The sequence below is a fragment of the Coptis chinensis genome, chromosome 2 (assembly GCF_015680905.1).
Source record: "Coptis chinensis isolate HL-2020 chromosome 2, ASM1568090v1, whole genome shotgun sequence".
Lineage (NCBI taxonomy): Eukaryota > Viridiplantae > Streptophyta > Magnoliopsida > Ranunculales > Ranunculaceae > Coptis > Coptis chinensis.
Genome location: NC_141457.1, coordinates 74,551,698 through 74,613,236, shown reverse-complemented (window position 1 = coordinate 74,613,236; position 61,539 = coordinate 74,551,698). Strand labels below are relative to the sequence as shown.

Genomic DNA, 61,539 nt, shown 5'->3' with positions numbered 1-61,539 from the left:
TAGTTTTATGAGTCTTCTTTCTAACTCAATTGGCCTTGTCCAATTCGAGTCCTGTGGAGACAGCTATGGTGTCCGGACGTTTGGTTGACAAAAACAAGTGTGGGGCGAATTCAGTTTATGCGCCGCGTGTTCAAGTCCGATTTTTAAAATAGTTAGACTGAGAGTTAGAATTTTTATAAAACATAAAAAAAAAAAAAAAAAAAAAAAAAAAAGATTTGGAAGTCTGCTTTCTATTCCAATTGGCCTCATCGCATTCCGAGGCCCGTGGAATTAATTATGGTGTTTGGAAGTTTGACTGGCAGAAAATAGTGCATCAGAAATCAGTTTATGCGCACTGTGTTCAAGCTTAGTTATCGAACATTTAGAATGAGATTGAGTATTTTTGTAAAACATAAGAAAGTAAGTTCTGTGTGTTAGTTTTTTTACGCAAAAAGCCTTGATGCATTTGGACACATGTGGAAAGCGTTGTGTCATTCGGAAGATAGTCCGTTAGAAATCTAGTTTGCTGAAAATTAGGATTTTTACCGTTTTCAACTTAAGTTTTCTTTTAGATAGGCTGAGGTTGGGACTTCGAGTTCTACATGAAAAAATATGTCTACATACCCTAGTTTCTAAATAATTAAGTTACATGTCCTTTGGATGAATGTAGGAAAAACTATAGCATTGCCTATGTGGCTGATAAGAACTACGAAGGCTTGATTCCAATCTTGAAAGATTTGGATACGTAGGTAGCTTTGAGAAAAAGTGCAGCCACTACACTACACTACACTACACTATATATATATATATATATATATATATATATACTAAACTAATATATATATATTAGTTTGTGTGATAACTATGTGATTGTATTAGAAATTATTATTGTTTTGAGACTACCTAAATATATATATGTGAGATAGAAGTTGTATATGAATATAGACTTTAGTATATGTGGATCTGTTTTGGACATTTGTGTGTGTGGACTTGAATTTGGGCTAATGAACTCTTTGTTTATGATATTGTGTATATGAGTGTGGTTATGTAAATTGTATTGGTTTGATTATAAGTCTGTTTATATTCAATGATATTTAAGTGCTTGATTTGCCTTGACGCGCGAAAATAACTCTCTACATGTGTGGTCGGTTTTGACATGAGTAATGCTACTATAATTATAAGTGATAATAATGTTTTAATGTGTCACCCACACCTTTAGAACTCTCCACGCTTCAGGATTTGGTAATGAGATATTATGACTTGTGATGTCATGTGATAGATGGGTATTCATTGAATGTGTCATGAATGACCCAATAGTTTGGACTGCCCTAGAGAGGAACTAAGGTATTCGCCTTGCGGGTTGGTCGTATTCCTTGAATGTACGGGAATGTAGGTTTGGGTATTCCTTGAATGTGGCGGGAATTACTCAGGGCATTTATTGAATGTGCCATGAATGGCCCGTTAGTGTTATGATGGGTATTCCTCGAATGTGGCGGGAATGACCCAAGGTATTCATTGAATGTGTCATGAATGACCTGATATTTTGTTATGCCCAAAAGAGGCTTTGTGATTATGTGTATGGAAAGCCCAGAGATTGCTGTGACTCACAAGTTACGAGTTTACAAGATGAAAGTATGTTTCCTGGAGGCGATATCCCGCTTGGGACATATGTCTTGTAGTGGTACTCGGTGTGAGTGAGGCACACGGATATGTGTGATTTGGCAAATGTGTGTAGTGCAAATCGTGGAGTAAGAACTAAAGGTTGGGCTGTGTCTTTGAATAAATGAGTCAACAAGATAATTAATAAGCAAAGTAAAAATATTGATTTTACGTGTGCTGGAGTTATTGCATATGATGTATATGATTTCTTATGAGAAATGTTTACGTGGTTTGTATGAGTTGATACTTACAAGGGATGAATGTACTCCTTGGGTGTGATATTTTCCCATTTTTATAAGTAGACGAGTGGTTTTTAAGTAAAAGTATATGAATTGTGTGATGTTATGGATGTGAGGTGTGACTGTGAATAATTTTAGTAAATGATTGTGATTTCTATGTGACTGCGAAATGACTATAACTTGATATGTTATTACGAAAATATCAATGACTTGTGATAGTCTGAGATTTACGGTTATGCACGCAGAAACTTTATGACGTAATGATGTCATATGAATGACTACCCTTGCTATAAGTATTATGATAAGTGGTATTTCCCGAATATGCGGGACGCACCAGGTTATATCAATTAGACTTAAATTTCTTAAATGAGGTTTGGTTATGAATGGAGATTTGACTGGCTGAGATAAATCCTTTTATTGTGATGTCTAACTCTGTTTTGCAGGAGGGTAGGATCTATTAATCTTTTCTGCAGGGATGTAAATATCCTACCCTAAGACGACGTGTTGGCTTAAAGGTAAGGTATACCAAACTCAGATTTAATTAGGTTATCATATGTGCATTTAATAAATGGAATGTAAGTGGTGTTTATGTTGTGAGTTATTTTGGAAAAACGGGAATGTATATTGGGGGTGAAATATTACTTGGGAAGAAACTACACGCCGTTTTGGAAAACGGAACTATATTGTCTTCCAAGTTGAAATGGTGGGCTTTGTTTCACCCCGGATTTCTAGATAATTAAATATAATTGTTTTAAATATTGTCTGGAAAGTTGGGGTGTGACAAAAATCATCACTTGTCATCGACTTAGTTTAAAAGCAAATAACATATTACTAAAAAAATAGAGAAGCAATTATACCCTGAAATCATAATTGAACTTTCCCAACAACCACTCAATGCAAGGTAAATAAATTATTTTTTGTCAAGTCCAACGCCCTAAAACTCGAACAATTATATACATAAAGTACGTGACTTTTCTAGAAAAATTTCAACAGAGTCTCCTCTATATTTTTGACATTTCATAAATATAAAACCTATCATAACCTGAAAATTTAAAACAATATACTTCTCATTGATTAACCCAGCTACTTAACCGTCTCGACGAATGCCAAAGCAGTTAAATAACTGGTTAAAAAAATGAGATCACTGCAACATTAGGACTTAGTACAACAAAGAACTTGAATATCTCGATTGATAATAACCTCAGTACTGCATAAGCAGTAATTACGCATCACCATCCTTGTTCAAACCACCATATTGAATTGGTACTTGCTCAAGAGAAATATATCTATCTATAAACACCCAAATAGATGGGTATCAATCAAAAGATTCATATAGATGGCCGGGTTTTGAACCAGCTCCCTAAGTTCAGTCATAACCATCATTGGGTAATTGATTCAAGATTCTCACAATAATACATGATTTTAAAATTATTGAGTGAATCATGGAGCATCTTGATATTAGGCATGCTCTTGCACCTCAAGCAACTCTTTTCCATTCAAATTTGAAAATAGCCAATTAGAATTAGTAAGATATACAACTAACCAAGTTACACTATGACCAATCAAATAAATCCAATCATAAAAAAAGGCGAACTATTTAAATTAATCATGCACCTTAGAGTTCGAAGTAAAGGAGATTGAAGTCTTACAGAGTTCAAAGATAACTTACAGATAAAGGAGATTGAAGTTCAATGAGGCTGCTTTGGAGAACACCAATGCTAACTGATAGAAACACTGATTCTCCGTCTTAACTGTGAATCTATTTCCTTGAACTTCCTTAACAACCTGCATATAGTAATACCACCCATTTTATATTTAAGCACAAATAATGGGTCACATAGGAAAATTAATACACAATAGAGACAAAAATAAGAGATTAGGAAAAAACAATAAGAACCAAAAAGGCGCCTTTTTTCTTGGATCCGCAGAGGAGTTCAGTTCAGCGGATGGATTGATTGGACTGGGGTTTTTGACGAAGAGTCTTTTGCTTCTTTTTTTTTTTTTTTTTTTTCTTTTTGGTTATAAGGTTTGGTGAGAAGAAAAAGACCAATCATATGCATATTGTTTATAGGTAATAAGTATCTTAAGGCTATTTAAACATCAAAATGTGAGTGATCTACTTGATATAACTTTACATTTGCTTTATTCCTACCCAAGTTCGACTCAAGGTAGAGGCATTTTTCACAAATTGAATACAAAACTGGGTCTAGTGTAGTATTTGGTCACAACATTACTGACCCTAGGACTAACTGTCACAGCCCGATTTTCTAAACAATTAAAAATAATGAATATTTGAAATATAAATATCTCAAACATCATTATGTTCAATTGTCTAAAAACCCAGGCTATGACGGGGTGATACAACACATGTCAAAACCTAAAACCCACATCACAACAGGATCAACTTAACAACAAAAATCTCCAAATTCCTCAACTATCACTTTATTCAGAACTTTCTTCCATCCCAATACAAACATAAACAAACTTTAAGAATAACAATTTCCAACATCGTATTCTCATGTCATATAAAAATGTAACCTACGTTATTACATCATTCCAATAAAGAATCAGACCTAAAAGAAAACTAACGGACTGCTCCAGGCACGAATCCCAATCACACGCCGCGATTCCACTGCCTTCCACCTATGTTCCCAAGAACACACCCACGTTGCCAAAACAAAGCAAACATGGGTCAGCAAATTGAATTTGCTGGTATGAGTAGACTAACTACATATAAACATTATCATACTTTAATTATCCAAACAACACTTTCCCTCTATCATAACCTAATCATTCTCAGCTTGGAAGACAGGTAGTTCCGTCATCTCAACCGGCATAGTTCTTCCCAAGCAAAACTTATATTATCTTAACTCATTCAAATCACTCGTTTTAATATCTAAATAATTGAATTACACTTACCGATATCCACCGCTGTATAAGGGTAGGACCGCGTCCCTGCACAAAATATTATTAAGTCCTACCCTCCCTGAAAAGAAAGTTAGAACTTGTATATAACATATGTACATATCCTATATGTATTCAAAAGTAAGCCCAAACACACTTGCATCATCAACTAAATTTCTCTTATCACTTAATCAATTACTTTTCTTATACACCCACCCTTTAGTACCTACTCCACGTTTGCACTCCACACATTTGCCAAATCACACATTCCTGTGTGCCTCTCTCCCACCGAATACCACAATATCATAGCCATCTCGGGCTTTCATACCCATATTTCCGCGACCTCTTTGGGCACAAAAACTTCGGTCATTCATGGCACATTCAATGATACCTTAGGTCATTCCCGCCACATTCAAGGAATACCTATCATATCACTAACGGGCCATTCATGGCACATTCAATGAATGCCCCGGTCATTCTGCCACATTCAAGGAATACCCAATCCTACATTCCGGTACACTTAAGGAATACAACTAACCCTCCAAAAGCGAATACCTTAGTTCCTCTTTAGGCGATCGAACTACAATCGGTCATTCATGGCACATTCAATGAATAATACCGGGTCATTCATGGCACATTCGGTGAATACCCTTATATAACACTAACGGGCCATTTATGGCACATTCAATAAATGCCCACCTACATATGACATCATCAGTCATAAAACTCAATTCCAAAACTTGAGGCGTGGAGAGTTCTAAAAGGGTGCGGTAAGTTTTGTTTACGCATTATTGTACATTATTGTATATATTATTTCAGAAAATGTAGGAATATCTTGATTCAATTATTTTTTTGTTTACGCGTTATTAATTTCAGAGATGTCTTAGTGTCATAACGTTGCATATCATAAAATACAGCAAAATCACATAGTAGTTAATACACATACACACGTATATATAGAGGTCTTAGCCTAAAGTCAAGTATGATAATAGCCCTAGACCTATCTTAATAACCCAAATCATAATCCGAGTTAAAAGTCAACTCTGGTCAACGGTCAAAGTCAACTCTGGTCAAAGTCAACCCTAGTCAAAGTCAACACATCATGGTCAACGTCAAAATGTCATTGTCAAAGTCAAACTGTCATTTCCATGTTCGACAAGTTCGGGGTCATAGCCATAGTTCATGGCTAAGGTCAATGTGCATGGCTCGATGGGCTCGTGGTTAAAGGTCATAGTCCGACCCAACTGGCCAAGCCCAAACCTTAGAACCCGAAAGTCTAAAACCAACTTATTAATTCTACCCGACCCAATTGGATCGATTTAAGTCCTAAGGACTGGTCCCAAGCTATATTAGAAACGGGCCCAAAAACTTATACTGAACTGGCCCAAAACATAATTGGAGAAGGCCCAAACAAAACTTAATTAAACTGATCCAAAAATACAAATGGGTTCGGCCCACAATTACAAAAAAATTTGAACTGGCCCATAACAAGTTATCAACTAATAGGAAAAAGGGCCCAAACAAAAATAGAAATGAACTGGCCCAATACTTTAGAACATAATCGGGCCCAACCCTCTAAAATAGAATCCGGGCCCAAACAAAACCAAAAGAAACTGGCCCAAACAAAACAACCAAAATCGGGCCCAAAAACCAACTAAGGCCCAAAACCAAATAATAGAACTTTGGCCCAACATACAATAAAATCGGCCCATAGAAACAACTAACAAAGGCCCAACAAGAAGGCCCAACTAAGATGAACAGTTACTGTTCATCTTCTCTAGCTCCATCAGCCACCACCACCGCTCGAATTCCGGCCACCACTCGTCTGCCCCATTCAAGCTAACGGTTTCAATCCCCCTAAAAACCCAAACAACATTAATAAAACCAAAAATCCCAAATCGTCAAATCCACATCATCACCAAAATTAGATCCGGAAGAATTCCCACCGCCATTAATGGCTTCTCCGAGCTTTGACAGCCCCATCAACAGCCCTCACTCACTACCCCCCATTCCTCAAACAAACAACCCACGACACCAACAAAAGCGGTTCCGCAACAACGGTTCACATAAAAATCAAAACCTCGATTATCGCGATGTGGTGTTGTTGAGCCATTGGCGCTTGTTCAAGGCTCCCAAATGCCCAACCACCGTACTCCAACCCCAACAATCCATCAAACCCACTCATCAGTCCACAACCAAACACCAACAACAAAAAAGCGAGTTCAACCCGCCACCATCGATGCGGTTTCACAACCAAAAACTGGCGCTTCCTCGCTGACACCATTAAGCGCTGTTCGGGCGTGAACGAGCTACAACGATTTAAGTTCAAAGTCTACGCCGCCATTAACGCTCTGTCGAGCTTCAAGCTTCCAAAGCTTCAACATTTTAACAGTTCAACAGTGTTTGACTAGAGTTTTAACAACTCGACGAAACACGACGTCGAATAAAACAATATAATAAACAGTATAAAAACAGAAACCTTAGACAGTATACCGATATTCGAAAACGATAAAATCCGGTGATATAGCAAAATAGCTACTCACCTGTCTGAGCAGCTCCTACGAATTCCTCCGAGTCCGAGCCGTCGCGCTCCACCCTCCAGAAATCCAGCTTTCATCTCTGCCTCCATTTTCATTATTTTATTATTTCTCTGAACCCTATTTTCTAGAAAAATGTGTTTATATACTTGGGTCCGAAACCCAAGCCCAACACCGACTCGGGCCCAAAACCAAGCCCACGTATCCCGAGTCCAATCCGACGAATTTTTAAAATAAACAATTAAATTAATTAATTAAATAGAAAAATACGTATAAAAACACGGGGTGTTATACTAACGCCCTGCTTTATTACGGCATTGAACTCATCTTTCTTTAGGGAAGCCATTGTGAAACTTGTAGGTTCAGTTGGTAGAGGCCAAGCTTCTAGGAAGCATGTGAGCTGGTAGCTGTACCCAATAGCGTCCGATGGCGAACACGTGAGTCGCGTAGGGGCAGAAATTAGATCTGTGGTGCTAGATATGGGTTGATCATATCGATGGTGTGTCTGCACAGGCTGTGTATTTGTAATAATCATGTTAGTAGTGATATTTGTATAGCAAGTGGAGATTAATTTCGATTAACAGTATCCACAGTCCCACATCCATCATTGTGAAAATAGTGAATGGCGCCGATGGAGTGGAGGGTGGTAGTGAAAAGGTGTTTTAGTAGTGGCAAATTCATCAATATTTCAATGGCGATAGTTTGAATACTCGTTGGTCAGGTTGGTCAGACATGCGCATATACTCAAACTCAAACTCGCAAAGAGATGAATATGTCTCTGTGGACTATAGTCCAAAAAATAGATGTAATCAGCCGATAACTTTAAAGAAGAAATGATAGTCATCTTTTCCAAGGCTATTGCATTCTTCAACAGAAAGTTAACCAAATAAAGCTTAGGTTGAAAAATGAATGCAGGTGATCAGAGACATCTAGACGGGAGATAACCTTGAAACACCAAATCAAAATGCTTCAGAGCTACAGAGTCAGCTATACCATAGACATACGTTTTTATAAAAGTATATCAGAAAATACATACATATAAGTACACTTACAGAGTTACAGATCACAACAGCAACAGAGATACCAAAGAAATCTCAGAAAAATCGAACTGTGAATGAAAAGGATTAGAAATGAAGGAAACTCACCGCAGTAGAATCAGATATTGTTAGATCTCTTCTAGCATTGATCGCTATAAGAACCTTAACCTTACTCACGCAAGGAGGAGGCACGGAGTTTTAATTCAAGTGTGTTTGATGAAAGCTTGCTAGAAAAGGGCCACTGCATCCCAGCAACTCTCATGAATTCTGCAAAGATCAAAACATAAAGCAGCCATTTTATGCAGAAACCTAGTACCTTCTCCCTGTGTTTTTTATTGTAGAAAAATAAATAAATAGAAACAAAATTTCATTGATGGGGAAAATAATGTACACTATTATTTTTTGTTAATATATCTAAAAGAATTCAAAGTTGAGGTATGGACTTGATGAACAATCTCAATCACTTGCTCCCTTCTCACTTTGTGGCACAGAACATTTAACACTTTGGTCAACACAATTTAAATCAACTGGTTTTGGAATATCTGGAGGTTGAGTTCCACGAATAAGAGCCCAATTAAGATTTTCAAAGAATGGATGCTGCTTGATTTCTATAGCTCCCATTTTGTATAATCTTTGTTTTGGGTCATTTGCAAGCAAACCCCTAATCAAATCTTTGGTAGCAAAACTGAAAGTGGATCCATCTGGGAACTTGAGCAGTCGTCCAACAACATTGAACAATGTCTCACGATTACCATTGCCTCTGAATGGCGTCTTCCCGTGAATCAATTTGTATAGAAAAATGTCGAATGTCCACCAATCTACAGCACTTCCATGACCTTCCCGACATCATGTTTGTTGAAGAATAAGTTCGAAGGGTAGATGATTTTGTAATTAGATGGTTTTTTTTTTTCCAAAGTTTTAATTTACTGAAGAAAAAAAGATATTGGGCTATAAAGTGAATAAGAGTGTATACATACCGGAAATCCATAGGTAAATACAGAAAATCATATTCTGAGAAACAGTTTGATGAGTGCTCATTCTCTTGCTTCTTAATCTTTTCATTCTCTTGAAAACAGTGTTTATCAAGAATTTCTAGCAACACGTTCTTTCTGTAACCAAAACCGAAAAAACAAATAATGAGTGATCCCGGCCATAAGTTGTTTGTTCATCATCTTGAAATTGCAGTATAGAATTGTTCATCATCTTGAACAATTTCTTATGAAGAACACAGCATCTTCTGTAATTTTGACATCACTCTATCATCCTTTTTGACCTCGTCCATAGACTTAATTTCGTCATCTTGAACAATTTCTTAGTTTAATTTTGGAAGAAGAGAAAAATAAGAGAGAGGGTTTGAAGAGATGATTTTTTTTTTTTTTTGCAAAGTTGGGAGTGTTTTGGAGAATTGAAAAAAGAGTATGGAAGAGGTTTTTATCTAACGAACAATTGAAATCGGCAAAAAAGGGCGTAGAATTCCTTTTTTTATGTAAAATCTGATGTGTCAGTCTTAGAAAAAAAAGGGGGGCTGACGTGGGTCACTGGGAGCATTCTCAACTACTCAGTATTAATGGTCTTTGATAAGACGTTTTTCTCTTTTTATAATTTTATTCTTCTATTCCCATTTTATTCTCTTAATAACATTATAAATTCAAACATTTTGCGAAAGAAAAAAATTATAAAAAAAAAATCGAAAAGCATTTACCAAGCGATTTATTAAATTGTTTTTACTCAAATGAAATTAAAAATTATGAGGAATGGGAATCTAAGTTTTTAATAAGTATTTTGTTTCCATTTGGGATGCGTGTTTCTTTTGGCAAGTGAGCTTATAATAGTAAAGACATGATGCACCTTATTTCAAAAACTTCACATTCTTCTTTAAAACATCGTCAACTCGATCTACTTCCTCATAGATACCTTACAATTTTGTTTTTTCTACTTGTTTGCATTTTATTATGGCAAATTATCATAAAAAATGAAGTATATTATATTATTTTTTTAATATTATTTGTTGATATTATTATTTTTTAAATCTTGTATGAATGAGTTAATCTTTGTTATCGCTAATAATTGACTTTCCTTCATATTTTGCATTCATTAGAGTATTAGACAGACCAATATAATCATAGTTCTACTTATTTTGTTTGACATTTTGAATAACAGTTGGGTTTGCTAGAGTTGTTAGTTAGACTGAAGCCTCCATAATTAAGCTCACATCATGCACATCTCTAAGCTCTATCATGTATTGATTTGTTATGTGAAGTATATAGCCAAGTCTACAATGCCCAATTGGTTTGTTAGTTTCAAATAGGATAAAAAATATCTCCATCAACTCTGGTGTTGGATATATCATAAGTATTGGTTTCACTTCATTGTACCCGTTTGTAAATAACTTCTACAAATTGTGTATGTTTAATATTACTTGTAATGTTACTAGGGTATGCCCGTGCCTACGGCTCGTGAGGCGTCGATGTGCTTGAGGCGCTACCTCGATGTGCCTTACGGTCGGTCTACAATCTGGGTTCTTTCGTAGCATGCTCTTGATCATACGTTTCCTACAAAGTGAATGCAATTCCATCTTAACTGTAATTTTTCTAAAAACTACATTTAAGATGTTTCTGACAGTGACAGTCAAGTACCCTCATTTTATTCCAACTTTCATTTTCCAAAGCATCCACAACAAGCATCACCGACACTAAAGATCAATATTGCAAATAACATAGAATCCAAGATACAATAACCACCACCATTATACTAAACATTCTGCCAAACCATTTTAATCCAATCCCTGGGGCCTGACACTATCAACATCCAGATTAAGACAAACTCATAGTAAGAAATCAATATACTACAATAACATACCATAAGTTTTGGAATTCTGATCAAAACTTGTATAATCATAGAGATGCCAATAAATGCCATCCCCTGCACTTTAACTTCTAGAGAAGCACCTACTCGGCCTTTGTTTCAGCAACAATCACAAGAAAAACTTCCACTTACGAAGTAACGTAACCATTTAGAATTGCCTTTTATTGGGTAAAACTACTCCTAAACAAATCAAGTCCAGCCTTCATTCTTTGTGTAGAACATCAAGAAAATATTCATAATCATATCATGGATGATTAGATATTGTGACATAACCATAAGTTCATATTGTTTTTTTTTGCTCTGTAAGTGGAAATTGTATTAACTGTATGAAAAGAAAAAGAGAAAAAGAAAAAGCATTACAATTTTGTTGCAGTCTCTCCATTCTACCTAGTCGTAGAGACCAAACAAAAAAGGAGACTATCCATTTCTAAATCTAAAATAACTCAAATGGTGGTCCTCCACTTTATAGAGAAATGGAGGCCTCCCAACAAAAGTTTCCATGACTCCAGGACCTAAAGTAACACCATGATTGGCATACAGTCAGCTGCGAAATTGACTTCTCTCCACGTTGATGTGATGACAACATGACTGAGGTCTTCCATTGCTTGTAACCATCTACTCGTCATGCACCATGGTACATCCCGATTCCCAAAAGCTTGAACTGCTAAAGTTGAATCAGATTTGATCCAGATTTTAACCCATCCTTGTCTTGACGCCCATTCCATGGCCTCCGGTCCTCCACGATAACCCAACATTCAGCGTAAAAGCTTGTTGTAGGCGTGACCGCGTGAGCCCTTTACTGAGAGCTCCCACCACTTCACCTTGGTTGTTCCTGCAAGTCACCCCTAAACCAGCTGGTTCTAGGTCACCCTTTGCAGCTCAAGCTCAAAACAGGAGGAAACCACTTACATTGTTTAATCGTCGGGCACTTAGGCGGCCTAGAGTTCATCTTTTGTAGGACATTGAGATCATAGTTCGTTGTGGTACCCTTAGATAAGAGCTCTGCACAATACAACCATCTTACATCTGACTGCAGAGAAATTGACGTTGTCGAAGATAAGTCGGTTTCTGTTCTTCCATATTTCCACCATTATTGCACCCAGAGTGGCAACTCCCCAAAGGTCCTTTATAAAGGAACTTGTTGAATTTGCCATAGCCAGAGCTTGTTGAAAAGAATTGGCACCCTGTTGGATGCAAAACAGTTCATAAAGCCAAACCCAAATGCTTTGGCTCACCTTGCAATCCTATAAAAGGTGCTGCAAGTCTTCTTCATGCTCACCACACTGAGACAATAGGGTATGCCCGTGCCTCTGACCATAAAGCCGGCGTCGGCGTGCTGGCTTACCTCGGCGCGGCGTGCCTTTTTACGGTTGGTCTACTATCTGGGTTCTTTCATAACATGCTATTGATCATACGTTTCCTACAAAGTAATCATATTCACTCTCCGAACGTTTCGTAAATCCTGGAGCACTTGATTAGGGGTGTGGGAACATATTTCAGAAGTAGCAGTTGTGGTCGTCCATTAGCAATTTTGCATACTTCTAAATTTATATGCCACAAGTTACCAAATAACAAAATGGAAAACACCTACAGCAGTAGCTAAGAATACAAATCGAAAAAAACTCAACCAGAAAGAATATGTAACTCTCATTTTGAAATGTGTAATTCTATCTTTCTAAAATAGTATGGAAGTAAAAAAAATAATATATCATTACCTTCAATGAGAATGAATATTTGTTGTTGTCCACGCTTTAAAATATTAAATAATTCAGCAGCTTGCTCTTGGTGTAAGTCATGGATTACTCTCAGATCCATATATTGTAAATGTCTTTCCTTATCCAGTTTGGCCGTAAGCAAATATGCAAACATTATATCCATCCACCGTTAATTGAACCAGAGACTGGGGAGAAATATAGAAATTAGATAAATAGTATCTAAGGCACTTACAACTGTACACGTAAACAAAGAAAAAACAACTCAGAAAAAGTAGATTCATAATTTAACAGTAGAACTTGAAGGAACACTTTTGACCACCCTTTGTATCATCAAAAACATCTTCTTGAGAAGCATCATCATCAAAGACATGATCATAAAGGTGTTGTCTGATCTTATCATCTTTCCACGGATGTTAAACTATGAACTCATCGATACTCCTAAGAACGTTATTTTGTCTATCAGCAATTTCCTTCTCATTAAGTGGCATGGCGGCAAAAACTCTAATCTTGCCCTTCATATATGCAAGCATATGTCCTCATAAATACATGGTTTCCCTATAATGATAATTGTTCTGAATTTTTTTGATTAATATAGGTAAAAAGAAAATATTTAACTATGTACTTTTCTCAAATTCATAAAAAAAAAAAAAAAAAAAAATTGCATTCAAAACAAACACCTTCTATGGTGTTGAAGTATCGTTTTCTTAAAATTTGTTCTTCCTTGTAAAGTGCTTCTAATTCTAGCAGTTGAGCCCCTTGTTTCTTCAAAAGAGAAGCACTTTGTTCGTTCTTTCTATCAATATCCTGACAACATACATTTTACTCATTAGGAAGATGACTTTTTAGTTATAAGAGACGGCACTACAAATGCATGGAAGAAAAACGTGAAAAAATATAACTTCAACATTTAAACCTCAAACTAAGGTTATGATGAGATGCAATTATTGTTAGATCACTACCTCCTTCATTTCTCGCAGTTCTTCAAGTTCTCTTAGGTTATGATGCAATGTATCCAATTCCACATTTTTAACTGAAAGAGTAGATTCAACAGTAGCCAAATCTTGTCTAGATATTTCTAGCTTCTTCTCCAATTCAGAAACACGTAGCTTATAGGTTCCACGTTCTTGCTCAAAGTTTCTCTCTAAATTTCCAATCTGCAACATATTGACAAAATAAATATAGCCTCAATAAGCATAGAAATGATGAAATATTTTCTAGAAACAAAGCAAAAATAGAAACATCATTCTCTACCTCATCAGAATTCTTCTTCTCAATCCTGATAATTTCTTGTTCTAGATGGAATTTTTCGTTTTCTAGTCTCTTTAAATTTTCTTCATCTACAGTCAATTCCTCTTTTTGCACTCTTAACTCAGCTTGGAATTTACTTGCAGTCTACATTTAGAAGTCATCAGCAACCAAATACTTTATAATTATCAAGCGGTGCACGATATAACTTGAAGCATTCAAAAGCTTCCCAAGGATTGCAATCACAAAAAAACGACAAACTATTAAAGAAGCAAAACGTAAGGGTAGCAATCCACCCAATATACCTTGTCCATTGATCCAAGTTTATCCTTCTTTGCAGTATTCTCTATACAAAAAAATTCTTGATCGCGCAGCTACATCTTCGCCAGTCTTGCTTAGATGCCTTTCTTTTCAGACTGTGCAGCCTAACAAAGAGTCAAAGCATTAATGAGATAAGTACCTGATGTAAATGAAACTAAGAACAATACAACTTTAAATATACTGACTCATACCTGCAGGGCATCATCTTTCTCTTTAATTAAAGATTTAAGTTTCTCCCAGTTACAAGTAAGTTCTGCAAGCTTTTCTTTCTCTAATCTCAATGAATCCTTCATCCCTTCCAATTCTTCCAACATGTGTACCTCCTGCTTTTATTTCTCCCTTAATTGTTGCAAAGAACTCTGAAAATAACCAAATGAAAATCTTCATATGTAGGTTAACATGAGAACAGTGAGGTGGCAGGGGGCAATTACATAACACAATGGAAGAAGCAAAGTTTTGATTGAGGAGGAAATGAAAAAGAAGGGAGTCAAAACTAAAAAAATAAATAAAGGGTTCATAAATCATATGAATCAGAAATTCATGATACCACTCGATCTATTGTAAAACTTAAAATGCATATCCCGTGCCGTACGACACTGATAACAAAGGGGAGGGGGGGAAGCAGATCATGGAACTTACTTTATGGGGAACAGAGTGATGCCCCCTTAGCTCCTTTGGATATCTATGCAACCAATCGAATACTCTCTTCAGTCACGGGCTCTCGACAAGATGAGAAAAGGGGTGGGAGTGATGGCGGCAGTTAAGGCGTTGGAACAGAGATTAGAAAAGAAGATCTGATCTCATGATCCAGACGTTATGGATGGAAATAACATACCATGTGGGAGTCGTTTTTTTTTACCATGCCACAACTTGCTAAAACACAATAGTAACCATTAGATTGAGGCCCTGTGGGCCCCACACCATTGCTTTTTATTAGATAGATTGCGTTTTAGGTTTTTGTCACTAACCTTAACAAGCCACAAGAAATAATTATTATTCAAATAGTTGTAATTATATTTGCAGTACGAGCTTTCAGAGTTAATTTGGGATTTCATTCAAATAAGGTTCGGCTAGAAACTATTTACATATGCCATATATTTCAACACTAACCAACTCCCTATTGTGTGGGTTGGTATGCCACACCACTAGAATTTTTGATATAATTGTTATTTGTATATATTGGGGCACTGACTGGAGTTTAGTAACTTGGCTTGAGTGATGATATTTTTGGTGTACAACATCACATGCATGTAGCGATGACATGAATACATACTTTACACATGAATGATGTGTACATGTCAGCTACAACATTGAACTATAGCATAACTGTGTTTTTTATTTTCCATAAGAAAGAAATGTGCACCGAAAGGAAACTACGCAATGGTGTATTTTGGGTGATTTGATCAACTAACATTTTCAGTCATTTGCTAATGTCTGCTTTTTCATACGTGATAAATGTGTGATGCATTTACTTGTCATCTAAGGAGCAAAGCTTAGTTGACTATGAGACTTTTGCAGCTGAGTGGATTCCCTACTTTGTTGGGTCGAGCAATTAAAGAGCCAAATGGATTAAATAATGCAGATGATGAGTTTCACTCCTTTTTAATCTGTTTAACTAACTATCATTCCTTAGCGTAACTCTTCCATTATATGGTCGAGTATTAGGACTATATTAAGTATTTCAGTGCCACTAAATAAAATTATATTCTATGGAATGCATAGCTCTTTTGGGACTGAAGTCAATGTTATAAATTTATAACTTGATTTTAGATGGTCCTGGCAATAGTGGCCCTTTATCTTTCCCCATTTAGCAGGAAACGTGTCGACTACACAAAACGATAATCTTTCACAATCGTGAGTGATCCGGTTTTAATTGTATTTAACTATTTATCATTTCATACATGTTCACTAAATAATACTCACATCACCCAAATTCACATACTTTACCATATATATATATATATATATATATATATATCCCGTAATAAATGTGTTTGTCAACTACGTGCATAGCACATGCATTTTGCTAGTAAGTTTAATGCTTCCTATGTCCAAATGTCTGATTGATTACTATCAAGCAGCTATGGCGATGCCTTCTATTTTTCATTTTGAATTTAAATATCTAAGCTTCATCTATCGGAACTTTCAGTGTTTTATACAATACTTTGTCAAGTAATGAACTTCGGAGGTTTGCGACACGAAGTTACATGAGCGGAGTCATGGTGACTCCTCAAGCAATGCCTAACAAGTTTGATCCGCTTAGGAGATGCACAATTTTTTAAGCTACAAACTCATGTGCAACCCTCCAGAAAAAATTATCTACAAGAGCCCGACCAGGCGGCCATATAGGTATGATGTGGGTTTTGGATGTTTACTGTTGGTATTTATGAGCTCGATAATGTAGGTATAATCGATCTTAGTGGATTTAGCGGTCTGATTCTTATTATTAGTCGTCTTCAATTTCAGCGTTTAGTAACACTGTTGAAGAGTTTAGTTTTGAATTGTTTAGATAGTTTGAAATTTGAGTTGATTTGTTGCACAAAAAAACATAGTGCAATCGGCAACGAAAAAAGAGATGAGAATCACCCAATCTAAAGATGAGAATTCCGTGTATCTACACCCAATTTTCTCATTATGACCAAGTTATCACTCAGACTGAATTCTCAATTGACTCTACGCTGTTCCTGAACCGACTTCCACACAGCTGACTTGCTGGACAGTATTGAGAATTGTTTTTCTCTGTAATCCCGGATTACAATTGCATGTCCTTTTGACCTTTCAAGAATAACAAGTAGTCATGCTTTACAGGTCTCAGACTCTCAGTACTGTTACGAAAAGCTTGGAACATAGTAGTAGAAGAGACGTACAACCTCACTCAAAAGTCAAATTCCTGCATAATCCTAGTGAACCGCATAACATTTAAGGTACTATATACATTCAGAAGTCACCACTGGTTTGATTGCGGTTATGCATGTTTAGTGTGATTTTTACTTGATTCAATAAATACTACACATTAGTACATTACTAAGGGCGTACACTTGACAAGAGACGATATAGATCTAAACACTGCATCAAATAAAAAATGGCCTTAAAACCATTGAAAGCCCAGCTTTTAAAGATCTAATAAATCTGATCAAAGGTAGGTCTAAACCACTAATAAGAGTATAGGGATTAGTGGTAAAATCAACAAATTACACCAAATCTCAAACTTTAAAAACCACATAATCTAAATTTAATAAAAAGATTCATCTGGATAATGGGAAATAGCATCAAAGTGGTCCATGAAACTTATTTGGTCCAAATAAACTACATATATCAAATCACGTAGCATATTTAAAAAGTCATCCTCCCCTTTGAAAAAAAAAAAAAAAAAAAAAAAAGGCCAACTGACTGGAAGGACAGTGAATGTCTGATAACTAGACACCATGTGCAATTCCCTACTATCAACAAAAATGGCCCTCGTTACACGACCAGTAACACCAGTGGCACAGCCAAGATTTTAGTTCAGGGTGGACAAATTAACATAAAAAAACAACTCAAAATTTTTAACACCAAGAGTTGAAAATTCAAAACATTTATATATTAATTATCCAAAAAACAAAGTTTTCCAAAAGCTCGAAATCAAACAAAAAAATTACAAGTTTTCACGATGAGTATCAATTTTCTAAAAACATTACATAATCGCCTCAGAATCAACGCTTTTAAATATCTCCTTCTCAATATATGCTACTAAGAATTCATTCAACCAATCATCTCATATACGATTCTGAAATCGATTCCTTACAATATGTAAAGTTGAAAAATACTATCTCAACAGTTGTTTAGAGATTACGAGAAAACTTACGAAAGATTAGAGATTTTCAATGAATCAATGACACAAGCCATACTTGACAAGTTTTTTAGTAGGAAGAATGAAGATTTTATTTTCTTTCTAATTAATTATAAGTTTTTTTAAGGTGCTCTAAAATTAGTAAAGTCCAACCCAATTAGTAAATCATAATTAAATCAAGTGACAACAAAACAACACATTTGGGGTAGCACCATATCAAAGTTTTACACCTTTCGAAAAAACAAACCAATGCACATAAGTAATTAAGTACATAACTTGAATTTTTTTATTAGGAAAAGTTCTGGGTGTGTAGCTACCCACTCTTGGCTCCGCCACTGAGTACCACTGCTACTACTACCATCAGTTCTACCTCCAAAATATCTCTCACTCTCAATTCTTAAGACTCTTCTTCCACCTTGTTTTCTTATATACTAGTATTTACCCGTGCCGTGCAGACAAGATGATCTGGCGTGCCTTCCTCATTGCCCCGACACGCATCCGCTCCCCCCTCCGTTACTACATATCTGCTGCGTCTGGGCGCCCGACTCGCATTAAGCCCCCATACGGCACAGATCGCGATGCCTTCAAATACCCCGGACGTGTAAGCCCTAGGATTTGCCACCTCATAAGCTAGATCCAAATGTTAAGGGGTGGTGTTGGATGTCTAGCACCACCCTTCTTTATTATATAGATTGTAACATATCATTCACTTGTCCACCTCTACTAGTACTAGCATACACATCACCTTTAGTTCTTCAGACTCCACAAATATTTTGCAAACTTTCTCCACCGGAGCCAGAAGCCCCAAAACCAGACCCCAAAATTGTCACAACATTCTTCAACACAATGCCAAATCTACTAGTCAGGCCAACAAACTTCTTCCCATTATCCATAGGCTTCTTACCACGATCCATTACTAAAATTTCCAACAAAACACATAATGATACAATTAAATTAGATTATAGATTGAAAAACATATTGAGAGCAGCATTATCCAACAATAATGCATATAGTAGATTAAACACATGAATTTTTTTAAAAACATATCGACTATTGAAATTTCAAAATAAAACACGCAACATTTAAATTTTTAGTAGATTGAAGTCGTTATTTAGAGTAACATAATCCATAACTAATACTTAGAATAGATTAAACAAAAGAAAATTAATTTGGAAAAACGATATCCATTACTAATTATTTACAGTAGATTAAAGTCATTTAACACATAAAATAAAAAATATTTCTAAACCTTAAATTTCACCATAAAACAAATTATGTCTACATTTACAGTAGATTGAAGACAATGTTTATAGCAAAACTATCTACAACTGATAGTTACAGAGTTACAGTAGATTTAACACTTCAAAAATAAAAACATTTCCATTACTTAAAATTCAACATAGAACACACCATGTTTCCGTTTATAGTAGATTGAAAACAATATCATAGCAAAATTATACATTATGATCCATATGGTAGATTAAAAAAAAACATGAAAACAAACACAATAAAACACATTTCTCTAATTATAACAAAACAAAAACACCAAATCATATTTCTCTAAATGCAAAACAATTATACAAAATAAAAGTTCAACTTCAAATGTAATTTAAAATATTGAAGAGAACAACTGATTTTAGTTTGATACCAGCAGCAAAGATGGCACAGGGAATAAACTAACAAAGTATTTATAGTTCGTAAACCTTTATAAATCCAGTTTCAATGCTACTGTTGATCAAAAGGAGGAAGAAAAACATAAGTAAAACATAACCTATTTTGTGATGATCAAAAGGAGGAAGAAAAACTCATGGTTTATAAGAACCTTACCGGTCTTCTTCCTTCAGATCATCACAAAAGATACAATTGTTCATAGTTGGTATGTTCATTGACAACTGTAAAAAAACTCTTATAGCCCTTGTATGTTAAACATAACCAATTCTGTATTAATTGGAAGGAGGAAGAAAATTTAAGGTTTATCCTGTCTTCCTCTTTCAAGCCATCACAAAAGATCATATTTTTTCTTAGTAAAACATAACCTATTTTGTTATGATCTAAAGGAGTCGGTCTTCCTCGTCCAAGCCATCAAAAGATCATATTTTTCTTGGTTCGTTGATGACTATAAAAAACAGTTGAACTCTTGTATGTGAAACACAAGTGATGAACTAAAGGTCATAATTTTGTTAGCTCATTAACAAGGGTCAAGCAATACAACCCTTATAAAACATAATCATGTTTGGGTGATGATTTATAGGAAGAACAACAGTTGATTGTTGTTCTTCCTCTAAGCCATTACTACATGTCATATTTTTTTGGATTGGTTGACAGAAGCATTGCAGGTTTTATTTTTTTTCAATAATAAGAAGTATTGCATATTGGAGACTGAATGAAGTAGACATATATTTATAGGAAGATTAGATCTGATCCAATGGTTGAATCAAAACAAATCAGTGGCTAAGACTTTAACATTATACTTAAATAATTAGGGTTTCCTTCTTAAATCCCTTTACTGAAAGATTAGGATAACATTTTGTTTTGCGACCAATAGCCCCCTTTATTCACTTATCTATTCACCTTGCATATTTACATATCTATCACATACGAAAAGCACTATAATTCTTTCAAAATAAGGGTAAGTTTGGTCAATTCACAATACCCACTGTCATACCTGCCATGACCTCTCCCGAGAAGATAAGACTTTGTGGGACCGCTTGTTATTCCACCCGTCACGCTAAAATAACATCTGGAAAGCCTGACTTTGTGGGACTGCATAAGTTGTTGGCACACATCTGCCTAAAAGAAAAGCTTAGTAATAATGAGAGTAGTAATTGATGGGTCTTATTATTGATAGACCCCAAATTATATTGGGCAGACTCCGACCCAACTTAAGGTCTGTAATTGTGTTAGGCACCACATAAAGTCTTAATACATCCCCCCCCCCCCCTCCCCAATACACTTCTTCACCAAATTCTCATTAATTTCAAGTTGTTTTCTTTCAAGAATAGGAATAATGGGTAAAGAGAGAGAGAGAGAGAGAAAAAAAAATGTTTGTAGGTGTTGTTTGGAATTGTTCAGCTGAAATCAAAATCTTGTTGCTAGCACTTATCTTTATATGTTCCTTAGCTACTGTTATTCAATTCCTCCCTTCTCGTCTCTATTTCTTCTTCTAATTTCCATCTTTGTCTACCCAAGCTTTCCTGTTATTCAGCAAAAAATCACATTTTGTTATACATGATGCTGGAGTGGTTCACCTAGGTGTGCTTGAGGTTCTGAAGCCTTAGATTTTGAAAGGGTATGTGACCTTGCAGGATATAAAAGATCGACATGAAAGGTTTGAAGGGTATTATCACAATCAATTTCTTGTGGTATCACTTTATGGCTAAGTGGATGTTCTTCTTTGATGTCGATGAGTACGTTTATGTTCTGTTCTGCCCAAGAGCATTATCAAATCAGTTTTGGATAGCCTTTCAGATTATACTCAGTTTACCACTAAAGTTGGGTTTGAACGATTGGAGCATCAAAATTCCAGCACATACACGTACTTTTGGACTGACTCCACCACGTCGCTAGAATGTGGTTTTTAATGTTGCATATGTGTCGAATGATTTCCATTTGAAAGATGTCAGTACCCTCCACTCTCAACCACTCGTGGCAGACCACGTGTCCAGACTACAAGCAGGTCGTTTATACGACCTAAGGTCAGGTCGTCCAAACGACCTAGGAAATGGGTGTCGTTATATTAAATTATTCTAAAAAAATATTAACAACTATGCAGAGCTATGAGATATGGAAATTATATTAATCACTCATTCAAATTTCTTGCACCACTCTTTATAAAAAGAAAACACCAAACCTTGATAAAACCTATCGACTTATTTTTGTTGTTAGGTTTAATAATAGATTTTTTGTGAAAATGCCCAATGTGGCAAAGATGATATTGAAGCTACTTGAATAGCAAGAAATTCCCAATCATAATAAAATAATTATAATAAACACTACTTAAAATGCAAAACTATACTTGTCGAGACATTATATTCTTCCTACATATAATACAACTATGTTACGGGGTTAGTTTAATGCATTTGCATTAAGTTTCTGATTTTTCGTTAATTATTTTTTGAGACTAGTTCAATGTAGTTGCATCTAGTTTCCGATTTCTCATTAATTATTCTTTGAGGTTAATTCAATGTAGTTGTATCAAGTTTCTGATTTCCCGTTAATTATTCTTTAAGGTTAGTTCAGTGCAGTTGCACCAAGTTTATGATTTCCCGTTAGTTATTCATTAAGGTTAATTCAGTGCAGTTGCATCTAGTTTTCAATATTTCGTTAATTACTCATTAAGATTAGTTCATTGCATTTGCATCCAGGTTCCAATTTTTCGTTAATTACTCTTTGAGGTTAGTTCAATACATCTGCATCCAGTTTCTGATTTTCCGTTAATTATTTTTTGAGGTTAGTTTGATGCATTTGCATCTAGCTTCCAATTTCTGGTTATTTATGCTTCAAGGGTAGTTTGATGCAGTTACATCCGGTTTCCAATTTCCAGTTAACTATTCTTTGAGATTATTTCAATGCATTTGCATCTAGTTTCCGATTTTCCGTTAAATATTTTTCAAGGATATTGGATCCAATTTCTGATTTCCCGTACTGTTAGTTAATCTATGATTTTAGTTTAATGTAGTTGAACCCAGTTTCCGATTTTTCATTAATTATTTTTTTAGGTTAGTTCAATGCAGTTGCATATAATTTCCGATTTCCCGTTAATTGTTCTTTGAGATTAGTTCAATGCATTTGCAACAAGTTTTTGATTTCCCGTTATTTATTTTTTGAGGTTTGTTCAATACAGTTGCATCAAATTTATGATTTCTCGTTAATTATTCATTGGGGTTAGTTCAATGTGCAGTTGCATCCATTTTTCGATGTTTCGTTAATTAGTCTTTGAGATTAGTTCATTGCATTTTCATCCAGTTTTCGATTTCTCATTAATAACTTATTGAGGTTAGTTTAATACATATGTATCTAGTTTATGATTTCTGATTATTTATGCTTTGAGGTTAGTTCGATGCAATTTCATCCAATTTCTGATTTCCTGTTAACTATTCTTTGAGGTTATTTCAATGTATTTGCATCTAGTTTCTGATTTTCTGCCAATTATTCTATGAGGTTAGTTCAATGCAGTTGCATTCGGTTTTTGATTTTTTGTTAATTATGTTTTGAGGTTGGTTCAATGCATTTGTATCCAGTTTCCGATTCCCCGTTAACTATTCTTTGAGGTTATTTCAATGTATTTGCATCTAGTTTCTGATTTTCCACCAATTATTCTTTGAGGTTAGTTCAATGCAGTTGCATTCGGTTTTTTATTTTTTGTTAATTATGTTTTGAGGTTAGTTCAATGCATTTGTATCCAATTTTCGATTCCCCGTTAATTATTATTTGAGGTTTGTTTGATGCATTTGTATACCGTTTCTGATTTTTCGTTAAATATTTTTCAAGGATTTGCATCCAATTTCTAATTTCTCGTTAGTTATTCTCTGACGTTAATTTAATGTAGTTGCATCCAGTTTCTGATTTCTAGTTAATTACTTTTTGAGTTTAGTTTATTACATTTGCATAAAGTTTTTGATTTCCCGTTAATTACTCTTTAAGCTCAGTTCAATGTATTTGAATCCAGTTTTCGATTTCCTTTTAATTATCTAATGTGATGTGTAATACCAACTTTCTACTGATCCATCTGTAGTGTCCTTACAAACATGACATAAAAATAAATTATGTTTGATTTACTATATGGGATCATCAAAGATTATCCAGTCCCCGATTTTTCGTTAATTATTCTTTAAGTTATACCTAACTCATTATGTGGGATATTCAAATATTATCTACGAACGGGTCCTATCATATTAATTATTCTGAAAAATATATGCAACTATATATGCATAACTATTATATACAAATATTATATTGATCACTCATCCAAATTTCTTATAACATAAAAACTCCACGTGCTCTCCATTAAAAAAAAAAAGTAACTCACCATTGATAAAACCCTTCAACTTCATTTTGTTGTTTAATAATAGAAATTTGATTGAAGTTTTGTGAGATTGTCTAATAAAATAAAGTTCATAATGAAGCTACTTGAATAGAAAGGTGCTCCAAATCATACGAAAAAGAAGAAGATAAACACCGTTTTAAATGTAAAACTATACTTATCGAGACATTCCCACAACATATAACACAACTATATTTTGAGGTCAGTTCAATGCATTTGCATCCAGTTTCTGATTTTTTGTTATTTATTTTTTGAGGTTAGTTCAATGCAGTTGCATCCAATTTCCTATTTATTGTTAATTATTTTTTGCAGTTAGTTCAATGTATTTGCATCTAATTTCTAATTTCATGTTAATTGTTCTTTGAGGTCAGTTCAATGCATTTGCATCCAGTTTCCGATTTTCCGTTAATTATTCTTTACGATTAAGTAGTTTAATATATTTGCATTCAGTTTCTGATTTCTCGTTTATTATTCAATAAGGTTGCATTTGCATATAGTTTCTGATTTTCCGTTAATTATTGTTTGAGGTTAGTTCAATAATTTGCATCCAATTTCTGATTTTTTGTTAATTATTTATTGAGGTTAGTTTAAAGCATTTGCATCCATTTTATTTTTTGAGATTAGTTCAATGTAGTTGCATCCGGTTTTTTATTTCCTGTTAATTATTTTTTAAGATTAGTTCCACTCATTTGCATCTGGTTTCCAATTTATAGTTAATTTTTTTTAAGTTAGTTCAATACAGTTGCATCCAGTTTCCAATTTTCCGTTAATTTAATTTTTGAGAGTTAGTTCATTTGCATTAAGTTTTCGATTTTCCGACAATTATTTTTTTATGTTAGTTTGATGCATCCAAGTTTTGATTTCCCATTAATTATTCTTTGAGATTAGTTTAATACAGTTGTATCCATATTCCGATTGTCCATTAATTACTTTTTAAGATTAGTTTAATGTTTGCATGTGCATCTAATTTCCAATTTCTCGTTAAATATTATTTGAGGTTAGTTCGATGCATTTGAATCTAGTTTTCTGTTTCCCGTTAATTGTTCTTTGACGTTAGTTTCATGCAGTATTATATATATTTTAAAATATTTATCATTATTGGTTTGCCGTTATTTTAATTTTTTTCTATTATATATTTTGTGATGTTATTTTTTGTATAATTTAATTTTCCATATGTAATTTGTTTTGGTTTGGAATATAATTTATTTAAGCCCAATGCCCACTTTAACTAAATCCATAGTTATATAATTTATTTAAGACAACGTCCACTTTAACTGAATCACGTTATTCCGCTAAAATTAGAAATTATAAAATTCAAAAATTTAATTGGAATATGTAGTAATTGTTGTGGCCGAAATTGTGGTTTTCGAAATCCTTAACTATTACTAAATGTCTAAATCCCACAGTGGATGACACACCAAATTGATCAAACTTTATTTGTTTAGGCCTATATATATAGTGCATACAATACAATTTTATTTGTTTTGGGTGCACACTGTTACTTATTTTATGATTAGTTGACTTTTTTTTCATTTTTTTCCAGTCACATGTGTGGTTAACAAATGCATAAAGTAAATGTTAAAGCAACTCAATTCATTTTTTCCTTTGTTCTTTCATAGTTTTATTGTTATTTTTTAGAAAAAAGTTTTGTAATGTTAAAATTCACCTAAATTTTTTGTGGCGTAAGGGTTTTAGGAAAATCGTTTTTAGTTGAAACTATTATTTTTAGCAATTTAGTTTTGTTGTTGTTTTTTTTTTTTTTTTTTTTTTTTTTGTTTTTTTTTTTTTCCGTAATTAGCTATATTGTTTAAAAAAAATTGGAGACTCTGTGAAACTCTAGATGAGATTGTTTCTTTATTTATATCCTACTTTTTCATAATTAGTAATAGAGTTTAGAAAAAATTAGAGTCTCTGTGAGTACTCCAAAAAATAAATTGGTGAGGGTATAACTAAAATATATATATCTAAGGATTTGGAGTTTTTTTTTTTCGTAATTAGTATTAGAGTTTATAAAAAATTGGAGACTCTGTAAAACCTTGAAAAATAGAGCTAAGAGTGTATAGCTATAATATATATATATATATATATATATATATATATATATATATATATATATATATATAAGGATCGAGGATTGGTAAAATTATACCATGCCTATTTTAGCTTTAAAAGTTTTTACCTAACATATTATAATATCCCATTTGAATACTCTTGAAGGTGTCTATGAAGGATAGAGCTGACAGTGGAATTTTTCATCATCGATCTAACAATTATGCAATTAATGCGTTGGTTCTCTACTTTTGTATAGTGGTTGCTACAACCCTTACTCATTACTCATCCCTTGGATAATATTAAAAAGCTTAGGATGGAAAACATAAATATCTCAAATGTTAGCACAAGATTGTTGATAGTGCAAAGATATAGAAAGCAGGGTATTAAAGGGTTTTATTGTGGCTTTGGGCTTACACTTGTTGGTTCTGTTGGTGGAAATTTGGTTCTATTATCATGCAATCACTTAATGTTTACTGAGTGAGTGACAAATTTTTTGAATTTAAACAAAGTATTATAAATTTATACTTAATGTTTTACAATGTCGATTTAGTCAATTCTTAGGTTGACTAGCTAGCTTATTAATGTTTCGCATATTTGTTGTTATTTGCACAATTATCATATAATATACCTTAATTACCATATTTCGTTCTCCATTTAGTATATCAAATATTGAATCCACATGAACTTTCACTTGTGAAATAACTTTGTTATCATCAACATGGACTTTCAGAGCACAATATATTGTGAACCAATTCCCAAATGTTTTCATATTACCTAGCAGCTACTTATTGAGTTTGTCGTAAAAGTAAAAAAATTGGTCCACTATAGATCTAGCAAAAACATTTTGACTACATATATTATTTTTTAGTTTGTCCATATAGATCTACGTCCAAATCAAGTTTTGATTGTTCAAATTAGAGTACTATTCAACTTTTATAAATCTTATATTCGACTCGCATTTAAATATTTAATACTTCGGGTTCAAATATTTAATACTTTGGCTAGTTGTCATTTATTTTTTAATAAAACAGCATTTAACAAAAAAAAATGTTGAGAAAAATGAGTATACATGTTAAGGCTTAAATGTTGGTTGTTTAGTAATCAATCAAATCTAGGCGTGGTTGGTACTCGCTATAAATATTCAGTTTTCAATAAAACCATATTTAGTAAAAAAAAAAGATTTCGATGTGGCCGAGGAAATAATTGGTGATTAAAATTGAGTATAGATCGAGGTTGTTTGTTATATGTGTGGGCGAGAGTCTATTGTAGGCCCATAAGTATCTAGTTTTCTAAAAACAAAATAATAATAATAATAATAAAATGGAATGTAGCCTAAGAAAAAAATTGATTTTAATTAAGGCATAAAGATTTGTTACGTTGTTAAGTAACAGGACTTTGTAGGTTATAAATATTTAGTAAAAAGACATTTTGATGTAGCCGAGAAAAAAAAAATGAATTTAGCATGGGGTGTAAAGGTTGGTTGTTATGTTATAAATATTTACTACTCGAAAGAAAATATTTAGTAGAAAACCATTTTGATGTGGTCGAGAAAAAAATGTGAATGAAAAATTAAAGAACATGAACGTATCTCTAGTTTTTAATTTTTGTAGAATGTTAGAAATAACATGAGTACTTACAAGTTTTTGTAAGAGCGCGCATTCTCAATGCAAGCAACTTTGATCAGCAACTTGTTACCTCCACATAGGCACCACATATGACTATTTTCCCTCATAGCTGCCTTATTGGTGAAAAACTATCAAGGGTTGCCCAGTGCAGAGGTGAATTTGAAGGAAGAGGTCCCAGGCCCAGAAGAGGACTCCTAAAAGGCGTACAACTCTCCAGCTAATGAAGCTGATTTGAGGATTCCTTTGTTGCTGCAGCACACCAGTTCTTTCAACGTGCACATTCAAGAGCTGCTTGGGGTGGAAAACTTTACAATGCTTTATGTTGTTTCAGCTACAGGGATTTACATCTTCTCAGTGCTCTTTGCGATTGTGCTATGCTCTTTGTAATCCTTACAAAGTAAGAATTCATGGTTGAGAACCACAATTATATATTAATATGTGACTACTAAAAAGTTAGAATTTAACAAGTCTAAGAAAATTGGCATTTTATGTGGTGCCTCTGTCAGATTCTGATATGGAAAGGACCGATTTTCAGGAAATAGGTTCGACTATCATTCACTTAGCTCAGTGTAGATGTCATTGGTTTTACCTTTTTTTTCTTAAATATTAATTGTCTTCTTTTCTGGTTAATTAATTTTAATTGTGTTCTAAATAATCATATACTTTATGTTTTGATTTATCCTTTTTTACAGTCTACACTTCGAATATTCATTTCATGGATTGTTCCAATTTCAGGCTAGAGCTGTCTCATCAAGTGCAATTTGCAACTTCTCATTTCAAATGCAAAGGTATGGTCTTCTGCCTAAATTTTTTATATTTTTTCATTGAATTTTTGGTCTTTCAACATATGCTGTTGAGATACTACTGACCATTTCAGTTTGTTAAATGCGTTAAGTGTTTTTTTTTTGTACTCACCAATTTAACTTTTACTGTTCACTTTAGACAAAAATAAATTTCCATGCACCAAATTGTTGCGTATCCTTCTGTAATTTTGTAATTTATGTTGGTAATCACAAATTGTTTGATTAAATGCTTATTTGATGGTTATTTATGTTTGTTCTACTTTAATATTTGTTGTTCTATAATCGTTGTATTGGGTTAACATTTTGGGGATAGTACTATGAATTTTGTATTATAATGTACTGTCGTATGAATTTGGCCTTCATATGTCTTTCTATCTATTTTTATGCACCGTTATCAAAATTTTAATAAGGTTTCATGTGTCACTCTACATGGAAGGAGTAAATAGCCTTATCAGTCATCCCGGCTTCCTTATATGTCATTTCAAATTAACACAATATTCTCTATAGCATCACCTGTAAGACAATGTGTGGTATGCATACTAGTAGAACCAAATGGTGTCGCTTTACACCGGTTTCTGAATTTTTTTTCGCACATGATTGGACCCACAATAGTCATGCGAGGTCATTTTTTCTCCATTCCCATACTAAACATGCGTGTGACCTACTAACACAATAACAATTTTTTTGGTTAATCAATTTTTATTGGTAGTCCAATCAGTCCTGTCATACTAAGAGTTGTTAGTTAGTATGAGTGGATTGGCTTGTGTTTCAAGATTAGCTTGCATTTCTCTATTTTTGACTAGGGGATTAGATCGCATTTCAACATTCTATTACATGGATTCATGTACCAACGGGGTACTTACTTGAACATAGGCTACTATACTTATTTCAGTTTAACATCCAAAGTTTTTAGTACCATATATACTTGATAAACCATTTTTTTTATATATTTTTTATTTTTTTTGTTTTGAGTTTCAAGCGTCTTGGGTTGCGAATCCTTTCTGAGACAGAATGAACCGTATTGTATTATTATTCCAATTAATTCCAAAGGCGTAAATGGTCAGTATCTATCGGTTATATGCGCTTTTACAATTAAGAATTTACTTATATTGTTTGTATGCAAAAAAGGTAAAGGATTGTTGCAATTAAGTTGCAACTTTGGTATCGTGTCAAGTATAAGGTGGGGAAGTACAATTCACTAGAATTGTCCTAGCACGTATGGCCTGTCGCGAAGGAATCTAGATAAGCCTATGTGTCCTTGCTTATATGCATGTCTTTAACCGAGCTTTATGAATCTATGATACTCAATTTTGTCCCTTGCTACTGAATAGTTTATTCCAAAAATATCCTAAAGTATGCACCTTGACAATGTTTGTGGGTATCCATATATCTAGCTCATCGGACCTAAGCAAGATAGAAAATTTAATATTTTAACATACTAAGTTGTGCGTTAAGCAAAATAGAAAATTTAATATTCTAACATACTAAGTTGTGCATTAGATCTTACGTAGTTGACTTATATATTTTTCTTTAGTCACCAGCCTATTTTGTGCCGTAAGGATATTGCTCTGCATTCCATTGTTTGTTATTTGTTCTATTGTTAATTCTGTTTGTGTGTTACTGTAGTACAAGTGCAAAATCTTAATCTTACTTAAACTTTTTACCGACAACCCTTGTTGCTAAATAGTTTATTCCAAAATATCCTCAAGTATGCAACATGACAATATTTGTGGGTATCCATATATCTAGCTAAGCGTACCTAAGCAAGTTAGACAGTTTAATATTTTAACATACTAAGTTGTGCGTTTGATCTTACGTAGTTGAGTTATATATGTTTCATGAGTCACCAACCTATTTTGTGGTGTAAGGATATTGCTCTGCATTCCATTGTTTGTTTTTTGTTTTATTGTCAATTCCGTTTGTGTGTTACTGTAGTGCATGTGCAAGATCTTAATCTTCCTTAACCTTCTTACCGACAAGCGTCCTAGGAAACTTGGCATCCCACTTTGTGAGTTACATACTACAAGTAAAGGACACTTTTTTGTCTTGAAATTCGAAATACTATGTAATTTATTGGAATCTCGTGATGAAATGTGTCGTTGTTTTTACTCAGGTTAGATGTATCCAACTCATTGAGCTGGCGAATAACACTCATCCAATTAGTTAATTTATCAACAGTAAAACCTCAAAGTTTTATTCTCATAATCATCATCTCTTGGTGGGGGAGTGATGCAATATATGTGGACATTTATGTTTATTGGCATTTTACATGCGGTCGCCTATGGCTTCTTTATAAGCGGACGCCTATAGTTCCTTTGTAAATAACAAGCGGGGTGCTCATGTTTTTCTTTTTATCGAACTAAGTTTTGGTATATATGTGGTGCACTATATATGGTTGTTTTGATAATACATGGTCTTTTATATGGTGTTAAATATAAACCTTAGGCTAACAATGTGTCTTTCGTTTTGTAGCTCTCGGTGACAATGCATTACTCAGGTTTCCTTGCTGGTGGGTTGAGGTAAATTCCGAGACTACGAAGATCAATTTGGTTCATAGAGATCGATTTGGTTGATATGAATTTTAAAGCTAGGTATTGTCTACTATTCATTGAGGAAACTCGTGTCGACACATATACTTAGACATATATTAGTTACATCATTATATGGTTGGGATTTCAAATGTCCTCCTTTGATATTTTGACAATGCAATTTATATCAAAAACTCGACATGTAATTCAAGGAAAAAAAGAATGGAACTATTGGCAATCGATATATATTAGGCTTATTAGTTCCATTATCTCTTTACCATTAGAACTACCCAAGGAAAGAAGAAAAGTGAACTAACTATAATATTTTGTTTTAACATTCTTGAAAAGAGAACTATTACTTTCGGTTGCAGTGAGTGGTCCTCAATGAATTCTCGAGTCCCATTACAGTTATAATAATCTATTGAGAAATCGACTTTGACTCTATGCATGTATTAATGCATACCATTTGTCCGTTGTTTTGCACACAGTAACTTTTCTAAATTTTTATTTAAATCTATTTAATCTTCTATAAAGTTCAAAGATTAGTTGCCTTCTTTATTAGACATCGATTTTGTGTATTCTGTTTTCATTTGCTATTTGTAGTTTGCCTTCTTTCAGTTTTGGCCTCTTCACCCAACCTTGCCTATCTCTTTGTTTGTCACTATTTTCGATCAGAGTTGCCTCTAATTCAATAATTGAGGTGAGCCATGCTCTGAGTTATTTTATGTTGTTTTTGCAATTTCTTCTTCAATTTCTTTTTTTCCTTATGTACATTTTCCATTCTTTTTCCACTGTATTATTGCTTTATAGACTGCGCACTTCATATATAACCAAGTTATTTTCCATTTGCCAGCATTTGGCAATGGCTGGGACCGGAGGCCATCCAAATTTGCTTTCTGTTAGTGATAATAATGTGCTCCAACAACAACAACAGGCTCAGAGACTAAGAGAACGAGAGAGGCAGAGAAATTTGACTTCAGTACAGCTAGCCCACCGAAAGGAACGTATCCGAAGGAATTATTATCGCCGAGTCCAAAACCAAACAAATGAACAACTTGCTACTCAGAGAGAACGCATGCGTGTGGCATGGCGTTCGCCTCGATTGATTCCTACTTATGAATTTGTTGGACTCCAACAGTCTAACCCCTCATATGCTGACTCACGTACGACGCCAAGCTAGGAATATTTCCAGCCAAATGCTTTGTGAAGGTCAACATTCCCAGTGGAGACGCCTGACTCATATAAGGCAACGAGCCTGAAACTTAGGCAATCAAGAATTGGGTTGTATTGATGCAACATCACTTCCATCAGAAAGTCGAAGCAATGATGGTAAATCTAAAACCCCTAGAATTATTTTGTCACTAATACCACCCTAGCTTATTCCTCAATGGGACAAATTATTCCATGCATATTGCATTATCGATTGAATAAATTTGTCCGTGCGTATCACATCTCCTATTTTGTCTTTTTTTTTTGCAGTTTTGGGTATACCTCCTGAAGAAATCTCTGGCGAATGTGATCTCAGTTACATAACCTTCAATGATGGTGATAGCCAGAGCAGCACTGACTACGAGGATGAAGCTTTTAAAGGTTATACTTGTAACCTACTTTTACGCCAGTGATCATTAAACACTTATCATTCACTAATCTTGAAAAAAAAAAAAAAAATTTACGGTTATCTGCTGACTTAGATGCTGATCACGAAGATTTCGGTGTAGATGCTACTTATCCATTCTGTGGGATTAATACTGTTATGCACTCTGGGGATATTGGAGGAAACAGTGGGGAATTAATAGATGAAGTTGTTGCTTTGCAAGGTTTCACTTTGTCCTTGAATTAAATATATCCATCTTGCATGTTTCAATTTATTCATACCTACGCTTCTATAATATGTTAACCTTCAAAGAATGAAACCTTAGGTAATGATCATAGTGACCACCAAAGAAGAGTGCCGACAAGGAGAAAGCGAAATCACAATTGTGCACGAGGTTATGTTGACTCTTCGAGTGTTCAAACCCATCGTTTACTGCAACCTAGGAACTGTCCACACTATCGAGCTAGGCTTTTCCACCGCGAGCCACTTGGCTTATGTTACTCAAATGGGACCATAAGTTTACCTTCTATGGAAGCACCTGCTGAGTTGACCAATCTATATACATCTCAGACGATTGAAGGTATTGATTTTAGGCAACATAGATGAAGAACTCGTAGACGGTCGTGAAGGAATTTACACGTATAAAGCTCGGGGATCTATTTATCATCGTATTGGCAGCCTTTTGCCCAACCCTGGCGACAGGCCTAGGTATCTTCAGATGTATATATACGACACGGATTATGAGCTTGACTACCGTATAGCTGAAAGTGGATTGTTGGATAGACGGGTGCTAGCAATCATTCATAAGGCTTTAAAGGAGAACCCGTACGTTAAGATATTTCGCCAGGTATCGCAGCTATCGTCATTGCCAAATCTTCGTTTGCTTATTAAGGATAACCCAACAGGGGCTCATCAATATAGCTTGCCTACATCTGCTCAAGTAGCAGCCATTTTAGTTGGTGGTGAAGATCCAAGTGACCTTAATGAAAGAGACATCATGGCTCAAAGAATATCTGGAGAGTTTGAGAATGTCCCTGATACAGCAGGCTATTACGATCCACTTCAGTAGCCTCTACTACTCCCTCACGGCAACCCAGGATGGAATTTGCATATGTTCCGCTCTAATGGAGCATGACTTAGCTGTCAAGAATTTTATTATTACTTGCTGCAGGTGAGTTCCCACTTCTACTTTCATGTTTTTTATGGTCAGGCTAGGTTTTTCCCCGTCGAAAAAAAACTAACATATGATCTCATTATTAGATTCGACCGGATGATCCACTTCTTCTTCTCCGTAGTGGTCGTCTTTTGCAACAATATATAGTTGACAACTACGTTAAAATATCAACTCTAAGATTGAGGTGGGTGCGGGATCATCAGCAAGAAATACGGGCTGAGCTTTATCAAGGGTTGCAAGATTCTTTAAACTCAGGAGAATTGCATTCAGGTATGCAATTACTTTTAGTTCTTAAGAACGTTTTATAAATTGCAAATCCTAAAATCCATTCTTATTCCAAATAAAGGTAATGTGGGGCGCAAAACAATCTTGCCTCCATCTTTTACGGGGTGCCCCCGAGACATGCATCATCGATATCATGATGCCATGGCAGTAGTTCAAAAGTATGGAAGGCCAGATTTGTTTATCACAATAACTTGCAATCCATCTTGGGAGGAAATAACCGTTGAGTTGTTAGAAAGACAAGTTCCCAATGACAGACCGGATTTGATTGTTAGGATCTTTCATGCCAAGCTTGAGGAGTTAAAGAATGATCTATTTACTAAAGAGGTGCTTGGGAAAGTAGTTGCGCACGTGCATGCTATTGAATTCCAAAAGAGAGGATTACCGCACGCACACGTCCTACTGATCCTTGATGAAGATGACAAGATAACTACTGCAGAAGATTATGACAAAATTGTCAGAGCAGAAATTCCGGACCCAACGCTTGAACCAGAACTATATGAAATTGTTGTTAAACACATGATTCATGGACCGTGTGGTAGTTTGAACCCACAGTGTGTTTGCATGAAGGATCAAAAGTGTTCTGAAAATTTCCCAAAGCAGTTCGCTCCAGTTACTAATCAAGGAAGCAATTCCTATGCAGTATACATGAGGCGAAACAACGGTGCATTTGCAGTTGTACAAAATCGTCGTCGATAATCGTTGGGTTGTTCCTTATAACCCGTGGTTACTTAAGAAGTACAACTGCCATATCAATGTCGAGGTATGCTCGAGCGTTAAAAGTGTCAAATATTTATACAAGTATATCTACAAGGGTTCAGATCGAGTGGCATTGGAAGTTAGCTCGGAAAACAACAAAGAACAAGATGAAATAAAGTAGTATGTAGATGGACGTTGGATTTGCCCACAAGAAGCCATGTGGAGAATTTTTGAATTCCCCCTTAGCCAAATATACCCATCCGTGTACTCTTTGCAAGTCCACCTTAAAAATATGCATGAGGTTACCTACCGAGGCAATCGCCTCATTGAGGATGTTTTGGTTGATGATAGGAACTCCCGCACAATGTTAATAGAATTTTTTACTCTTAATAGCACTAATGAAGCTGCTCGACATTATCTCTATCGTGAAATCCCAGGACGTTATGTGTGGAATAAGTCGGGTAAGCATTGGCAAGACAGAATTGGACAAAATCGTGTCATTGGGAGACTTTTTGCCGTTTCACCTCTTGAGGGTGAGAGATACTACTTGAGGGTGCTACTTAATCATATTAGAGGCCCAACGTCATTTGAGCACCTGCGAACTGTTGGATCTACTGTACACCCCACATTTAAAGAAGCAGCTGAGGAATTGGGCCTGCTTGAAAGGGATAACGATGTTCGCAACTATTTGCTTGAGGCATCGATGATACAAATGCCATCTTCTTTGCGGAAATTGTTTGTTACTATTCTGGTCTATTGTAATCCCGCCGGTGTACGTGATTTGTGGAATGAATTTCATGGGTATATGTCAGAAGACTATGCCGCTTCCAATTCAAACACGAGCTATGTGACGGATCGTTTGTTGTATGAACTTAAAGTGTTATTGGACCAACATAGTAAACAAATTTTGGCCTATGATTTGGCTGAAATCATTGATGACCACATTAACCTTCATGAAACTTCCAATTTGGTCAGAGAAGAACGAAATATTCCCATTACTTCAGAAGACATCTCTGCAATAGGCAAACTTAATGATGATCAAAGAAATACTTTTGATAAGATTATGGGATCAATTCAGCGGAAAGAAGGTGGCGTATATTTTGTTGATGGCCCAGGAGGTACAAGTAAAACATACTTATATAAAGCCATTCTAGCAAAAATCCGTGGTGAAGGAAAAATTGCGATTGCAGCAGCAACATCGGGAATTGCTGCTATAATGATGCCTGGAGGCCGTACAGCCCATTCACGATTCAAGATACCAATCCCAATTACATCCATGTCCACATGCAAAATAAGCAAGCATGACAGGGGAAACGGTTTGGCATGTTTGTTGCAACAGGCGAGCATACTAATATGGGATGAGGCTACGATGACACATCGTCATGCTTTTGAGGCACTGGACAGAACTTTAAGAGACATCACCAGCAATGACCTACCTTTTGGGGGAAAAGTTTTCGTTATGGGTGGAGATTTCTCCCAAGTGCTTCCTGTGGTTCCCCGTGGTACGAGGGCACAGACTATTGGTGCGTGTATTACAAACTCCCCACTTTGGGAGACTGTACAAGTTATACATTTAAAGGAAAACATGCGGGCGAGAAATGATCCGACTTTTGCAGAGTTCCTTATACGCATAGGCAATGGTATTGAACCATTTATTGATGAGGACATGATTGCGCTTCCTCAAGATATTGTTGTACCGTAAGACAATGAGCATTCACCTGGGAATCTTATAAATGAGATCTTCCCAAGATTACATGAAAATGCTGGTGACATTGACTACATGATTGATAAGGCAATAATAACTCCCAGAAATGAAACGGTCGACTTATTGAATGATGAAATAATTGATCAGTTTCCAAGTGAAGAAGTCACGTACTACTCTTTCGATTCGGTTGAGAATGATTCACGTGGTTTGTACCTGAATGAGTACTTGAATTCTCTATGTCCAAGTGGTCTACCTCCTCACAAATTGAAACTTAAATTGGGAGCTCCCATTATACTCACAAGAAATTTAGATCCTAAAAATGGCCTCTGTAATGGAACAAGGTTGATATGTAGAGGATGCGATGCACATGTCATTGATACATAGATTGTTACTGGAAATTCTGCTGGTGCTAGAGTTTTCCTTCCCCGCATCCCACTGCACCCTTCCCTGGATGCAAGGTTGCCTTTCACGCTCATTAGGAAACAATTTCCTATCAAGTTGAGCTTCGCTCTCATAATTAACAAATCGCAGGGGCAAACCATTCCAAACGTTGGAGTGTATTTGCCGGATCATGTTTTCTCCCATGGCCAGCTCTATGTTGCTTTATCAAGAGGAATATCGCAATCTTCTACCAAAGTTTTAGTCAAGAAAGGAACAATACGTGGTCGCTCTGAAACTTACACTAGAAATGTTGTCTACAATGATGTCCTCCATTCTTGCAATGTACAATAGTCGTTGGTATGTATTGTTCTTCTCCGAATTTGTATATTATTTGTATCTTGCTTTATTTTATACACTGATTGTGTCTCTATGGTACACGATGTAGGCCTGCAAGCATTTCTACATCGGTTGCACTCTCGTGTGTCATACGATGTACGGAGTTTCGTCCATCTTTGCCACTATTCATCTACAATACAATCTCAGCAGTCGCTATCTTTCGGTATTTTTAGCCTCATGTGAGTTTACCTTTCAGTCATATTGGTCCTTTTCAGTCTATAATCCACGATAAAGCACTAGCTTTGACATCATAACTTTCTCAGCTCATAATTTCTTAAAGGCATAACGTGGAGCAAACATTGGGTGGGTTTTCTTCAGGCTTGCATTATCGTGACTGGACTTGCATTATCGTGACCGTTATATTCTCAAACTTGCATTACTCATCCTAAAATTTATAAGCTTACCATCATGACCGGACCAATAGGAACACCAAATGCAACTATTAATTGAAATCATTGTGCTTAGAGGTGGTGGCCTTGGTCATCCTGTTTGATGATCTAACTATGCTAATCAAGAGTTATATTACATATTTGTCTTCCATAACTTTCCCATACTAACTCCCAACCCTCTAATTGTATCAATATACTATTTTTTTTTAGCTTGCATGACTGAATCAGGCCAGGGTTATAGCTATAAACTCTTATGCGATGTTTTATTCTTGACCAGAAGCATGTCTTTCAGATAGCTGTCGAAGGCATTATGGGTGGAAAGGACTGAAAGTAGAAGTTTTCACCTTCTGTATATGTAGATTGAACAAAGAAATATGGGAATACCACTTTCCCATTTATGTTTGATTGCTTTCGAGAATGAAACTAATATCAATTAGTAGCCACGATGAAGAGCATGTCCTTCAAATTTGCCCCTTGAAACACCTCCCAGAAACTTCCTCCAAACTCTTCATCTGCATAAGCATATTTCACGGACACCAGAGCATCTTCAATTTGCTTCTCAGATGCTTTATCACCAGCAGGCCGACTTCTCAGTTTGCCGAGAGCTTGGATGGCCTTCTCTTTGTATTCCTGTAATGATCCTTTACCTTGAACCTGCTCACGAGAAGTAACCAACCAGGGATGGGATGGTGGCAGACTCCACACACCTAATCCCATTAAGACTGCAATAGGAGCACTAAGCCCATACATGTAACGCCACCCTCCAACTGCATTAATCTCAATACTTCCAATAAGGTAACCGAACTGCACAAAACACCATATTTCACCTCAAATCAACAAAATGAATCAAACTCCATAAATTTATGAATTTTCTGAAAATGCTACTAGAAAGGATTACCAGTATCCCGAGTTCTTTTAATGATATAAGTGTTCCACGAATCTGAGAGGGGGCGGTCTCCGTAATGTATAGGGGAGCCCCATGCATAGCTTGCAGGAACCAAACATTTCAACGTCTCTGAGGAAGAGCGTACAAACTGCAGTTTCCTTACACCAACAGAAATAGAAATATAAACACACAAAAAGCGCAGATATTTGCAAAGGTTCTCACCAAACCAATTCCAAGACCATAGATAAGCCTCCCTATAATCAGAACAACAAGGCTTGGAGCACATCCCATGATCAAACCACCAACAAACATATAGCAGTACCGCGATAATAAGCTCCCGCCTCCTGCCTTAACAACAACAACAACAAAACAAAAACACTTTCGGTTAGACTATATACATACATGGAACACCAAAGTGATGTGTACCGCAAATTAAGCAAAATATGTACCTAAGAAATCTGCAATTGGATAGACAAGAATGGAACCAAGAAGGGCTCCATAAAGAGAACCGCTAACCTACAACCAAGAAAATCATTTAATAACAAGTTAAATTTGACTAACGTGGCGGACACCGTGGTCTTTAAATGTTGTTGACCAAACTGCACACCACTCTCTGTGGATCGAGATGCAAAACCAAATAATCTCGAAATTTATGAGTTGTCATGCATCTCAATGCACAATCAATGGTATGCACTTGGCGGGAACCATGATAAATAACGATTAATGCATCACAAACTCGAACAAGTTCAACAATCCATCTAAGATAACTCTACAAAGCGAACTTTTACTACTAATGCGAAAATACCCAAAAAGTATGAAGTATACCACAAGACCAAAATTTGGATGAAAAATTAAACCACGTTGTTCCACTTTGAGCTCGGTTGATTTCCAATAGTTAACATCATACATTAATCATACGAAATATGGTTTTGGAAAACTTAGATGAAATGTTCAACGGATATAAAGATTAAAGAGACGAGCTCAAAATTAATTTTTAAGTAAAAGAGAAAAAAAGTTAAATTCACAAGATAACTTTTACCTGCAAAGCAATGGTGGCTCTGAGGTGGCACCAATGTCATATCCAAACAAGAGACCTCCCAATGCTTGGAAACGAAAACCGTATCACAATGTATCCTAAAAAAACTAAAAGGAGTTGCTAATGATGATTTTTCTTCATGATCTTGTTTGAGATGCTTTCACTTTGGTCCAACTAAGCGACCAAAAAGAATAATAATCAATGTGACATAACGGATATTAATAGGAGTTAAGATTAGCGGTAGGATTACAGAGAATCAACACATCCATGTCCCAAAGATCTAAGTGCATTTAAGTTCTTTGGTGTCGACACTTTTCACCTCTCGGATTACCGCACTGACTCGGATACTGTTCAGTTTTGCATAGGTAGGTAACCAATCCACACCTTTAGTGGTTTCCTTACAAGATGCTTGATATTAGATGGCTCTAATTTATTCTTATGTGTCAATAGCAGCCACCTTTGATGCATTCTGGTTTTTGGTGCAAATTATTAACTTCAATTGAGCTTGGCACACAATCTGCACTCCTTAATTTAGAATTTAGAATAGATTTAAACTGATTGGTACTTCCTTTTGAATTATTTGAACTCTAAACCCACTGATTCATTGCGCCACATCTTAGAATATGCCACATCTGAAACCCTTTACAGTAAAGATCCCATCTGAAATCAGACCAAACCAACCATTTGATGGTGCTTGGAAACTGATGCCTGACAGTTTGAGTATCCCCCTCCCCATATGGAATGAGATAACAGTTACAAATCTTGCACATTATTCTTGCTAAGTACCAGCTGATCTCTAGGAACAAATTTGGTATCTAATTATATATATTCCTGTATTTCCTCTCTTAGATTTCTCCCTTGTATCTATAAATCCTTCTAGATAGGAATATGTAAAACAACACAAGTAGTAACAAGCTTTTTCTTCTTCAGAACTTGTGTTCTGTCACATGGTATCAGAGCAACAAAACTGATCCATCCGCTTCTCTTATTTTCCAATTTTTTTCTTACCATCTTTAAGATGTCGACCCTTTCATCCAACTCCGCTAGCTCCATCGACAATTACAACAACCCTTTTTTTCTCCATCCATCTGATAATCCAGGGAATGTGCTCGTTTCAACACTCCTTGATGATGACAATTATCAGACTTGGAGTAGGGCAATGCGCATGGCATTCGCAGCAAAAAACAAAATTGGGTTTGTTGATGGCACTATAACCAAACCCGATGCCTCATCTGCTGATTATGGTGTCTGGTCTCATTGTAACACAATGATTCTATCTTGGTTGCTGAATGCTATTTCAAAATATCCTCGTAATAGCATCATTTATTCCGACACTGCTGCTGAAGTGTGGTCTGATCTCCATGAGAGATTTTCACTAGGTAACATGGCCTAAGTGTATTGTATTTGCCGTGAAATCATCACTCTCTCTCAATCCCAACTGTCTGTTTGTGCTTATTTTACCAAACTGAAAGCATTATGGGATGAATTATCAACATATATATATCATTTCCAACATGCTCTTGTGGAACTATGAAGACTCTTATAGAACTTCAGCAGCAAGAACGAGCTATGCAGTTTTTAATGGGTCTTAACGATAGCTTTGCCGCTATTTGAAGTCAAATTCTGCTCATGAATCCATTCCCATCTGTCAACAAGGCATACAGCCTTGTACTTCAGGAAGAACACCAAAGAATCATTCGCATCTCAAGTGAGTGCCATCTTGATCGCACTGTTGCTGCAGTTACTCAACCCAACACCATGGATGATTCAAATCCAATAGTCGCTGTTGCAAGTCAAGAGACGAATTACTGTGGAAAGAATAGACCACGATGAGAACGACCCGGCCTGATGTACTCATTACGGAAGACTTGGTCATTTGGAGGAACGCTGTTGGACCAAACATGGTCACCCATCCCACAATGAATATGGAACTTAGAAGGAAAATGTTACTTGCAAGGACAACAATCGTTCAACACGTCCCACTGGGCATCGTGCAAACAATTTGCAATCAGATCCTCTTCTTCCTACATCAACTGTGCCTCAATTCACCAATGAACAATATCATCAACTATTGAGCCTTCTTTCTCTGGGCAAAGAGCATCCTAGTGATAATGTGGATGGTAAGACAACTTCTCTCAACCATTCATTTTCAATACCTTGGATCATTGATACAGGTGCTACCAATCACATGACCCCTTTTGATTCTCAATTCACCAATGAACAAACCACTTCATCCTGTTAAGTTACCGAATGGTGAGTTAATACCAATCACAAAAGTCGGGGATTTATCATTGCTCCCTGACTTACCACTTTCAGATGTACTATGTGTGCCTTCTTTCAAGCGTAACTTACTGTCTATCAGTCCCTCACTAAGAATCTCAAGTTGCTTGTTACCTTTTATCCTAACCATTGTATTTTGCAGGACCTACCCTCAAAGAAGACGATTGAAGTGGGTTGACAACAAGGTGGACTTTACCTTCTTCAGACCCCAATGTAGTTGATCATCTATACCAGGGTGGAATTTTACATCAACTTAGTTGTGTCTCCACACCTCAACAGAATGGTGTGGTAGAACACAAACATCGCCACCTCCTTGAAATCGCTTGAGCTTTACGATTCCAAGCAAACTTACCCATTGGTTTTTGGGGAGAATGTGTTTTAACTGCTACGCACCTGATCAATCTTCTGCCTACCCCTTTATTAGATCGAAAAAGTCCCCATGAAGTGCTATTTAAACAAAACCCCAACTACAAGAACCTTTGTGTATTTGGCTATCTTTGCTATGCCCACAACATTCATTATAAACACAAATTTGATACTAGAGCTCGTCGATGTGTTTTTCTTGGTTATCAAAACATCATCTGTTTGAGCTCACCTATCACAAAACATCATCTGTTTAGCTTGGGATCAGGTGGGTGCTCTATGAAATTAGAACATACATGGGCGTGGTGGTAGGCCAAGGCAAGAACATATACTTATGGAGAGATCCATGGGCCGGGAAATCGGTCATTTGTCTGCACGAGGTAAATTGGAGGCTTCAAAAAGCCAAGGTGGAAGATTTGATTATCGATAACCATTGGGACTTCCCTGAACAAGTCTTGGAGATATTCAATAGGCTGGGCATAAATCTCATGCAACTTCACTCACCATTGCACTCTGCTCATGACTCTACAAGGAAGACGAATAACAAGGTGGGATGGTACAAATGGATTTGGGTCGATCATATACACCCTAGAGCAAGTTGATGCGGCATGGAAACTCATCCGAGAGTTGTACCTCCACGATGATAGAGTGAAGAAATCCGGCGTCGGACTTGCATCTCGATGTTATGCATTGCAAATGCAATGAGGAAACCATCGACCACTTGCTTTGGGAATGCCTAAGATTGCGAGAGTTATGGGATTGGATTGCATCGGTTTTGAAGTTAACATTCGGTGCTATAATCTCAAAGACTTGATCATCTCAAAGAAAATCTAGAAGTCCTATTATTAAGGGTCTCGGAATGCATCCGTCATGCATGTCATGGTACAGGCTTGGAAAACTAGAAACAAAAGATTCTTTGAAGGACAAGCATACAAAAGGTGCACGCTTCGAGAAATCTGTTCTTCAAGGTATCACAATCGCTTCTATGTTGAGCAAAGCCACTATGCTTGATAACATCTTGGAGTTACGAAAGTACTTCCACAGACTTGGAGTTACTTGCGGACCGGGGCCGCACCTATCATTAAGGAGGTACATTGTACGCTACCTAATGTAGAAGAGATCAAAGGCTTAACACCGACGGTTCTTCAATTGGAAACCCGGCGCAAGAGTAAGGCTATTTGGAGTAATCTTCAGGGATAGTTCAAATCAGGTGGTTGGAGTATTGGCTCAAGGGCTTGGTATAACAACTAACTATGACACTAAATTCTGGGCAGTGGCCGTACAGAACAATTGGCTTTGTATTTGGATAGAATGTGACTCAAATGCAGTGGTGCATAGTCTCAATGGGGATAATACACCATGGAGCATAAGGTCTAGATGGAAACGAGCTACGTCTAAGCTTACGAGGTGGAGGCTAACCCACACAAGTCGAGAAGCCAACTTCGGAGAGGATGCAGCAGCAAGGAAGACTTCAACCTTGGATAGCAATCAAGTGATTTAGTGTACCACAAAATCTGATTTTATTTTTAAATTGGAATCTCCGGTTAGGACTTATTACAGGTTTTGTTAAACTTATTTCTACGTAAATCTCTCGATACTCTCTCTGTAACACCATGTTATTCATTAATATACTCCCTATTTGCATGAAAAAAAAAAGTGTTTTTCTTGGTTATCCACATGGTCAACGTGGTTACAAAGTTTACGACAAACAAACTCGCCAACTATTTGTTAGTCGAGATGTTGTTTTTCATGAATCTATTTTTCCATTCCAACATTCAAATCCATTTATAGTAAGGCGTACAATTGAGAATGACGTGGATTTGGTTTTCTAATATACTGCCACAAGAAAAGACTGATTGCTCCTATTTAAAGGTGTTAAACAATATTTTTATTTAAAGACAATATCGGTATTGAAAATTTATAAAGACATAAAAAGACAAAATAGTCTTCATTAATAAATATCTAGACATCTGATTTTATTATTCATCAAGGGTATTATGCGTCATAAACAGACCCGGATGAATTTAAGAGGCCGCGATCATTATAGGCTATAATACTAGTAGAGATATATTGTGGTGAAGTTTTGATATAATTGTTTAGTGATATTGTAAGTTTTAACACGGTCTCTTCAACCACTAAACTATTGATTACTCTGATCAATGAAAATTTTAACCAAATCTCTCTCCAAATCATTACATCATTACTTTTTCACGTTTTTTTTAAGTTAAAAAAAAAAAAAAAAAAAAAAAAAAAAAAAAAGTTTTAGTGTTTTTTTACTTTATTTTCAAATATCTCATTTTCATTTCTTTCCACAAAATAAAAAAACACAAATAAGTTAATTACTTTCCCGACAAAAATACTAAAAAGTTAATAATTTCAATATTAACACAACATATTTTTGAGTGACACGATAATACAGTGAATTGTAGTTGAAAAGTTTGAGCAGAGTGAATACACGCGATAGAAAGATTTGAATTTGGTGAGGAGGTTATCACCTCTCATCTAAAAAGTACATCGTATTATCTTTCGTTAGTAGCACGTGGCAATATCTCATTGGGACAGAAAAATACAAATTCTGTGGAGAGAGTGAGTGATGAGCAAATAGAATAATAATAATGTCATTCTCATTCTTCAAGGCTTCGAGAGGCAAAGCAGCATTGGAACTGGTGAAAGCGATGAGAGATAGTTTGGTAGCTCTCGATACCAAAACTGTCGCCGAAGTTAAAGCCCTTGAAAAGGTTTATTATTTTAATAATAAATTCCTGTTTGCATGTTTTTTTTGAGAAATTGGGCATGTAAAAAATGTTGTCGATCGTGTAAAAGGTAATAAAGATGATTTATTTGAAGCTGATGAATATTTATTTGTAAAAGGCTTTAGAAGAAGTGGAAAAGAATTTCCTTTCCATGAGACAATTGCTTTCTGGAGACGGAGAGGTAGAACCAAATTTCGAGAATGTCTCCCAATTCACAATCGAAATATGCAAAGAAGATGTCATTGGGCTCTTCATTCACAAGTTACCTATACTGGGATGGGAAGTAAGCCACTGCTATATATACTCACATATTCTACTTTATCCCACTGCCTCCTATTCACTTTGATGCCGTCTAATGCAGGCAAGAAAAGATTTGGTGCACTGTTGGTCCATTTTGTTGAAGCAAACGGTTGGCTCCAGTTATTGCTGCGTCGAGTACATCCAGAACCACTCAGAGCTACTAGACTTCCTTGTTGTGTGGTGAGTTTCTACTGGAGGACAATGTTGATTATGTTGTTTTTTTGCCTTTCGCTTTCTTTCCAGCTTCCCTTTATATCACAGTAAGGATGGACCTTCCTTTTTCTCTAAGCCATTCTTGCATGTCTCGACTTGTAAATAACGGGAGAGGTTCCAGTAGACAAAGTTGAGGCAATCAGTTAAATAGAGTTTGGGTAACGTCTTTTATGGCCTTAAATAGAGTTACTGATCTAAAAACTAAGTTACATTGACATGGATAGGTGTGTCCGTATCCGACAAGGATACAATATGTCTGACAGGGCGAAATATCAAATATTGAGGTATATTAAATACAATATGTGTCCAACACGGACACTTGGATACGTATCCGACGGATTAATTTTAAAATATGGCGTGTCTTATGCAGAAAAGGTTCTTTAAATGAGAGGAGGTTCTTGAAATGGTTATTTAGTTCTGCTAGAAACAAAGTCAGAGATGGCATCAATTTAGTCTTGTTGACAAAGCTTTCTAGTGGTGCATTTATGCCAATTATTGTGATTTTCTTAACAGCTATGATAACAAAGACGTTGCATTGAATTGTGGGAACATGTTGAGGGAATGCATCAAATTTCCGAGCCTTGCAAAGTAAGACATGTTATCTTTTTGCTTAATAGTTCCTGGTTTCTGAGTTTGACATATTCATTTCCTTTTTTATTAGTGTTGTTAAGGTAAACAGTGCTTTAACTTATATTCCTTTTTTCTGACTAGTAATAACTATTATGCAAAATCTTGAGGAATACGCATCCCTGTGATCAAACATTCACCTACTTTTTTAACATGTTAGCCAACATAGCTTCCGATAGGAAGTTGGTGCTATGTTGGATACAGAGATACGTATATCACGCTTATAAGATGTAGATTATTGCACCATGCAAATCTTGATTGCTTGTTTGTTTTCTGTTCCCATGATAACCTTCGCATGAAAGTAATTTTCAGCTTTGAGACACATCTAGATCATGAGTACAATTTATATGAAATAGTTTCTCAATCTTGCTTAGGAGCAATTATGCATGCTTTCAAAACATTATGGTCTGATTTGGTGTTCATAAGCTGCCTGTCTCTCCTCCTGAGATGGTTCTTTTGTATTTGTGTGGCATTGCATGGTGCTCGATGCATGAGCTTGAATTTGCCTTATCTCTTTCTTATTCCTTTCGTCAATGGGTCAGGATTAGATCCAGCATCCTGTTTTTCATTGACCGCTCCTGATAGTCTGAAAGATGGGTACAATAAAATACCAAATGTTTTTAGAGACCAGTCGATTTACACCTTCTTCAAATGTTGCAAAACTCCTTCAATCTGTAATTGTCATTGATAAAAATTGCATAGTTATTGTCAATTGATGAATCTTTATATCTTGTTACTGCTTGAGAAATTTTGTTTCATAAGTTCTAGTCAAATTAGTATCCCCTGTTTTTGCTTAAAACAAGAGGGCTAGAGATTGTGGATTCTCTGGGTTATGTGGAGAACCGAAGCCTTGAGGAAGATAAAGTAAACATTTTTTAGTAGTAGTTTAGGTTTTTGACTGTAAGTCTGTACCATGATTAGTCATTAGTCTCTACTATAATGGTTGTGGTCAAACTGATAATTCAGTCTATTATTTAACACTAAACTTTGGAAACACATCGTATCTGTTGTGAGGCCGTGCTTTTATGTGGACTCTTCTTAGATTGTGCATTATTATGTTAGCACACTCTTTGTGCCGTGCTCATGTAGTTGTGTTTGATGTTTTAAGCTGTTTAACACTTATGGCTGACTCGTCATCGGCATGGACCATTAAAGTGTTAGCAATCTGAGCCTTAAGGAATATAGAGCTGATTCACACTGCTTGGAGCACTGATTTTCTGATCAAGGCAATATAACTGAGTTGTTGATGTTGTGTAGATCTTCTATTTTGGGACTGGTTTATTATCTGATGTTTTCTTGTGGTTACTGGGAGTAATGTTGGTTAGTAGTTGATCCATTGTACAGCCAGCAATGGAAGATCAAGATTAACATCCTCACTTTAGGCAACAAACGAATTCGGGACATCTGGTCCAGGAAACCAGGTGGCCCAGTACAGGCTTTAGTTAGGTTAAGGACTTTGACCGTTCAGTTTGAGTCTGTCTGCCTGTTTGACTAAGCTATGTCGAGATGAGTAAGATGGATGGAATCTTAAAAGTTTAAACGCAACGACAATTGTGTCGAACAAAGTGAATACCTATTATAGAACTGTAATTCTGTTACTTGGAATGTTTGAATACGGAATTTCATTATTATGTGGAGTTCTGTATCTTTAGAACCATATAAAACACGCAATAGCTTTTATCAGTTTTATGTCGATTTTGATTTGGCAACATGTGTACCTTAAGTTACAAACACTGGCGATTGTAGTGCTTGTTCTTAAAGGTTTTCCTCTTTCATCCAATATTATTATTTGGAAAGCATGTTTTGAGTTTTCACGGATTTAAATTTTTATAGTGATCTTTCAGATATATATTGGATTCAACAAGCTTTGAGTTGTTCTTCAAATATGTTGAGCTTCCCAATTTTGATGTTGCTTCTGATGCTTTTGCTACCTTTAAGGTCAGTTATTCTTTTGACCTGCAATTTTGATGTTTGACTATAGATAAGTTTCAAAATGAAGAAAAACTCTTAGATTTTTTTCCCTCGGAATTCATATTTGAAACAAACACTGGCAGGATTTGCTTACTAGGCATGAAACTGCAGCATCCGAGTTTCTGACATCCCGTTATGAAGAGGTTTGGTTTCTAATTTCTGATTTTGTTTATATCTTTTTCTTCGTCATGTAAATTCTGTTTCGGGAAAGTTTTGGTTGACTCCCAATGTTGTTGGGAATTTCAATGCTTTGTGTTATTAAATGTTGTTGTGAAGATTAGACATGTTAGGATTGGAACATAGAAGGATGCATCATCCATATGTGTTACTTGTCAGTTAAGTGGAGGCTGCTTGAATCCTCATTCAAAGAGTTCTCAGCAAAGAAATTTCTGGGCAAGTTATTGCCTAATCTATGCCTTCCATAAGTTCCGTCCTAGTAATTTGAAAAACCTCTACGTGACCAAGTGATAACTGCCAAGCCTCTGTTTGTCTTTTATGTGTATAGCTTAAACAGGGAGAAAGGTTATTAATTCTGTTGGTTTCTTGAATGCCATCTTTTTAGATCACAATTTTTTCTTTTCCTTTTCTTACAGTTTTTCGAGCTGTATGAAAAATTATTGACATCTGCCAACTATGTTACAAGAAGACAATCTCTGAAGGTTAGTTATTTTCATGATGGGCGTCACAAGTTCCTGTATTATATATACAGATTAACAGTACTCTTGTAATGCACTCTAGCTTCTCTCAGAGTTCCTATTGGAGTCTCCCAATTCCCATATAATGAAGCGTTACATTTTGGAAGTCCACCATTTGAAAGTCATGATGACACTGCTGAAGGTATTGTGTAAAGTTTCTTTTTCAACTAGAAGAGTGTGTAAATTCTGCTAGATCTCATAATATTTCTGGCATTATGTTTCTCTGTACTCAAAAGCGCCTGTGGATTGGTGGATTGCCTAGGATTGAGATATTAAAGACCAATCTGCCATACATCAATCAAGTCTATGCAATTACAGTAGGCAGAGCATAAGATAAGCTATATATCTAAAGCAATCTACTTTTAAGTTTTGTAATGGATTGTGCATGAGAAAACACTGAAATCTGATAATGCCTTTAAGAGAAAATAAAGTGACTAGAGAATGGTAGAAACAGGTTACTTGCCAAATTTAAATATTTTAAAGAGCTAAATAAGTTACTCTAGTCTTCCATCTTCTCCACCGCCATCTGTACTGTCAAGCACAACTGTTCCACCACTATCCTCATCCTTGATCATTTCAATTCTCTCCAAAGTCACTATATATTTAAGATGCTAAAACTGAATTCCATTTGGATTGTACTATATTATGCTTGCTTGAGGTTCTTCTTTATTTATCTACTTGATTGAAGTGTTGGATTTTCTGATCTTCTATATGATATGTCTATCTACTTGTTTGAAGTACTATGTTGATTTTGGGTTAAGAAATTAACCTTACATTTGATATTGTAGAAATATTTGTATAATTAACTGTATAATGGGTGTATTTGAAGTGAAGATAAAGTGGCACTCTATAAATCTCTAAAACACTGGAATTGTGTTAGTGAACAGTAATGGTGTTGAACTTTGAAACACTGGAATAGTGCAGTGAACAGTACTGGGATTGAACTTTGAAGAGGAAGAAGAAAGTGAGTCAACTCAGTTGATAGGAGTCTTCTATTTTCAAAGAAAAATAAAACCACTAGAATATGTGAGCGAGTGAATTTGTTTTGTCGTTATTGGGCTAGAATGGTCTTACCCCTTTTAAAGGGCCAGGACGCTAAGCAATTCTCTGGAGGGAATGCTTAAAATATTTACGAATGAGTTAATTTCAGAATTCTGGGGATAAAGACCAATCAAAAACTAACTCTGGAGATGACGACATCTCTCGCTCGACCCTAAAATTTTTTCTTTGCTTAACGCAAAGAGAAGAGATATAAATGGTTGGATGGGCAGGTGATGCTCTATTCCTAGCTAAGCGATTTTTCTTGATGTTTCAGCTCATGTTTGGCGGACTTGAGATATATTCATATTCCAATTTTGTCGGATGTCACGGAAGGGATGATATATTTTCCTATTGCATCTGGCTTGATGTGCTTGTACCATCATTCAACAAGTAGTCCTAGACTTCTGATTCAGACAAGTTATTGACATTTACTTTTCTAGCACGTTATGATAGATTATTGTTTATTATGTGCACTGATTGTTCTCATAGATAAAGAATTAAATACCACAATTCTCTGCTGTGGTTTCTCTAATAAAGTAGCTTAGTCATCTGATATTGGAAAGACTGCTAGCTTTAGTCTTCAACGCGCTTGTTGCATTCTTTAGTGGTGGTCAAAACTGAAGATGTTTGTTATTTTGTGTCAAATTCTACTGCTTTTGTAGAGTCTTACCTCTCGTGATTCTCTATCTTGCATGGTGTTTTATTCTTATTTTAGAAGTTTTATGCGGATATAAGAAATGCGTCAGTTCAATCAAATTGGCACTTTTGTTTCTCTCTGTTCCTACTTGAAACTTTTCATGTAACCGACAGTCAAAATCCCAGGAGGATGATTACTTTTACCAGACTGTAGTTTAACTTATTCATATCTATACACAAATATTTGACATGGTAATTATCACCATTGAGTAGCACAAGTACAATGTCAGAGTGAAAATTAATAAGAAAGGTCGAAAGAAGAAAAAAAAACAGAGTGGAAATGTGGAATGCAAGGATTGGTGGCATGCACTCACATACACACACCATAAGTAATAAACACATACACAAACAAAGCCAAGAACTTTGGAAAAATGTTTATTAGACCATGATTGCTTCCAGCGCACGATGATGTTGTATTGTCTCTCTTCTTCGTACTCAATGATTGTGAAGTGGGTTGTGTAGTCGCTATCAGATTTATTTTTGGTTAATAAGAATGTCAAATGTAAATAAGAAAGTGGCAGCTGCATCATAACCTGTTATTGAACGAGTGGAGTGTCTACAGTGGTTGGAGATGTATCTAACTATTGTCACTTTGAAACAATTTGGATGGGAATTGGATTTCGAATTCATTTCTCTGTACATCATAGCCTTCTACATGTTTTAGTAATCTTAATACAAGGTCAATTGGTCTTACTAATTTTGAGTTTGTGTATTTCCAATGAGGATGCTTTAATGCTTGGATTCTTTTGAATTTCTCTTTGACTTTAAGCATAGAATCTGTACCATTCTCCTAAGAAACATGTTCTTGAAGTGACCTTTCTAATTTAGTCTTATTCCTTTTCTCAATTTGTAATATATTGCAACTCATGCAGGACTCGAGCAAAAATATCCAGATTTCTGCTTTCCACATTTTTAAGGTGATGGCTTCCTTACTTTTCTGGTAGTACATCTCAATTGTCATTTTCAGCCAAAATGATTTTGCTGATTGCTAAACATTTATGTCTTATATTAAAAAAGTTTAGTTCATCGTGAACATAATAGACAGAGTGTAATGGACTTTACCTTGGGTTTGCTAGAGCTGTCAGTTAGACTGAAGCCTCCATAAGCTCACAGCATGCACATCTCCCAAGGTCTATCATGTATTGGTTTGTTATGTGAAGTCGGACGAAATATGTCGAGTGTACAATACCCCATTGGTTCGTTAATTTTAAATAGGATAAAAAACCTATCTCCATCAGCTCTGGCGTTGGATATATTATAAGTACTGGTTTCACTTAATTTTATCAATTTGTAAATAACTTCTACAGGTCGTGTGTGTTTAATATTACTTGTAATGTTATTGCCTTTCAGGTTTTTGTCGCTAACCCTAACAAACCACAAGAAATAATTGTTATTCTGGCAAAGAACCACGAAAGGTTACTGGCTCTGCTTCACAATCTTTCTGTCGGCAAAGGTGAAATATCTACTCCTGTTTGTACATATATATATGGGAAGGGATCGGTTTACTCGCCATAGTTTACACACTTTTCTATTCACTTTGTCAATCGTTAGATTTTAAGATCCAATGCTCCAAAATCAAATGAGGTATCAGCTTCTAAAAGCTAAAGAGTAATGAATCTAGCGTGGGACAAGCTGAGCCATGACACCATATCCCCCAGACCTTTGCCACGTGTTAACTTTGTTTACTTTTTTCTCCATTCATTGAGATTCTCTTTCAGGTCTCCTTGTTAACCTTTCTCTTTCTCTCATCTCTCTCTCGAGAGTGAAGTCTAACTCAACAGCCATTACAAGCAGTGGCTTTAACATTCTTTCTCTTGCCTCTCAATACAAAGAGTCTCTCAAACTCTCAGTCCTAACTCTATCCAAAATTTAAATACTGCAAAGCATGCTCTCAACCAATTTGGGAGCAGAATAATTTCTTAAATCCATTTTCGACACTTCACCAGGTAAACAAACACGTGAAGAAATAAAATTTGTAGAATTACAATGTTGAAAAGCTCTCACATAATATGAAATGGTTATTATTTAAATGGGATTATAGACCTTCAAATGGATAAAATGCATGACAAAGATGTCTTTAATTGATCGACTAGTAAGGAACCCAATAGCTAGATATTTTCAATGGGTATCTCAATTTGATTGACGGTTACTGTGCTACATAATGCGGAGGCCAAATTCAGCTGTTTTTTACAAATGCATAAAAGAGATACCTGGGAAATTTCTATAATAACCTATGTTCTGAATGCCACGATTTTCACATTATTTTTGTTATATGTTTATTAAAATCATGGGGAAAGAAATGGTCCACAGTACGGGAAATAATTGAAGATTGTCTGAGTAGGAACATACACTTTCTGTTAAAATTTTGTTTGGATTCAAACGAATTCCACAAAATCACCTAGTAGGTTGAAAGTTGAAACTTAATGGTTGTCCTCCAATCTTTTGCATTAGTATACGATATATTGTGAGGTGACAATGCATCTGATACATAGTCACATTTGTCGGATAACGGCATTTTCCCAGTAATTGCCTCCCCATACCATACATGTAGTCCTCATCTGTTAATCTTTGAATATGTTGGTGACTGCCTGACTGGGTATCTAATGGCTATTTGGCTCCCTTGATTTACTTATGAAGAGATTATTGTTCTGTGACTATTTATCTATTCCTCCGTTATTCTTCTAAATTGTTATTGCCATGCGTATTAGGTGCTGAAGACGAACAGTTTGAAGAGGAAAAGGAGTTGATTATTAAGGAAATTGAAAGAATATCTCGCCTACTAAAGATCACATGATTGGCCTTCTCTAGTGTATGCTTGATTTTTCTCTGTAGAAACCTGATTTCCTAGAAATTGAATGAGCTTATCGACACTGATTGCCTAAAAGCTCTGCGATGGAAAAGATTTGCGATTGGTATTTGGAGTGAAACTAAGAGTGTGTTTGTTATGATGGAAACACTATAGAAAGAAAAGGAAAATAAGAGTGGTCTATCTTTTCCATAGTTTTTAAGGCGTTTGTTTACCTATGAAAAGGAAATGAGTTTTTCTATATGGAAACAAAATCATAGAAATGGAAAAGGTTTTGTGTCCTTAGCTAACTCTTGAAAATTTTGTAGAAAGGAAAGGAAATAGATAGTTAGGGATTTACTACTAGCACACCCAAGTACCCAACCATATACCCAACAATACAATTATTTCTTTTCATAGCTTTTGCAAACAAACATGATTATTTATTTTTCCAGTTTTTACTTTCTTTTCTCCAGTTTACCAAACACATACTATTTAAAATTATTTTCTTTCTATTCCATAGTGGACTACATATTTTGTTTTCTTTCCTTTCCATGAATTAAAATTTAACAAACACACTCTAAGACTTGAATATGAAATTCAAGGAGTAATACACTGGAATGACAACCAGTTGGTTGGTTTGGACCAGTTTGAGTGAACTGATGTACGGACTCTTGTAAACAGCTACAGTATAATTGATTATAATTTATAAAATCTTTTTTGTGTTACCACTTTACCATTTAATGGAAACCTATAGTTTTAGGTGGTGGTGTTGAGGACTTGAGGTTCATGGCAGCCTTTTTCAGTTCAAATGCATATCTAATTCCAAAACTTGTATGGTAGAAAAGCAAAGATACTATCAAGTATCAACAGCAGCGAATTGTTCCTAGATAACGACAACAAAATTTTGGCCATTGTATTGTGTGTGCCAATTTCTGCTACCTTACTGGCATTACGAGATAGAAGAATGACATCTTAGTAGCTCCATTTTGTTGTGGAATATGGGGGGATATAGTCCATTGAAATGAAAACCTTGATTAAGGCCAACAAAATTTGGACTTTGAGCAAGTATATGATCTGCGCAACAACATATACTAATTTTCGCATAAAAAGACAATTAAAACTTAAAAACTGTAATCCATGAAAATTGGAGGAATTGGAGGGACGAGCGAATTTAAAATGTGTCCAGACATCAACTGACGTCTCTCTTTAGTTCTCAAGTTTGTTATTTGTAATTTTGAAATTCGGGCGTCACACCAAGTGACGTCCCTCTACATGAGTGATGTTTGAGTTTAAAAATTCAATTTTTTTTTTTACGTTTCTCCACTGAGAACTATCAAGTGTCTCACCTAATGTGGTAATTAGAGTTGTAAAATCTATACATTAGTGATTAGTGTGTATTAGAGTTGTAAAATTCTAGTGGCACCTAATGTGGAGGTACAATTTTACACTATCCCTTTCACAAAATCTACAGGAGTGTATTGGGCCTAGGTTTGTATTAGCTATAAGAGTGTCAGGCTTAAAAAAAAAACAAAAAAACCAGATAGCCCATGGGTACTTGGTCCATGCCCACCACTGCTCCACTTCTTCTCTAACAAATTCCGAAAATTATTTCTGGGTGGAACTTTCATATTTCTATGGCAAAAAACAAGATGGTCTAAATTTTAGGACCAGTCAAGTCAAATGGTAATCTATAATTTTTGTTACCAAAAACCAGACTGCTTAGGGGGAGCCGGATAACTAACCCCCCCACACAGAAATACTCTTCTCCAAATCTTTTTTGTCAATCTTATTTTATTTATTTTTTTGGTAACAACTAACAACTTTACATTTTTTCAAATATAAGAATCCGAAAAGTGATTCACTCAAATATTCTCACCTCTACGCCCATTCTCTTCTTTCTTTCTCTCTTAGTCAATCCTCTTCTTCACTTCACCATTATCCTTTTCTCCTCTTCATCTTATCAAACCAATACACACTCTAATTAAATGTAATTCTTCCAATTAAAATGTTACTTTAAAATTTCTACACAAACTCCAAATTTTCTTTTTTGATTTTAAAATTGTTGAATATGTTGTTTACTTATATCAATTATTGATGTAAAAATAAAGAAGAAGTGAAAGGGTATTCTAACTTCTTATTGAAAAATAAAGAGGCTTAATGGCGGCAAAGATAGAAAAGAGAAGAGAGAGAATCATGCGCCATTTTAAAATTTAAAAACAAAGGGCAGTAAAACACTGGATTGCGTTAATATAATTGGACCCCTTAATTGGTTAGTCTGGTTTTTGGTAATAAAAATTGTTGATTACTATTTGACTGGTCCTAAAAGTTAGACCACTTTGTTTTTGGTCATAAAAATTTGAAAGTTCAACTCATAGGTAATTTTCCGACCAAATTCTGACACAAATTCTCCCACCATTTAGTCATTACTATAAAAGGAAAGTTCCAATTGGGAATATGGAATTTGACCAAGGGTAGTTTCAGTAAACAAACTAAACCTAAAAAACATTATCTAGAATATTCTATAAGGACCACCTTTTCTAACAAACAAAATTCTAACAAACCACACTCTTTAACTCTCAGGGTCAAATCAGTCACCAAATTATAACCGTACCTAACCATAGTTAATTTAAGTATTTCACGCCACGACAGAAACCACAGTCCTGAGTCCTCATAACAAACTTTCACTGCTGTCAACTTCGTCTATAAATGGAATTATGGAAATATCCCCTTCACTCACCAATTTCTAGCATTCTCCTCATTTCTTCATCATATCATTTCTTCTTCCATTCAACAATGGTGATCAGCAAGATCATCATTCTCACTTTTCTCACCATCCTCATCCCCAACATTATTATTGAAAAATAAACCAAATTCAGTGTATAGTTGTTTCTAGAGCCTAGTATTAATGAGTGCATGTATCGAGTAGTAAATGAATGTATCTAAGTAATCTAAGAGTCATTTATGAGTCTATCTATATGTTTCTAAGTCCCTATATATACCTATGTAAGTTTGTCATTTGAAATATAGTGAAAAAAAAAAACTAATAAAAAACATTCCAATAAGCCAACATTTTTTTTTACTCATTTTTTTGCCCTTACAAAATTATCATTTATCATTTATTTTGAGTCCAAAACCATTAAAAATGGACAAATGTGTCTTTGAATGTTTGATGGGTTTATGAGACTAAAACAAATAGCCAAAGACATAAAACCCAACTGATCATTTTGTATAATTTTAATCACTCATAATAAACCCGTAAGCTCTATTTCCTTTCTTTCACTCTCAATTCTTGAACAGACGTCAGACCTCAACCCAGAAAAAAAATAAAAAAACAAAAAAGCCAAAAACAAATTTAGAAAGGACTTGCGAGGCAGCTTGTTGCACGCTTGTTCTAATTATTTGTAAAACTCGTTATCATTATTAATAAAATTTCCACTTAAAAAATAATAATAATAACTTTTTACTTTCAATGTTAATCTTTTATAGTTTTCTCCACATGATAGTAGGCTTATAGACTTATAGCATTATATGAAGTTAACAATTTGTTGAATTGTTGTAGACTTGTGGACTAGAATATGTAGATATATAGACATATAGTAAAAGTGTAAGATAGAGAGTATCAATTAATGGCTTAAGTGCTTAATTAAGTAATTAACTTCGTCAGTCCATATTAAATTCTTAGTAGTCAACGCACTCTAGTTTTGTGAATTGAAATAAATGCATAATTTTGTTGATATTTATTGTTTACACATTTTTTTTAGGACCAGAGGGGGTTGTATGCACATAATCTCGCACCCCCTGGCTTTGAATTTTGGTTTCGTCCTTGGTTTCAGTAAACAAACTAACCTACAAAACCAATTTCCACATTCTCCACTGACTGTCACTCGCTACTTTCTTTCCTTCATCTCATTTTTTATTCTCTCTCAACGACATGATTACCAAAACATTTTCAACCGTAAATACCCCTCATCAACAACCTATTTAAACAAATATCCAGAAACTTCTACAGGGTCAAATCAATCACCAAATCATAACCGTACTGAACAAAAGTTAATTTCACACCACGACAGAAACCACAGTCCTCCATAACAAACTTCACTGCTGTTAACTTCGTATATAAATGGAATTATGGAAATGCCCCCTTCACTCACCACTTTCTAGCCTTCTCCTTATTTCTTCTTCCATTCAACAATGGTGATCAGCAAGATCATCATTCTCACTTTTCTCACCATCCTCATCCCCAACATTATTGTTGAAAAATAAACAAAATTCAGTGTATAGTTGTTTCTAGAGCCTAGTATTAATGAGTGCATGTATCTAGTAGTAAATGAATGTACCTAAGTAATCTAAGAGTCATTCATGAGTCTATCTAGATGTTTCTAAGTCCCTATATAATGTAAGTTTGTCATTTGAAATATAGTGAAGTTTCTAGGTAATCAGAGAGTTTCTAGTTTGTGTGCTCTGCTCTTGTTTGTTAGTGAGTAATCCGAAACTCACCTCAATTCCAGCATAGTGGTATCAGAGCCACAGTGGAAAAGATGGCTAATGGGATGATGCCATTTTAGTTTTCTTATCTCACAAAGGAGAACTACGAGAACTGGAGTATCTAGATGAAAGCGTTGCTGGGATCGCAAGATGTATGGGATATAGTAGAGAAAGGCTATACTTAACCACAGAATGAAGCAGCTCTAGAACCAAATGACTTCACTAGTCTAAAAGATTCCAGAAAGAAAGATAAGAAGGCACTCTTTCTTATCTATCAATCCTTGGATGAGTCTGCATTTGAGAAGATCTCAAGTGCAGTTAACAAGCATGGGACACTTTACATAATTCATTCAAAGGAGCGGAGAAGGTGAAAAATGTGCGCTTACAAACTCTTCGTGGAGAGTTTGAGTCCTTGCATATGAAGGAATTAGAACCTGTTTCTGATTATTTTTCCAGAGTTCAAGTAGTAGTGAATCAATTACGAAGAAATGGCGAAAATCTGGAAGACGTTCGAGTGGTGGAAAAGATACTTCGATCTCTTGATTCGAAGTTTGATTATATTGTTGTGGCCATAGAAGAATCCAAAGATCTGGATACTATGGCGATTGATGAGTTGATGGGATCTTTAAAAGTTAATGAAGAGAGACTTCTTAAGAAGAAAGCGCGTGAATCATCTTTTGAGCAAGTGATGCACTCAAAGCTCTCTTTGACAAAAGAGCGTGATGAAGCTAGTAACCAAAAACAGAGAGGTAGAGGGCGTGGATGCGGTCGTGGCCAAGGAAGAGGAAGAGGTCATAGAAGAGGAAGAGGTTTTAACAACTCTAGTCATGATGAAAGGAAGGACATTTATAACACAAGAGGACGTGGCAGAGGCAATTTTCCAAGGTCTCGAGACAAATCGCAGAAATAATGTTACACCTGTAACAAGTTTGGACATGAACCCAAGGAGTGTAAGGCTCATATCCAATGCTACAATTGTGACAAGTATGGCCGCATTGAAGTTGATAAAACCAAATTTATAGTAAACTAACTATCTATGCGTAAACATAAATAATCAATTAACTAAATAAGTACTTAAATCAATATTCCTACTCTCAATTCATTATACAATATAGAGAGTCAGGATTCGTTCCACTCCTAAACTACCAAGACTAAAAAGAATCCAATTAATCTAACATAAATAAACAATGGTGAGAGTAATTTTATGTTGAGAGATTTCTATTCTACGATTATACTATCGATTCAAATAAATCTAAATAAACTAAACTAATAAAAATAGGGTTTTGATGGAAGAGAAAGTATAGAGAAGAGTAATCAATCCACCTAATAACTAGCTTAATGCAAGAATCGAATTATTTATTGAAAAGAGATCATATTTAGGTTTTCACGCAATGATTCAACCTAAAGCCTCAACCTTTATCATCCCTAGCAACAACCTACATCTCTATAGTCATTATTATTAGCATGTAGGATTATTACAACCAAATCTCTCGACTTAATTATAATAATCCCTAGTTTAATTTACTATATGTTTATTTTGGAAGTCATACAATAAACTAAACTCATTAAAATACATACACAATTAAATAATTATATTAAGCAATCTATTCCTCATTAGGCTTCATAATCACTCCCTCTAATGGGGGGATTAGCCTAATATCATTGGATTAATTAAACTAAAGCAAGAAAAAGAAGTCATAATAATAACTTGAATTAGATTGAAATAATGGTGGTTAGGCTAAAGAAAACATAAATTAGGTTAACTAAAGAGAGAGAGAGAGAGCTAATTTAATTAAACTAAGAGGAGAGTAGCCAAGTTTTGTTTTGCCTTAACCCTCTTTATATAGAAGAGGGTTAGGTTAACAATTTCGTGCATGGGCTTTTAGGCTAGGTTATGGACCCATAAATCAAGTCTAAAACCCAATTTGTTGAATCCAAGACTTCCAATTCTGGTCGTGTTACTATAGCGCGAGTTTTCACTAACTTGTACTACTTTGATTGGGTCAAGGTTTGGACCATTGGAAAGAACTTTCTGAGCCGGTCATTTTGATATAAAATGGGTTCAAATCTGAGGTCTGAGTCCAAAGATATAACCTTTTGAAGTTCTGTTGACTTTTCTTCAGCTTTCTAATCCGGTTTGACTTTCACTTAACAGCTTTGACTTGGGCTTTTTAAGGGTTTTTTCTCCATGAAACTTGGGCTTTCTTCATAGAACTTTCATAGCAATCACTATAGCTCTTTTTAGTGCCTAATTAGTAATGAATTTATATTTATTCAACTCCGAAGCCTGAAATACTCAAAAGCACATAATTAGTGATAAACCTATATTATTAATAACATAAGTGGCTAAATAGAAATACTATTAAAGGGTTTAAACTATAGTTTTGGGCTCTTATCAAACCACCCCCAAATAGCATTTTGCTTGTCCTCAGACAATTATGTGAAATTAAAATAAGTGGCCAAAAATGTATTTTTAACTAGTCTCGTTTCGCTGAGTGCGACTGCATTGACCATATGCAATAAGGCCTTAAACCACTAAGAATTTCCTAGTGGACGAGTTATAGCCTCGTAAGAGTTTTCTAGAGAAGGTACTCACAAACTTCATTTATATTACAACGACTAAGAAATAAAAGTAATTGTTCCCTAGTTTTATCTCAGAATCTATACATCTCACTTAGTATTTAAACAAGAATGATCATTCAAAAACTTAAACTAATACATGCATAATAATCAAATCATCTTAAGATAAACAACTATACAATGAACTATGATATGAAATGCAATGGCAGGTCCGTTTCTGAAACTTTTGGGTAGCGTGCCTAAGTAGGTTCTCACAAGGAATGTGTCAAAACATATAACACTATGATTTTTCCACTCAAGTTTGCTAACTCCAGTGTGCAGTGGGCACAAGTTTCCTCACAATCTCAATGACAATCTAAGGAAGCCGAGGTCGATCAAACACATCTACCACTTACTATCACACCAACCTTTTCCTAATTGAGTTAAAAGTCTTTATTAGGTGATACGGGGCGTAGGTGTTGGTTAAAGAAAGAAGAAAATGGATATTCAAAAAGACAAGTCTGAGAAAATAGGGTCTTCATATTATGTAATTAGAGAAAACCTTTCTCTTTTGCTTCTACACTTTGTTTCCATCATTCGCCTTTTTATTTTGGCTTTTTGACTCCTTTTATTCTATTTTTAGAGTTTTTATTTTATTTTATTTTTCTTTCATTTTCTTTCGATGAAAACTTTCTTTTCTTTTTCTTTTCTGAAGCAACTAACTAATTTTTGTTTACATAGGTTTTTCTCTTCTCTTTTCTTCACTCATCCAATTTCTCAGACTTATCCAGATAGGTAGGCTATTTTTTTTTATTTTTTTTATTTTGTTTTATTGGGTAAAGGAT

At 35.3% G+C, this 61,539-nt stretch overlaps 4 protein-coding genes, 1 long non-coding RNA gene and 1 pseudogene across 6 annotated transcripts; 3 read left to right on the top strand and 3 right to left on the bottom strand.

The window, feature by feature from the left end:
* Window positions 1–4,295: 4,295 nt before the first annotated feature.
* Window positions 4,296–7,432, bottom strand: LOC147517792 (uncharacterized). The gene is made up of 2 exons (XR_015213944.1): window positions 7,325–7,432; window positions 4,296–4,520 (listed from the first exon to the last, which is right to left on the bottom strand). It is a non-coding gene; the product is annotated as an uncharacterized LOC147517792 (long non-coding RNA).
* A 4,808-nt stretch (window positions 7,433–12,240) lies between these two features.
* LOC147517791 (kinesin-like protein KIN-14E) lies at window positions 12,241–14,846 on the bottom strand. The gene is made up of 6 exons (XM_086593711.1): window positions 14,693–14,846; window positions 14,486–14,605; window positions 14,187–14,327; window positions 13,895–14,089; window positions 13,613–13,739; window positions 12,241–12,404 (listed from the first exon to the last, which is right to left on the bottom strand). Exons 2-6 carry the CDS (start codon window positions 14,492–14,494, stop codon window positions 12,241–12,243), a joined length of 636 nt encoding a protein of 211 aa, XP_086449837.1. The 5' UTR covers window positions 14,495–14,605; window positions 14,693–14,846.
* A 19,705-nt stretch (window positions 14,847–34,551) lies between these two features.
* LOC147517790 (uncharacterized) lies at window positions 34,552–35,130 on the top strand. The gene has a single exon (XM_086593710.1). It carries the CDS (start codon window positions 34,552–34,554, stop codon window positions 35,128–35,130), a length of 579 nt encoding a protein of 192 aa, XP_086449836.1.
* A 292-nt stretch (window positions 35,131–35,422) lies between these two features.
* Window positions 35,423–36,832, top strand: LOC147517789 (uncharacterized). Its single transcript, XM_086593709.1, has one exon. It carries the CDS (start codon window positions 35,423–35,425, stop codon window positions 36,830–36,832), a length of 1,410 nt encoding a protein of 469 aa, XP_086449835.1.
* Window positions 36,833–38,430: 1,598 nt separating this feature from the next.
* LOC147517788 (D-xylose-proton symporter-like 3, chloroplastic) lies at window positions 38,431–40,693 on the bottom strand (annotated as a pseudogene). The gene is made up of 5 exons (XR_015213090.1): window positions 40,517–40,693; window positions 39,337–39,403; window positions 39,110–39,235; window positions 38,900–38,989; window positions 38,431–38,805 (listed from the first exon to the last, which is right to left on the bottom strand). The product of XR_015213090.1 is annotated as a D-xylose-proton symporter-like 3, chloroplastic (transcript).
* A 4,083-nt stretch (window positions 40,694–44,776) lies between these two features.
* LOC147517787 (Mo25 family protein) lies at window positions 44,777–53,862 on the top strand. The gene is made up of 11 exons (XM_086589881.1): window positions 44,777–45,304; window positions 45,438–45,602; window positions 45,681–45,799; window positions 46,346–46,420; window positions 48,304–48,397; window positions 48,514–48,573; window positions 49,024–49,089; window positions 49,169–49,267; window positions 51,735–51,779; window positions 52,213–52,315; window positions 53,571–53,862. Exons 1-11 carry the CDS (start codon window positions 45,182–45,184, stop codon window positions 53,654–53,656), a joined length of 1,035 nt encoding a protein of 344 aa, XP_086446007.1. The 5' UTR covers window positions 44,777–45,181; the 3' UTR covers window positions 53,657–53,862.
* Window positions 53,863–61,539: the final 7,677 nt, after the last annotated feature.

Bases quoted from the DNA above. Each gene is read 5' to 3' on its own strand.
- LOC147517791 (XM_086593711.1), bottom strand. The intron at 14,090-14,186 runs GTAGAGAATGAT...AATATGTTGCAG, and splicing joins AGAAGAAGAATTCTGATGAG to ATTGGAAATTTAGAGAGAAA. The intron at 12,405-13,612 runs GTGTTTGTTTTG...TGCATCCAACAG, and splicing joins ATACTTCAACACCATAGAAG to GGTGCCAATTCTTTTCAACA.
- LOC147517790 (XM_086593710.1), top strand. From the start codon at position 34,552: ATGCATCATCGATATCATGATGCCATGGCAGTAGTTCAAAAGTATGGA.
- LOC147517789 (XM_086593709.1), top strand. From the start codon at position 35,423: ATGCATGAGGTTACCTACCGAGGCAATCGCCTCATTGAGGATGTTTTG.
- LOC147517787 (XM_086589881.1), top strand. From the start codon at position 45,182: ATGTCATTCTCATTCTTCAAGGCTTCGAGAGGCAAAGCAGCATTGGAA. The intron at 48,398-48,513 runs GTCAGTTATTCT...AAACACTGGCAG, and splicing joins ATGCTTTTGCTACCTTTAAG to GATTTGCTTACTAGGCATGA. The intron at 51,780-52,212 runs GTGATGGCTTCC...ATTGCCTTTCAG, and splicing joins CTGCTTTCCACATTTTTAAG to GTTTTTGTCGCTAACCCTAA.